General features: G+C 38.5%; 3 protein-coding genes across 3 annotated transcripts; all 3 read left to right on the top strand.

The window, feature by feature from the left end:
• Positions 1–15,423: 15,423 nt before the first annotated feature.
• LOC122651586 (homeobox protein HD1) lies at positions 15,424–29,889 on the top strand. The gene is made up of 5 exons (XM_043845069.1): positions 15,424–15,782; positions 15,873–15,993; positions 25,971–26,158; positions 26,294–26,425; positions 29,708–29,889. Exons 1-5 carry the CDS (start codon positions 15,456–15,458, stop codon positions 29,846–29,848), a joined length of 909 nt encoding a protein of 302 aa, XP_043701004.1. The 5' UTR covers positions 15,424–15,455; the 3' UTR covers positions 29,849–29,889.
• Positions 29,890–34,953: 5,064 nt separating this feature from the next.
• Positions 34,954–38,023, top strand: LOC122648691 (subtilisin-like protease SBT1.1). Its single transcript, XM_043841912.1, has 2 exons — positions 34,954–35,067; positions 35,705–38,023. Exon 2 carries the CDS (start codon positions 35,707–35,709, stop codon positions 38,011–38,013), a length of 2,307 nt encoding a protein of 768 aa, XP_043697847.1. The 5' UTR covers positions 34,954–35,067; positions 35,705–35,706; the 3' UTR covers positions 38,014–38,023.
• Positions 38,024–43,145: 5,122 nt separating this feature from the next.
• On the top strand, positions 43,146–63,741 carry LOC122672898 (phospholipase D gamma 1-like). Its single transcript, XM_043870408.1, has 10 exons — positions 43,146–44,930; positions 45,497–45,613; positions 52,237–52,431; positions 53,671–53,919; positions 54,072–54,140; positions 54,239–54,386; positions 57,688–57,836; positions 62,089–62,265; positions 62,704–62,901; positions 63,046–63,741. Exons 1-10 carry the CDS (start codon positions 43,242–43,244, stop codon positions 63,337–63,339), a joined length of 3,285 nt encoding a protein of 1,094 aa, XP_043726343.1. The 5' UTR covers positions 43,146–43,241; the 3' UTR covers positions 63,340–63,741.
• The last annotated feature ends 900 nt before the right edge of the window (positions 63,742–64,641 follow it).

Here is a 64,641-nt window from a genome sequence, read left to right as displayed (position 1 = left end):
TTAAGTCCTAAAAGTGTGCATTGCGGCACGTCTCCATTTAGCAGCTTGAACATCCAACTGCATGATACCTCTTCCCTTTCATTGTGGCTTAAGGAAAACTCGATCCTTTATGAAAACAAAACGACACATGTTATTGTGAAACTGTGTGGGGTGTGTGTTATCCCTCCCCTTAAAACATGTGAAGTTAGGTGAGTTGTGCATTGTAAGGTGTTTCTAATGGATTTTAATCTTCTCGAATTCCTAAATTGTGTAGTGTGACAGTCTAGGGTGGAGATGTCGATATGTGGTAATTCGGACATCTAATGATCCGAGTTCATTGATTTCTGTTCTTTTTTTATTCTTAAGCTCGACACCGTTGAATATCCAAACTGCCTAGTGTTGACACCTCCACCCTGAACTGCCGCCCTACATAATTTTAGAGAATTAGAGAAGATTGGTATTAGAATCTTGGGACACGCTTTCTAACAAAGTCCTCCTACACGTGTGCACTTTCCTAAAATTTATGTTCACAGTGGGTAAAAGATAGTTATTGACTTATTGGTGTCTAAAGTGGCTGTGACGTTTCTAAAAATCACAAGATAGACCAGGGTTGCCCATTTTCATGCGTTTTCTCACTTAAATCATTTTTTACGAGTTCAGAAAGTGCATGGTAATGGATAGAGTATTGGTATGCATGCATGGACTTTTGTTTTTATATAAGTATACATGCATGGACATACACATGATACATGCCAATACATGGGATATTTGATTAAACTAGACTCTTGAATTTGACACATAGCATATATAGAGTTTAGACAAGAATCTGGCTCCTCTCTTACGAGCCCAATGCCCAAGGAGTGCCCGGTGAGCATCCAATGGTTGGGTTGCTGGGTGTGCATAGGGATGCGTGTTAACACACATTCTGACGCATGCCCAATAGTCTAGGCACTCACTGGGTGGGGGTGCTTGCTAGAGAGGAACCCAATCCATCTAGACAATGCCCTCTCTTTCCTACGGTTGGAATGTAGATTTAATCTGTCTACATGGTAGAATAAGTGTCTTGTAATCGTCAAAAAAGTAATAAACACTATGAAATAATATTTCACCAATTAATAAACAAAAATATAAAAGAAAATTTCACCAATTGATCTCTCTGCAATGAAGGAAACATACATTTCATGCACACACAAACATACATGATACATGCCATCAAATGCTGTGGTAGAGGTTTGGTTTTCAAAACTAGCCACCAATTTATTTTTTTGGGAAAATCTGTTGTAATCAAAGTCTGTGAAAAAGAAAATGGAACTTTGCTTGCTTGACATTTTAATATAGCATATTTCTTCTTTCAATGAAAGTAAAATCATGTCATTTCCTGTGAATTTGAAAAATTGGTAAGACAATCACAACTTTTGAGAATGATATAATAATAAGTCACTTTCAAATTAGTTTTAAAATCATTTTTTACCACTGACTTTAAAAACTTTTAATAATAATGCAAAGGGCAATCAAAAGAAGTTACAACTTCTCACTTCACTAGTTAGATTACAACAAGATATACCCTTGATTTTCAATATAATCCCACTTCACGAGTGTTGAGAAAAAAGTTTTAAAATTTACATATGAAATATCAGTTTCATTTAAAGATCATCAGTTTCATTTAAAGATCATCATGAACTATTGAAAAACAAAAAGGGTAAAAGTTTGTCCCACAATAAATCATATGGTTGTGATAAGCGATCTAATTTGACATATGACATTTCCAGGTGCTTTCCTATTTATCCAATGAATAAGATGACCAAAGATCATAACAACACAATAGAATTGGCCTAGCCCATTTCTCACAATTTTAAAGGGGAGAATGTTCTCTGTGCCGGGGGCGCAGGCGGCACCCAGACACATGGGGGTGGGCGCAATGACCACCCTACCCCCTGAGTGACAGGCCCATGTGTCTGGGCGCAGCCTGCGCTACGGGACAGGGAACATGAGCTCATTTTAAAGTTTCAATCATGTAGAATTAACAATATCTTATGTGGTGAGTGAAGTCTAGGGTTTGAATTGAACCTTAGACGCACACACACACCCCCCCAAGTTTTTCTCCCTTGCAAAATATAGTTTACTCATACCATATGGAATATATGTATAACCAAAAGCCGGTATGCAAGGGTCAGTAGCATGGCCCTGGTAGTTATTATCTTGGATGGAAGAAGAGATTAATGAACTCCTCAAATCTTTTGATTTTGGAGCATTACACATTTGTAGAGAAAAGCCAACAGAAGGGACCTTCTGTCCAGGCTTAATTTGCGTTAATGTTTGACAAGAGAACATTCTCCATCCTTACGATTTCTTGGCTACTCTCTCTCTCTCTCTCTCTCATGATGGTAGAGGATGCAAATGTGATAGGCTTGTAACTCTCCATTTCTTATGTTTTTTGTCCAATGAAATCTTGGAAAAAGGTTCTCTGAGCTGACCGCGGAGAGCACACTAGCACCCTCTCCCTCTATATCTCTCTCTTTTCACATGAAGTAATCTCTCTACCCAATATGTATGAAACAGTTTTGTCACTTTTCATTGGTGTGTTCTGTATGCCGCTTGAGCAAAGACTCCCTAAAATCTTTGTGCTTGCCCAACCCCTAAGGGTGTCAATCGGGCGGTTTGCTTTTGTTTGGTTCAATTTTTTTGGTTTCAGTGTGAGTTTCAAGGAAACCAAAACGAACCAATAAGGACATCGGTTTTCGCTCAGTTTGGTTTGATAATCAGGTACAATCTGGTTTTGGGTAAGGATTAGGTAGGGTATTTAGGGTTCAGGGGGTCGATTTCAGTGTTCAGTTCGGGTTTGGTCCTATCGGTTGGGCTAATCAGTGGTTCGTCGGTTTAACCTGAACCGAGCCAAAACCCAATGGTGATCTAACTCGTAAACCGAAGATGAACCAATAAGGACTCGGTTCGATTTGGATCGCACCAGGCCGGTTTGACCGATTCGGTTTAGGTTTTGACACCCTTACACACCCCTACTGCCCCTCCCCCCCCCCCCCCCCCCAAAAAAAAAAAGAAGAAAAAATCTGATTGTACAATTCAGGCTTCATACGTGAAGCCCAGGCCCAGCTCTAAGTCTATTAGGCCTACGCCAGATTTGGATGGGCGTTATTCACTAGACATATCCCAGCTTATAAAAACTTGGGGAGGCTATGAACATGCATCTCATTGGTAATTGAATTAGATTATATTCTATTACAGTTCTGAGTAGGAAAAAGAATTGAGAGAATTGAAAAGCAATGCATAGTGCATACTGCATTCGTTCCCACTGGGTCTGACTTCTGAGTCTCCCTGAGGATTAAAATTCAAATGAGAAGGAAAGAGAAGCAATAAGGCATGGAGGAAGTTGAAAGTGACCACAGTAGTACACACACACCCATAGCAGTCTCTGATCTATCATAATTCCTAGCTAGCTCTTACCCATCCTTTGATTTGCTTATATAGGATGGGGGACCACTCCACCCCTGTCACAATCTTCATCCCTAAACGACGAAATACAACCCTCGTTGCGGTCCCTATTATTCCATTCTCATTAGTAGTCCTCCACCACCACCACCACGGCACCACTACTACTCCAAGCTGTTTGAAAGTCGTTCGTCGCTACGTCGCTCTTACGGGTGTGGAGTGTGTCGACCAGGGTTTCAAAACCAGGAATCGGGATTCAGATTGGTTCAACAAGAATTAATGGAAATTGGAAGCAAAAACAAAAACCTCCTAAACTCTTGTTTTTCTACAGGATCGGTACAAATCGGATCGACGGGAATTAGGATGGGCTGATCCGATCCAATTTTTCTGTTCACGTTTAACCCATACACACATGAAGAGAATAGACACTCGAGATTTAATGTGATTCGGTCTTCCAGAGCTTGGAAGCCTACATCCACGATGGAAATCCCTCTCACTCATGAATATGAGGAGGGTGTTCTTCTTCCTTAAATAATGGTTGATACAAGTGGGAAGATAAGAACAAACAGCCTGTAGGATCACAATTACATCTTTTAGGATCATGACTATCCTTATCAACAACATTCACCAGATTTCCTACTATATTTGGAACTCTAATTTCGCTAACATTTTCAAACCCTAGTGTCGACTCATTTTGTTTTATAGAATTTTTTTTTGGTGAAAAATTTTGTTTTATAGTTAAGTCAAATTTGAAATACCGTTTGAGTGGCGACTCATTGTGACTATTAAGGGAAGGGGTTTTTTTCCGAGCAAGTGGCATAGTTGAGTGCACAAATGAGATGTGGCAAATCAGTATGGTACATAAGAGGGGAACAAGGTCATTGCATGTGTGAAGGAGAGAGATAGACATAAAGGTGCTAGCATATACCCTATCCTGGCCTAGCAACTTAGAGAACATTCCAGGGATGAGTTTCATGTGGGGGAGCATGGCCCTTGTGCGCGCACGGGCCAATGAGAGCATGCATGGAAGCTTCAATAGTGGCAGCATTTCCCATTTCATGGGGGAGAGGCAGTCATTTCCCCATGTGTGAGCACGTGTGGAAGCTTTACAAAAAAAAAACGCGTGTGTGGAAGCTTCAACAATTGTGTCATTTCCCATTTCATAGGGGCGAGGGGGTCATTACCCCATGTGTTTACGCACATGCGCCACGCTCCCCCACAAAAAAATTTCTTATTATTATTGGGGTTGATGTTCTTTGTGGGGGAGCGTGGCCCTGTGCGTGTGGGAGTGTTGGACCAATGAGATGGTGTGTGTTGGCAACATAGGGGATAGGATTTCCACTTTTCATGAGGGACAGGACGGTCAGTTTCTTCCCCTCTGCGTTTGAGTGTGGGTGGTACACTCCCCCCATAGGGAAAAAGAACGTTGCTTGGTCACATGGTCCCTGTGCCCATATACAATCCCTTGAAATGACCACCCCACCACCTACATAATGTAAAATTCTCCTTAGATCAATGCCCCTACATGTCCCCTCATCGCCCTTGTGCTCGTGTAGGGCCATGTGACAGGAAAACATTCTTCTTCCCTTATTATTATTAGGGAAAAGGCTAGCTAGGCACACCACCCACGTACTATAAGCTAATGTACATTCTCTCTCTCTCTCTCTCTCTCTCTCTCTCTTTCCCCTTTGAAATGATCCCTTACTTCTCCTGTATGATGCATCGTTCCACGCCCCATTGGTGTCGCCTGCTAGCTTACCATACATACGGGGTATGCCTATCCCCTCCCCCCTATTTGCCGTTTGCTCAAAGAACCTTTTCCTTAATTCTGGAGCAAGTGGTGTAGGATTACACCAATATTCTTTATCTCTAATTCTCTCATCTTGATACTCGATCTCTCTTCCCCGTCTCTTGTATTCAAAGTTTCATTGGCACTAGTCATGAGGTCTTCTACTCTTTTTTTAAGGGTAAATATCATCCCCTCCCCTCTAAGTATCCATAATATTAAACCTCTCCCCAAGTTTTGAATAATGATAATGTCCTTCCCTACTTTTGAAAGATTCTATCAACCATTGTTATATTAGAAAACAGAGAAAATGGAGTTTGGAGGTTTGAGTTTGGTTTTTTACATTAGAAAATGGAGAGGATGAGAGATGAAGGAGAAGGAGATGATTTGCTGGGCTCGGCCATGGTGAAGGAGGAGAACAAGAAGTTGGGTACGCTTGATAGAATCTTTCAAAAGTAGAGGAGGGCATTATCATTATTCAAAACTTAGGGGAGGGGTTTGCTATTATGGATACTTAGAGGGGAGGGGATGATATTTATCCTTTTTTTATTTATTTATTATTTTTCTAACTATTTTTTTAGGAAAATGCTCTTTTGATCTCTCAGGGGGAGGATGCATTTGCACCCTCTTTCTATCTGTCTCCTCTTTACGAGAAATGACTTTGTTGTGAAATCATTCAGTTTCACTTCATTAGTCATTCCTCTATGCCGCTTGCTCAGAGAACCCTTTTCTTATTTTTTAATGAGTATGAGATCGGTGGTTGGTCTCACGATCTCTACACCAGCGTTTAGACCAATGGGAGAGGGTGCCTAGGTATCCACTTAGGGGGCAAAGATGTCATTTCATAATACCCTGTGAGAGGGTGTAGGGAGCTCCACCAAACATGGATCTTTTTCTCTTTTTTTTTTAATAATAAAAGATCAAATTTATAGACAAAAGCATGATGATCATAAGCAAACATTAGAATATAGTAATATTTAATTTGAAATGACCATGTTGCCCTCCTTGTATGCTACCATTTTGTCATATCTCATTGGCGCACTCCTCTATGCCACTTGTTTAGAAAACCATTCTTCCTATTTTATTAAATGTGAGAGGTGTTTAATATAATTAACCAATATATGGAGTACCTTGGTGTAATTTAGCCCCTATAAGTATCAAATGGCTTGCCTAGTTTTATCTTTTTAATTTCGAGCAAACCATTATGATAGAAGAAAGCCTCCCTAGGAGAGATTGATTATGTCAAAGGGTGGGGGTGATAGTAATGTTCTTTATACCCCATTTTCTAGTTTGAGAATTAATTACCATTTCATTCTTTCTTTCCTTGAGGGGGAAAAAGGTGAAATATTATTTGGGGAAAATTACATGATTAGCTACTTTTGGGTTTTCATTTACAAAATTGTCCACCCTATGTTTGAGTTAACAAACATAGACAGAAACAAGTTAAGGTTTACAAAACTGGACAAAATAGTGTCTCTCCCTCCCACACCTACTTTTTTAGACATTTTTACTCCTGTCATTGCCTTCTCGCCCAGGCATCCTTCGTTCCTTGCAACCCTACCCTTGTCCTAGCCATTGCCATTCTCTGCTACCCCAAGTAACAAAGGAAAAAAAAAAGAGATTTTTTCAGAGGGGAACTGCCGAGGAAGGAAGGAGAGTCACTGTTTTGTCTAGTTTTGTAAAATTAAACTTGTTTTTGTCTATTTTTATTAACTCAAACATAGGGTGGACAGTTTTGTAAATGAAAGCCCAAAAGGAGAGTCACTGTTTTGTCTAGTTTTGTAAAACTAAACTTGTTTTTGTTTATTTTTGTTAACTCAAACATAGGGTGGATTGTTTTGTAAATGAAAACCCAAAAGTAGCTAATCATGTAATTTTCCCCATTATTTGTCACAAAGTATATATAAGACAACTATTTTGGTACGTGGATAGATGAACTCTTTAATTCTACCATTAAATATAGAGGACGCCTAGGTTAGTCTTGTGTTAAATTTTAGGAGAAAAGAACTCTGTCGAACCGGAATGATTTCTACATCTAGACACATGATGGGGCAAAATGGCAGCCCACCCCTGTGAAAGATGGAAATCACACTCTTGTAGATGCTTCTCTACAAGTTTCCATTAGCCCCCACACTGACGTAGAGGTTATGCTCTCAAAGAGAGAACATGTTCCTTAAATTTTAACATCTAATTCAGTCCAATACTCCCTTCATGCATGTTTATCATTACTTAAGCCATTGCTATGCATATTTACTAACTCTTAAGTATGAACAAAAAATTTAGATAAGAAAAATAATGAAAATGAACAACAATAACTACTAGAAAAAAAACTATGAAAAAATTAGAGGTGTCTTGGCATGCACAGAGAATTTCATTTTATTTGACCTATACGTAACAAGGTTTATATGCAGGATCAGGTATGAGATCAATCTCCATCAATTTCGACTTGACTCATCCCACAATCAATTGAACTTGGCCTAACGCGATCGTGGTCAATACACATGGAATTGTGGTTAATCGAAATCAGCCTAATCTATGTTGAGTCGATTAGACTGGTTCAACCAGTTCTGATCCAATTTTAAAACAATGTTATATAATATGCATCACATGACAGCATGTTAGGTTCGATTATACCAAAATTTGAAGGACAGATAAAACCAATCAAGATCCCTTGCATGCTCAGATGTCAAGTTTCAATGCTGACAAAATTTGTCAAAGTGTCAAAAGAGAATATATATATATATATATATATAAAAATCTAAAACTACATAAACAAAAAAGGACCGAGTTTCCTTCCACCCATGGTGAATGGGATCACATTCACCAAGAGGTGGGAGAGGGCGGGAATGGGTAACGGGAGGGTCTTTTGGAACATACTAAAACCCTAGGAGGGGTTTGTGAACTCTAGGATGGTGAGTGAACCGTCCACTATGGGTGGAGGAAAACTTTGTCCAACAAAAAAAGAGGGTACGTAGAACCTTAATAGGTTATTAAAGTGAGTGCTCAGTTGTATTGTCTATGGTAAAAAAATTTCCTTCAACATGAACATGCTCCCATATATGTTGGTCCAAAATACCTTCATTGTTCTCAGACACTCATCAAAGCGCAGCAATAGCCATTGGCATGGTGATTCCTTCATCCGTGAGTGAGGGAAAACCCGATCCTACTTCTAATACTCTAATTTTGTTTTCTAACAAAAGTTCTCCTTCACGAGTAAAGAAGTCTCCATGGGTAAGTGGACACTTAGGTCATCATTACACACCCACCCCTATTGATTGTTAGGAATACGTTTGAATTTGAATCTCTAGCAGATTTTTAAAATTTTTAAATAGTTTGAACTATTCAAACTATCTATAACTTCTTATCCCTATCTTCTAGCTTGTTCAATACTATCCCAACTCTACAACGGATAGCATCCTCTTGTAACTCCATTTGTATCAAAATTCAAATATAAATACACCTCTCAACTCATCGTTTGAGATGAGGAGAAATACCAAAAATATTCTATTTTCACATGGTATCATCTGCCACACGATCTTCTTCGTGGCCAACAATGTCTTCCGCTCCTTTGTCCTCTTCTTTTCCCACTGCTAATTTCCAACATCATATTACTTTGAAGCTCTCTGTTGATAATTTCCTGCTATGGAAAACTCAACTCTTCCCACTCCTACGTTCCCATGATCTTGTGGGCTTCATCGATGGCTCTACCGTCTGCCCACCGATTCAAGCAACGTCCCCGGATTCTTCCAGCCCCTCATCTTCACCTATCAATCCAGACTATACTGAATGGATTCGAAAGGACCAGATGGTCATGAGCTGACTTCTTGCATCTCTTACACCTGAAGTACTGCCATATGTCGTTGGCCTCAAAACTGCAGCTGAAGTTTGGCATGCCCTTGAAACGGCATTTGGCACCCTATCAACAATTAGCATTCTTCAACTACATATACAGCTGCACAACACAATGAAGGGTGACAAATCAGTAAGCACCTATCTCCGAGAAGTGAAGTACATCATTGGTCAGTTGGCTGCAGCCAACAAACCTCTCTCTATAGAGGAACTCAATGCCATTGTGTTTAAGAACTTAGGAGAAGAGTTCAGCGATATTGTGTCTGCCCTTGCCATCAAGGCTGAACCAGTATCTTTTCATGATCTTCATTGCCTTCTTATCAGTCATGAGATGCGGATGAAGACTGCTCAAACTGTTGTTGAAGCCCATCTATCTCATGTTAAGATCGACTCTTCCAAGAGCACTACCAACTCTGTTCCTTTGCAACAAGGTATTCGTCCCACTCCTGTAAGTCATGCCAACTAGACCTATCGCAGCCAAGGGTAGCGTCCAAGGAGAAAGGACCGCAGTCAAATTTGTAACAAATTTAATACTCTAATTTTGTTTTCTAACAAAAGTTCTCCTTCACGAGTAAAGAAGTCTCCATGGGTAAGTGGACACTTAGGTCATCATTACACACCCACCCCTATTGACGAAGTCGAAACTATCTTCCCCTTGACAATTTGATGGTACCAACTACCAATGCATGGATTTAGTGCACGGTACTAGATATGGTATCGATCATCCTGAAAATCAATACGATACCCATATAGATCCGCACAGATCGGCCTGTATCAAATAGTTTTGCCCCTACTTTTCCTTAAAAAAATTGGGTTTTTAATAGTTTTACCCCTGGTCCGTACCGTTCCATTGATATGGGATCGATTAGGTATCAATATTGGCCCTATTCCGATATGGATACATATCACCCAATAAGACCAATCCGATACTGATACCTCAAATGATGTACCAATGCCCATGGTGAAAAGGTTTTCTACACAGTTGGTTTGGTAGTCCCCTCTCTTTCTCAGTTCCTACAAATGAGAATCTAAATATTCAAGATTGGCTACAAAGTTGGAACTCGATCCCATTTCAAAGTAAGAAGGTTGCTGAAGAAACACTTAGGCACCGTTTGATAACCTTTCTGCTATTTCTATGCTGAAAAATCAGCAGGAACAGTATTTTTCGTCTTTGTGCTGAGAAACAATCTTTGTAGCGTTTGGTAAACCTGTTCTAAAAACGTTTCTAGAACACAATTGGAATACCAATGGTGTTTGATAAAATATGTTTCCAGAAACAAGTGACTATACTGTACGTTACCAATAATTATAGAATTGCCCTACTACTACCATGAGAGTTTGCTGAGTTTCGCCTAATAATCCCCAGACATGAGCTATCGAAATTATAGAATTGTCGTACTACTATGTAGAATCTATATAAAACCAAGATGCTGGCAATAAAATGTTGAGATTAAGAATAAATAAATTGAATAAAAAAAAATGTCATGAGAGTTCTTTGAGTTTCACCTAATAACCCCCAAGCATGAGCTACCGAAAACCATTACAAGGATCGTGTATAATCCCCAACATAAAATCCAACATTAACTATCGAAAAACATTACAATCAGCAAAATAAAAAAATACTCAACATAAAATTCAAAAAATCATAAAGAATAGATGAAATTTGTGAGATTTATGAAATCTAAGGTTCAACGATGAAAGAAGAACGAAGGGGAAAATGGGTTTTTTATACACTTCGAGCCAATAATGGCAACAAACTCGCAATCTTCTGCTCATCTTTGAACCCTAAAAATTTCGACCAAATTAGTCGCACCTTCTATGGTCTTCCGTTGAAGAAGATCAGACCAGATCAGAGAGAGGGTACTTGGATGAGAGATCGTTGGCCTCAGATCAGAGAGGGTTCCATTGAAGAAGATCTCCCAAGATTAGAGCTTGCTGGTTTTTCACACTTGAGAGCTCGTGAGGACGAGAGAGTGTAGTGGGTTAGGTCAAATATTGGGCACACTTTTGTCCAACTTGTTCTGAGAAATGTTATACTTGTTCTGTCAAATGTGTCCTAGGACACATTAATTTCTACTTATGTTGCAAAAAATACTAAAAACGAAACAGATTTATCAAACGGTTTTTAGGGTGTTTTTTCGTTTTTCAGAACAGAAAAATAGAGAAACATGTTTCTGTGAAAGTTATCAAACGGGCCATTAGTTTTTGTTTCTTTATTTTCTGGTTACTATGGTATGCATGGAATGACTTCATATTTAAGAAGGAATGGACCTCCTATTGAAGATTTTTCAGGCTGCTCACCATGCTTACGTGGAATTTAAGAAGCTGTCCCTGTGTAACGAGAAGGAAATCCCAACTTCCCCTCCCAACAAGTACCTCCTCAGTTCTGGACTTCTGGGTGCTTCCACTAGGAGATATTTGCAAAATTAATTGTGACACTACCTTTGATCAAGACTCAGCTAAAGGGGGCATTGGGACTATAGGGAGAATATCATTAGGTGCTCAAGTCTTTGCTCTTTCTTCTCTAGCCTCATTCGGGGAAGTTTATATTGGTGAACCTCTTGTCATTCGGCTGGGAATGACTCACGCTCTCAATCAAAGATCATTATTGAATCTGATAGTTTGGGGGTCATTGGTTTCATCAAGAAGCATTAATTGTCATCCATCCTTACTTAGTGGCAGATATCAGTTGTGACATTGTGTATCTATGTTCCAAGTTCTCTACATGTGATATCAATTATGTTCCTATGGTAGCTAATTATGTAGCCCATACCTTGGCCTGGGAGTGGGAGATCTTGTCTTTTAATGATATGATAGAGTGGCCAAACTCCACTCGGACCACTTGTTGGCTTCACAATCTTTGTGTGAGTGATGCCATATCTCTCACTCCTCAATAAATTGACGTTCACCAAAAAAAAAAAAAAAAAAAAAAGTTTTCTACACCGGCGTATACACCAGCACCCAACTCCAAGTGTCACAGCATTGTGACTTCCCTAAATGAAACTGATCTACGGAGGAATGGAAGGGTAGAGCATACGCGCTTAGTGTATATATAGAAAGAAACGATTTGTTTGCAATTAGAGAATGAGGTGGAGGCGTGTTTCTTACTTCAATCCATTGGGTTCAAATCATCAAATAATAGAAGAAAGCTGGTACTTGGTGGCTTTCCGTTTTTATTATTTAGTTGCAACCGCTAATGAGCAGAAGATTAGGAAGGACAACAAAATAATGGTTTTATCGAGCAGAAGAGAGGATTCAGTTGGAGCGAACCAAAGTAATGGCTTTGTCGCTACGAAAGTTGAAAGCTACGAAGGGACTGCCAGCCACACGCTTTAGTATAGCCTCCTCGGCTCTTCCATTGTTAAAAACTTCTACCATGGATTTATCTTCAGCTGCACCAATTAAATGGAAGATTATTGGTACCCAATTTTTGATTTGATCTAATAATTTAAAATTCACTATCACCGACAGCGAATACATTTTTGTTTATCTTTTTGGGTGGTGGGGTGAGGGGAGAGGTGTTCTGTTCGATGAATGTCCTGACTGAGTTAGTGAGGTTGTGTTTTTTCACCATAACTTTTTTTACTTTGGGATTTCGGAGAGAAGTGGTATTTTTGAAACTTACATGGAACTGTCTTTCTGCATGGACAGGGCAGTGGCAGTAATTCAGTAATCTGACCTTCATTTCAAGTATCAGAGCAACCCTGGCCTGGAAAGAAGATACCCTGCACAACAAATTGTGATGCTAGCTTGCAGTGAATAGCTTTGCAGCTCTGAGCCTCTGGGATCATCAGCAAAGGGGAAAAGCATCTTTGTGCTCTCTCCTCTCTTGTGTGGTCCCCTTCTCTCTCTCTCTTCATCAAATTGTCGTTTTGTCATTGGTTATTGGTTTGCTGTGTAATATGACAGTATAAGTGGGTAGTATAGATTTTCTTTTAATGGAAAGTATTGATCCCTTCCACAATTATTAATCACTTAACAAATTTTGTTGGTTCATGAATTGTTCATCAAATTATTCATCTAATCTTTTGTTTAATCAAATTATTCAAAATAGAGATGAAGGAATTATGAAAGAATTGTTAATCATGTGCGCTTTGTAGTGGATCCTCTACAGAAATTTATATAGAAATTGTTAATCATGTGCGAGAGACTTGTGTTAAGGATCTCCTTTCTTTCCTACGATTTGGTACAGATGTTTGACCATGGTTTCCAAAATTGAGAATCAGATTGGTGAATTTGCTATGACTGATCTCAATTCTGAGCGATTCGAAACAATTGTGACTGATCTCGATTTCGTCTGATTCATTCCAAGAAATCCTAGAATCATTGAGTTTTTAGATCTAAGGGTTCATTCTAAGGTTCTTCAGACCTGATCATTGATTCCTTGTTTTGAGATGTTGTAATCTAACACCTCTATTCACATGATATGGAGGGTTGTGATAGAGCAAATCAATAAATATGTTTAAAAATGACAACTATCAGTGCAGTTTGCTTGAGGTTAGTGTAGTTGAGCCTAGCCCCTTGGAGGTTTCAAGTTTGAGACTTTATATTCCTCATCTAATTTAGGAATCCACCCCCCGAGAGGGCATCAAAAGGGTATTTTAGGAACAAATCAAAATCCTATAAAACCATCCTTTTTTTCTTTAATAATAGATATCTTTATTTCAATAATTTGATTAAACAAAAAATAAAATGAATAATATGATAAATCGAGGCCCATTTTTGGATAATCTGATAATTTTTAAAATTTTTGTAAATTCATTTAGTAAGATTGTGATAAGAAAGGAAAGTTAAAAAAGTGGGTCATGCTTATACATCGTTTTCCACTTTTCCTGTTAGAACTTACTAATCAAACAAACACGAAAATATGAAAGAAAAAAAATGGTTTCTTGGATCTAACGCAAGTACGCAACAAGTTCTTGTAAAACAAAACAAAAAAAAACTTTCTCCAAACTTATTTATTTTTTGTTTTTTTTTCATTTACTTCTTCCTTTTTGTGAGTTTGCTTTAAGATTTAACCATTAATTAAATGTAGAACAACTCGGGCAAACTAATCCAATCCCCAAAAGTCTTTGTTGTGTGAAAAAACAGTAAATGGAGGTTCTAGATTATGAAAACCATATTCTAGTTAGTGGGACCCATTGGTAGACCCAAGTATGGTACACCAAACGCATACCAGAGCACATGGGACTGCTTATCCCTTCTATTAGTCCAATGGATGGTATACCAAACGCATACCATAACACATTTCAAACGTGCTGGCGATGTGCCGGGCCCATGAGTTGATCAAACCATGAGGTCCCATAACATGATAACCATCTGATTTGCTCTTTACTTTAGTGGGCCCCATCTCTCTCCTCCTCTGTTTGTGGGCCCCACAGATGTATTAGTATAATTTTGCTAAGCAGTCATTAAATTAAATAAGCTCTAACGAACGGAGGTTAAGGGTTAACCTTTACTTAAGTTGTCCTCTCTTTTCTAAAATGGAGAAACGTAAAAGGTAGACTAATAAAAGCAGAACGCCAACCACAACCAGCGACAGCTCAACTCAACCTTCCCTCCGGCCAGCCAGCCAGCCAGCCAGCCAGCCAGCGAGGCTTCCTTTAGGCTTTAGCATATCATCAATTATTAAATAAATAAACAAAGTTAATCAAGAGGAAAGGAAGATAATCAAACTAAGAAAGCAGCCACACAGAGAGAAGCAAGTACTGAGAACCTGATCATTAATGGAACCCCACATAGTTTAGGTTAGGTTTTAAAGAGACACACGTAAGAGAGAGAGAGAGAGAGAGAGAAGAGAGAGAATATGAAAGGGAAAAAAGAAGAAAAGCAATCAAAGAGGTGAAGAGGGGCAAGGCAGAGGCAGAGCTCACAGACAGCTTTGTCTGCGATTTCCTCGCTTTAATATCTGAATCTTTTTACTGTTTCTCTAAGCCTTCCTGTGTTTTTTTCCTTTCTCTGTGAAATCTGAATCCAGTTTGAGTAAGCTATTAAAGCTATATATCTCTCTCAGTGGTCCATAGTCCATACTTGTTGAATTCTGAAGGTGAGCAGAGCAGAGAGCTGGTAGCGCAGAAAGTTGTATCTCGGATCCCTATATACGGTCTTTCTCGTGATCGCCAATAACGAGAAAACTGTTTGGTTTTTTTTTTTTTTCTTCTCTCTACTCATAAACACTACACCACCAGGCTTCAAGTATAAAGGGCTTTGTGGTCCTCCACTGTCCTTTTTGTATTCCGTAATAATTCTCTCGATCCATACTCCATTTCCCTTCCTCTTTTCTGTTCTATTTGTTCTCCTCTGTTGCATTGGTTCCAAGTGCTAAGCCTTTCATAATCTCTCTAGCTACTTCTATACAGAGAATTAGAGGAAGATTAGTTTTGAGTGTCTATAAGCAATGCAAGAAGCAGGTGGGTTGGGAATGTTGGGCGGTGGCGGTGGTACAGGCAGTTTTGCAGGACTAAATGAAGATGTACCCATGTCACTGGCGGTTTCAGCCGAGCAACAGCGGCAGCTCAAGGGGGAGATCGCAACCCATCCTCTCTATGAGCAGCTTCTAGCAGCCCATGTTGGGTGTCTCCGTGTAGCTACTCCAATCGACCACTTACCACTCATTGATGCTCAGCTCGAACAGTCTCACCATATCCTTCGTTCTTACGTTTCTCAGCATCATCACCAACAACATGTCTCTCCCCATGGAAGACAGGAACTCGACAACTTCTTGGTATACCAGTTGTTCCTCTTCTACAACCCCATGTTTTCTCTTTCATTCCTTCTTCGTATATTAGTTTCTAATCGTTCGAGTTCTATACAGGCACAGTATTTGTTACTGTTGTGTTCATTCAAAGAACAACTTCAACAACATGTCAGAGTCCATGCCGTGGAGGCTGTCATGGCTTGCCGTGAAATCGAGCAATCCTTCCAAGCTCTCACAGGTACTCTCTCTCTCTCTCTCTCTCTCTCTCTCTCTCATAAAATTTCATTTCTTCATTAACATAGTATATTTGGATTTAGAGATAGTTGAAGAAGATGATGATGATGATAAGGACACATATGTTGTGGGTTTTTGTTTCAGATACTCCTTTCTAATCTGCAATCTGTACTCTTTAATTAATAAACTTTTAATGTGTGATGCTTTTGACGGGTGGAAAACTATATTTTATTTGCTTGTGAGAATTGAGAAGAGAGGTGGGTGGAGTGGGACCACCGGCCACCAGCATGTAGTTTATACTTCATAGTTAAGAGATGAGGTTAGAACTTTAAAGTTTGTTGGGTGATAGAAAGGGAAGAAAGAGTGCCAACAACCGTATTGTTTAATTCGAATATTAATATTATTATTATTGGGTTGGTATAAATAACCAGGAAATTTCTTCCCTTCATGTGTTGGTGTCTTAGGCTCTTAGCATGAGTGGTTATATAGTTATATATCAGAGTTCTTTTAGAAGGCTGTATCAGAGTTTGAGAAACTAGTGATGCTGCTTATAACAAGTCATCCGGTATCAAAAGAAAACTAATAATCTCTCTCTCTCTCTCTCATGATTAGGTGATTATGCAATAGGAAAATACTAGAAAATTGCAGGTGAAATCATTGTAGGAAAAACTGGTTTTTTTTTACTCGATTTGTCCTTTTCAAGTCCTGGTGATTAGGGTCAAGTCCAACCTGGTTAAGATGAGTCATTTCTTTTTAAATATTTTCCTCCTCCTCTGAGTGAGAAGGGACTTAGGTTATGGTTGCTTCACAAGTTAGAAGAAAAAAAAGGACTAGTATTGAAGATAACGAACAAAAAGTCTGGTGTTTGTTTAGTTGTAGATCAAATTTATGTTCTATGAATGGTATAAGGTCCTACAAAAAAAATCAACCGGGCAAAAACACCGAGACAATGAAAACTCGAATTGGCATGGACATAGTCCAGTCATTCCTTAAACTTGGGCAAGTCTTCATGATTCATGTTTCTTTTACTCTACTTTGGTAACTCGCTCGAGTCAAAACCTGGTTTATTAACTATCAATGAAATACATCTAATTTTAAAATGCAAATGTTTGCATTAGCCATTTGGTCCTTCAGTTTTCACGAGCCCAGATCACCTATTTGTATGTGTACACTAATGATTAACTTATGACATTTATCCCACCTGTTATCATTAAGAGTGCATGGAGAAGCATTTATGAAAACAAATAAGACACATGTCATCACCTAACTGTACAAGAAGCATTCATGTATGGGTACGTAGGTGTTCCAAAATCTCTCCCCCTTCCCCTTCAGCCAGGCTGATATCAAAATGTGTATCTGTGTTTTCTAGTTTGAGAGGAATTTTCTCTTCTTCTTGGAAGCTCTGATAAAGCCCTTCCAGGTGGCTCCCATACAGGTCAAATTTTAGCACTTGAACATGCCTAAAGGGCAAGAAAAAGTATTTTATAAATAGATCAAAGGATTGAGTTAGATAGAACCTCTTCAGCCACAGATTTGACCCTTCAATTATAGATGTAAACGGATAGTCAAAAATCCATATTGGATTTGAATTTGTATCAATTTAATCAGATATTTTTTTGAATAATTGAATATCGAATACAAATTTAGATAACTTTTGATATCCGTATGATAATCGAATATGGATTCAAATATTGATGTATCCACTTCGGTAATATCCATCTAGATTATAACTTACTACTATCTATAATTGAAAAAATTAAACTTCATATGTATTGTATGTTATTTATATCCTCATCAGATTTTTAGGATCTACTACTGAAGCGTAACAAAAGTAATGTGAGTGGAACTTATTAATTTGAGACGATTACTAGGATCTGATCATGGAATTATTGAAGAAAAATTTATATAGTATTGATTTCTTCGTTGATTTACAATCCTTATGAAACACAATTGGATATATTGGGATTCCACGCGAAAGGTGGGAAAAAATAGTCCCGCATTGGATATGAATGAGGAATGTGTGTGTGTGTGGGGGGGGGTTATAAGTACTTGGGCACCCTTTTCTTAACGGTTAGCTTTTGAGGATGATTTTTACCCTACCAAGGGGTATCAGAACCAAGGTTGTTGTAGGGCAGGTGTGGAAGGGCCAAACTTGAGGCAAAGCCAAGGCATGAAAACTTGGTGTGATTTTGGATGCTCTCATATGGAGGGGGAAATGGGGAAGATCTCGGTAACTCCCGTGTGAAAAGGTGGAAAAAAATAGTCCCACACTAACTTTTGAAGATGAGTTATACCCAAGTTCTTAATAGGATAAACATAGAAAGAAATCACACTAGAATCATATCTTATAAGATTTTCATAATTGACAACCTCTCAGTTCTTCCCAATTATAAGTAGTTTTACCTGTTGGTGGATCTTGATCGTAGATCTTCATTATTGCACCTGTTCTACCTTCTATCTTTTGTATTCAATTGTCAGGCCACTCCTGTTTGATTGTTTGAAAATTTTAATATATGTTTTCCACGTGCTTACAGAACATGAGGATGAAACTATATATAACTCATCCAAGAGGGTCATCAATTTGGACTTACTAGTTACTACCTTACCTCGTCTATATCCACTGGACCATCCACCAAGCCATCCAAGGAGCTAGTCATAACCTTGCTTTCCGCATTCTTTGTCATTTTGACAGTATGATTATCACATGCATGATATGGACCAAATTGATCTCTGACTAAACACACATGAAAATGAACAATCAGAATCTAAATCCTATCTGAAGTGTCCATACCTGGTGAAGTATTGAGAAGTATATTTCCATCATCAATCCAGGACCCTTCCATGATACCACCAGTGGATGTTTGGTATTCCTTTTCCTCTTTTCTATCCTTCCTATGCCTTGAGCAATTCTTTTTTATATGACCTTACTCCTCGCAATAATAACATGTTATTTTGCAACCTCTAGACTTTGAGCGACCTTTGAACTTTCCAAACTCATCTAATCTTCCACTTGATCTGCCTCTACCCTGACTGCTACCTACAACCAATGCGACATTAGCTGTCAAGGCACCTGGATGCCAAGACAGTCACCTATGCGATGCCTTGACAACTATGACCATCAGTTCAACTGGGACTGACTTAAAACAACTTTCAACAGAAACAAATAGACTAAACTTATTAAAAAGTTGACCCAAGACTTAAAATAGGCTCGGACACTCTAAGTCTACCATTTTTGGGACTTCCAACTCTGGTAGGTCTTCTAATACAGGATTAGCGGGCCAATAGCCTAACTTACCCTCCTAACCTTGAACTCAACAATCCTAACAGATTCATTTCAATAGTCACCATCACAAATTTCATTTAAAAAAATAATAAATCCTATACTAAGCTTATTGTTCAACTTTTATTTGTCTTAAAAAATAATTTTGTAAAAAAAATTACAAATTCATTAAGATCAGAAACAATAAATGTACCAGTCCGACTTAATCTTATATGAAATTGCATATCTATTTTAGGGGCCTTCCCATATGGCATTTTATCTCGACTTTCATCATTAGTGACCTGACGAAATAAAAAAAATAAAGATTTTCAAAACATGTTGGACAAAATCTATTGAAACTTCAAGCACAATCAAAAAAGTGATAAACTCATTGCGGGAAGGTCAAAAATAGCATCCCCTAGATGTAGTGCATTTTCCAATTTTCTTGGGTTTTGCTCATCATATGTCACAGTATTTTGTTGTATTGAGGAGAATACTTCAGTAGCATATCCAAAACACATTTGGATCATGCTAATTGCTAAATCTCTCAACTCTTGCCATTCATCCTCCTTCATTTTCTCTGGCTTTTCCGATTACTTCCTGAGAACCTTGACTACTCCATACCTTGTAAATATATTCTTCACCTCTTGTTATCATAAGGAGAAGTCATTATGGCTATTTAAGTGTTCAATGGAGAAACTTTAACCCTTCACTGCCATCTAATAAACTTGATTTGTGCCCTTTGTGCCTGCTGTCAACCTGAACAAGCCGTATTACTTGTTGATCTTCCACGAACCCACACGATTTATAACAACAGAGCGGAATCTACTCGAGTTATCCCTTCCATTGAGTCTGGAACACCGAAAAACCTTAGGAATACCTAACACCCGTCCCATATCCTTTATACAAAATCAAAATTTAAGTACAAAGCCAAAGTCGTACAATATCGACTTTGGAAACTCTTTTTTTCTTGAATACTTATTTCCTCCAATTTTCAACGATTCTACTTTCTCATTACTTTATTCTTTTAATTTTTTTCCTTGTGTTCGTGGTTATACAAACCCACTGCCTTCTTGTTTACCAAAAAAAAAAAAAAAAAAAAAAAAAAAAAAAAAAAAGCCAAAAAATTAAACAAAACAAATCCTACCTTTTCTTCTTTGTACGAACAACTTTCTCATATTTTTTTGACCAAAGGTTCTGAGGACGGTCACGCACTAAACATAGGATGAGAATAATATGGGATTTGAAATGACCAACCCCTTCCCCTATTTGATGAATGGTTTCAATGGTCATGCGTGACTGTGCATAAACCCCTTCCCCTATTTTTTTTTCACTTCTCCCTTGACAATATACAAAATCACTTCTTCCCTTTTCAATCCTACCATATGGATCAAACCCTAGCCTTTTCAAATTTTTTCTTCTTCTCCATCACATATCAGGATCAAAATCGTTTGAATCATATAGTGTTCTCCTAGCGTAGTATAGTGAAAAAAAACTTCTTCGCTTTCCTTGCATATCGTCTTTTTCTTAAATCTCCGTGCACATCTTATGACGATCTGCGAACGTCGCTCTGATATCACTTGTTGGGGACGGTGTTTAACCATGAGAAAGAACCCAAGAAAATAATCACACACAATGCAAGGAATTTACCGTGGTTCAGCAAGATTGCCTACATCCACCCGAAAGAACCATAAAATTTCCACTATTTCCTGAAAATCTCTCTACACCACTCTCCACCTCACAAACTACGCCCCTTTGTTTATGAGTAGGGTTTTCCACACTGAGACAATATATGGGGAACCCCAAAACCCTAACAACAACAACAACAAACTTAGCCTTATCCCAACTTAATGGGGTCGGCTACATGGATCATATCCAACCAAAACAAGGTAGGGAAAACTAATTTCTAACAAAAAAAGGGAGAATGAAGAGATGAGGAAAGAGGGATGGCAAATGAGATGAAAAATGAAAAATGGAAAATAAAAGAAAAATCAAATATGAAAGATGATAGTGAGAGGAAAGAGGCACAACCCAGCAAGTCAGGAGAATCTCAGCTAAAATGAGATCTGCTACATGGATCCTTGCCCTCCAATAGGCTCTATCCGAGGTCATACTGGGAACAAGACCTAGACTGTGCATGTCCTTCCTTACAACTTCTCTTATGGTCATTTTAAGCCTACCCCTCGCTCTTTTAGCTCCTTTAATCTGGATCATATCACTCCTTACTGGGGCGTCCCTAGGCATCCGTTGAACATGATCATACCGTCTTAAATGACTCTCTCGGAGCTTGTCACTAATCAGGGTAACTCCCAAGTTAGCTCTAATACGTTCATTCCTTACTTTATCCTTCCTAGTTTTTCCACACATCCATCTTAACATCCTCATCTCTACTACACATAGCTTCTCAATATGACACTTCCTAACTACCCAATATTCTGCCCCATACATCATAGCTGGTTGTATAATAGTCATAGAACTTTCCTTTTAGCATTAAAGGAATACGTCGGTCACACAGAATACAAAACACACCCAAAACCAATCCAATTACAAATACAAACATAAGATAATTATGTGGATCCATAGAATACAAGACACACCCAACCCCAACAATTTGCATTTCCAAATTTTCTAATATTTACTCAAATTTAATTTTTATGGTAGATTCGATCTAGCTTTTAAAAAAATGTTACATCTGAGTGTTGAAGTTCAGTTTAACATTATTTTGGAACATGTTTTCAAATTGTAAAATCAATTAATTTTTTTTTAAAATGTTTTAATTATGTTTTATCATATACATCATTTATGATTTGTATATATTTTATTTTTATATGTTTAGTAGTTCAAGATTTGTTTTAAATTTTAAATAACACAAGTACATTTTCCATTGAAAAGTTTTATTCTCTTTTTTTCTTGGTCTTCTTTATAAATTAAGGGATTTGTGTTGGGAAAAATAAATCATTGTTTACCAATGTGCAAAACAATCAAGTATATATAAAGCAAATAATATAGATAAATCAAACCCAACCAATCATAAAAAAAACCCCCAATTTTTAACGTGAAAAACTTTTTAAAAGTGAAAAAGAAAAACCCTGGAACTCAGTCGAGGTAAATATTCCACTATGAAAAATAATGGAGTTACAATCTTCTATAATCATTGCTTGAAGTTATCAAATATCAAGAGAAAAAACTATTTTGGATAATAAAATGAGTCACTATAAATTGGTAAATCTACAAGAATAGTGTTTTTTCACCTCAATTTCAACCGTACAAATACCAGAAAAAACCATATTACCTTCCCTTGATACATAGAATGATGTCATGTTGCAATCCAAATCTGAGTAACACGAGAAAGAGCACTTTAAGATCACATGCGATTTTTTACCAAAAAAAAAAAAGATCACATGCGGCTACAAATCATAGTTGGAAAACTAGGTTTTTTTACTCAATTCGTCTTTCAGAAAAACTTGGTGACTCGGCCATGTCAAACCTGATCAAGACGAGTCACATTTTTTTTTTAAATGCAATAAATATTTACAAATATTAGTAATAAAAAAAAAGGGAAAACCAGGGAAAAAATCAAGGAATCACAGATCATTGCATTTTGAGTTCAGACCATTGAACAAGAGAAGGGAGTCGAGGAGTGAGGGTTTCTTATTGTTTTAGAATATGTATTTACTATTTTACGCAACTCAGTTCCTAAAAGTGAATCGGCTTTATGGTTTTTTTAAAAATGACTAAACTCATCGAGTTTGTCATGACTCGAGTAAAAATACTGAGCCTTATTTGATTCGGACAATTTATGACTCAGTCTCGCCATTTTTTACCTTGAACCTAATCTACACGACTCTTAACTAGGTTTTCCAAAATTTTGACTCAATTTGAATGACTCGCCTTAGTCTAAACCCAGTTTTTCCAACTATGCTACAGATAGGGTAGAAAAAGATGTCTCACTAATGTCCCACAACCTCTCTCTTTTATATAGAAAAATGAGAAGGAGAGACGTAAGGGAGTGAGGTGAATTACTTCTCAGTTCTCACCGTCTAATTAAAACGTGTGGGTCCCTTCCTTAACGTGAGGAGAAAGTGAGAAACCAATAGTTTGGACCAAACAAGGGAGTAGAGGTTTCTTTTCATATGATGAAGAGAGAGATAGAATCATGAGAGTGTAGGTGTAGGCCACACTCCCGGACGGAGGACTTTCTCCCTAAATAATGATATTAAGTTTAGCAAATTTGTCAAGAGTTATCTTGGGTATGGTAGTGTAGGTGAGAGTTTGACACAAGGGGTTGTGATTCTAAACACATGCCATCTAATATTTAGGCTGCCATGAATTAGATATCCATCCACAATCAGGCAGAATATAATGCTGGATAAAAAAATTTAGGGTAAAATTCTTCTAAGTTACTGGGCAGCTTACACTAGTATTTCTGTGTCTATTACTCTTATTTTTACATGAAATGATGTTGTTGCCCTCCTATGTATGATATTGTTTTAGAGCATACGTTCTTGTTCGGGAGTGCAGCCTGCACCCAAACACATGAAGTAGGATAGGTATGTGATTTGGGGCATTCAATGGGGTGGGCCGGTCATTTTTCCCATCCCCATGTGTTTGGGGCCACCCTGCACCCCTAGTGTAGTGAACTTTATCCCACTGTTTTATCACACCTCATTTGTGCACTCTCTTATGCTGCTTGCTTAGAGAACTTGCTCCCAAAAATTTTACACAAAGCTTGTAAATAGGTTTTATTTTGTTCACATGTTATTTATTTATTTATTTTGATGAAATTGTTCACATGTTATTGAAAGAAGGTTTGATAGCCCGTTAATAATTTAAGCCATGGGCTTCTTGAGCACTCGTGTGAAGGCCCAACTTTGTAACTAAATAGGTTTAATTATTTATGGGGCTGTTCTCTGTGCCGCAGGGCAGCCTGCACCCAGGCACATGGGGGTGGCATAATGACCACCCTACCCCCCTGCACATGCTGCCCATGTGCCTGGGCGTAGACTGCGTTGCGGCACAGAGAACATTCTCCCTTTATTTATTTACTTATTTTAAATGTCATACAGGTTTTTCACTTGTTTCATGAATTGAGTATTAGAATGAAGGGAAAAACTTCCCATGATTCTAGAGTGTAATTTCTTTTCACATGGATTTTTTTATTATTTTATTTCTCTAATTTTGAATATGTAAGTCCCATATAGATGACAAATTTTTTAAAATATCCAATGGTGTGACGTGTAGATTCTTCCCACTCTGGTGTTGTGGGGACCGTCTCCCTAAAATGAATTCTTGATGTTATTAGTTTGTAGCATAATAACTTAAAGGGAGAATGTTCTTTGTGCCGGGGGTGCAGGCTATGCCCAGACACATGGGGGTGGGTGCAATGACCACCCTGCCTCCTGAGTGGCAGGCTCATGTGTCTGGGCGCAGCCTACGCTGCGGCACAGAGAACATGAGCCCTAACTTAAATTCATCATAATAGGATGACAGTTGTCATTGTTGTAGGCCATACGTCTGTTCTTTTCTCTTTTGTTTATGCATATTCATTAATGTCCATTTGGCCATTTTGTCTATTGGATATCTTGGAGAACCTCTAGATAAACCCTATGCCAAAATTTAAGGATTTAATGGTTTCCTATCCAGCCCATATTAGGCTAGAAACCAACATAGTAAAACTGACATTAGCCTATTCTGTTAGGTCTCAAACTCAGTGGACATGTTTTCATCAGATTTTATTGAGCCACATTTGGCAAAAGAGTTCTTTTTTTGGTAAACATATTTGGCAAAAGAGTTAGTAGTTACTACAATGTGGAGGAGATCCTCTTGGAAAGAGGTCTTCCAAACACCCTAGTGAGGGTAGCTCAAAACCCACTTTGATATCCCTGCTTGCATGTGTGTTTTTTCCTGGACCACAACAGTTAGATTAAGGTTTCAAGAATCGGGATTGGATCAGCCGAATCAATCAATTAGAACCGGAATTGAGCAAGGCCAAGTCTAATTCCAGCCAATCCACAAGTCTTTTCAAGGATGAAGGTATAATCTGGTCGATTCCCAACTGATTCCAGTCAATCTGGATTGAAATCGGCTGAACTGATCCAAATCCCGATTCTAAGTTTTGCATACTTGAGTTGGATGGTGGCCTCAATGTGGTAAATTGGTCATGGGTGGAGTCAGGTTGAGTCAAGTCCATTCAAAGTCGTTTTTTATCCAGATAGGCCGATTCACTGATCCGATTCCTGATTTTTTAAATAATGGGTGTCACTTCCCTGCACCAGTTGTGCCTTGGAGCTACTTTTAGCAGTAACATCATGCCTAAGCTCAAATTGTAAAACAAATTTTTTGTTGTAGTTCCTGCTGCATAAGCTATTGTAGTCAAACATTCAGTATAAACACAACATGAGGCATGGTGTACTGCACCCAGAGCAATTAAAGACAGGGTTGATAAGTTGGGGGAGGTAGGGTGGATAAATTGATCATCCACATGACCTCTTGATTGCAACATATAGATCAATTGAGGTATAAACTCATGAAAACTAATAAGAACAGGGGATTCTTCTTCGAATATTATCTTTTTTTATTTGCTTTTCCATTGCTGGGGAAACAATTTATTAGTATCTAATTAAATCTGCCTTGTACTTATATAATGATGTCTTTGGTATATTATCCAACTAGAAGCAAGTTTGCCACCCTTACCTCACAGACACATATGCTTGCCTTTTCAGGAGCAACTCTTGGTGAAGGAACTGGAGCAACGATGTCAGATGATGAAGATGAACTGCACATGGATGGTTTAGATCAAACTGGTTCTGATGAGATTGACATGACAGGATTTGGTCCATTGCTTCCAACAGAATCTGAACGATCTCTAATGGAGAGGGTTAGGCAGGAGTTAAAGATTGAACTCAAACAGGTAATGATCTGCATTTTCTACTGGATAATTTTTGACTCTTTTGTTCTGTCTGAAGCTTCTGTAGGTTCAGTTAACAGTTCTCATGGTCAATTGATCAGCAGTCTGAACCATAAAATATTTTTTCCTCGGTTGCAGGGATTTAGGTCAAGAATTGAAGATGTAAGAGAGGAGATATTAAGAAAAAGAAGGGCAGGAAAATTACCTGGTGATACAACTTCAGTACTGAAAAATTGGTGGCAAGAACACTCAAAGTGGCCCTACCCTACGGTAAGGATGCATATATGGTTTTTTATATTCTTATGATTGTACAATAGTGGCTGAGTTCTAACAAAACATCCTCACTTGAACATATAGAAAACCAGGAATGATAAAAGCTTCAAATATTTTAGCTTTCTATTAGTCAAAATATTGATGGTACAAACAGATAAAGCTGCTAACTCCAAGCCTTGTTTTCATCTCTTAGAGGATTTTTTTTCCTCAAATGAAAAATTGGAAGTTATTCAGATGCGTTGCGGGGGGGGGACCAAGTATTAGGTGGGGAGTTTCCTGTTTATTGTGTATAGCTATAAAAATAGTGTTATCTTCAGAGACCTCTATGCCCATTTTTCTTGAAACCCTTCAATTGAATCTTTATTCAAGAATTAGGTCTTCTAATCAGAGCCCTAGAATCTCTTTCAGAATTTCAATAAATGCTTTATAAGATAATCCTAGGGTCATCTATATCAGCTGATGTCAAAGCAATAAACAAAAACAAAGCCATAACGATGGATTGCGAAGAAGTAAAGACATTAATAGTATCAAACCAAAAAACTTTCGGGAAGTTCGAAATCAACAAGGGATTCTATTGAATACCTAGTTCTCATGCTTGATATGGTATTAACCTTGTGAGAATGCAGGATCGTAACTTGATGAAATTTAAGCTAAGGATTCATAGTGCAGTTCCTAACTCAAGAGTTGTCTTTGTTTGAGGGGGGGTATATTGGAGTAAAATGTTCAACATGCATTAAGAGTCTGCCATAACTGAATACAGAAATGTGTTTGACAAGCAGCATGAAAATATGCAAACGTGAAGTAAGCTAATATGTTGCACCATACATTCCAACCAGTGAATCCACAAACTAAACATTATGCGACACTTTGTTATTGTAGTATTACTCATAGGAGTCTGCTTCAGGGCAAAGCAAATGACATGATATAGCATCAATAAAATCAAAGTGTTATGTGCATGCTGTTGGGCTTAAGCCTTTGGGAGACAGAGGGATTTATATTTCCTTGAAATAAGGAATCAAGTCTATGGAAAGTGGTTATATTACTAAAGAATACAGATCATGGAGGTTTTCCTGTTTAAAAGAATTTAGAAAGAGGAGGGGAGAGAGAGAGAGAGACTTCTTAACCGTAATTGAAAGGGAGGAAGGGGTAGAGAGAGATTGAGTTTGATATGGAAACCTCCATAAAACATAGAGAGATGTCAAGTCCTTGTGGGAAATTTGTTTTATTAGAATTTAAAGAATATTTGTTTACACGTATAACTAAACTACTAAAAGTAGTTTACTTTTTTATATACTCATCAAATATGTATGCAAAACTTGAAGGTACAAAATTAGGAGGAACCAGAAACTCTCTGTAGTTAAGTTCAGTTTAACATCTAAACACTTAAATGTTTAATGAGAAGTTAAATCCTACTGCAATCTCTAAAAAATTAATTCAAATTAATACAACAGACCTCTGATACTCAGTATAAGACCAACAACAACATAGCCTTATCCCAACTAAATGGGGTTGGCTGCAAGGATCCTTGCTCTCCAATCAGCTCTATTCGAAGTCATATATGATACAAGTCCTAAGCTATGCATGTCTTTCCTCACCACTTCTCTTATGGTTAATTTAGGCCTACCCCCGGCTTTTTTAGTTCCTTCATTATGAATCAAATAGCTCCTCTATACTGGCGCATCCTAAGGCCTCTGTTGCACATGGCCATGCCACCACAAACAACTTTCTCGTAGCTTATCCTGTATCGGAGCTACTCCCAAATCAGCTCTAATATGGTCATTCCTTACCTTATCCTTCCTAGTTTTGCCACTTACATTGAAGAAGATGGAGTTAACCCACCCGGTTGTCGCTCACTCAAGCCAAACTCGGGAGTTAACTCGGCTGGAGTGAACCAGTTTGCTAGCAAAAATCTTGAGAGGAGAGACGTTGGGGTTGGGGAGCCTAGTTTGGAAAGGAATCCCGTTGAAGGGGATTTAGTTAATCAAATCCAATTGGATAGCGGTTTTTTGGAAGGTGATAACGTGAATGTTGGTTTGGGCGCTGATTTTGTGGAGGAAGGTGTGGTGGTTACTACTTCTATTAACCCTCACACAAATGCTCCTTTGTTTTCAAATTTAAACGCTAGAGAGGAATCCTTTGGTTTAAATATGCCTACTGAGGTGGAAGTAGCTCAAAGATCGGATTCTCGTGGGTTGGGTTATGATCAATCTGACCAAGAGGATGTGCAAGGCGGGTGGACTCAAGTATTGGGTCGGAAAAATTGTGTTGGACGTAGAAAGGCTCTTCGAGGTGGTTGTGTGGGTTTTCATATGGCAACTCCAGTTATTAGTAGAACTCGGGGTCATAGGAAGGCAAATCTTGGTGTTATGGCGGTGGACGCGGCGTTAGAAAATCATCAGATTGAAAAAGAGTTAGAAGTGAGGTTGCAAAAACTTCCATCTCGCTTTTCACCAGAGGAGGAGGCTCTTTTGGCCCGTGTGGCACTTGATCGGCCTGGTTTATATGCTGAGATCCCCCGACGATCAAATAGGATAAGGACCCCCTCAGTGCGCCTCACAGTCCCCTGTAATCTTTTTTATTATTTCTCTTGGGTGAGCAAGTGGCTTGTTACCCTCGCCAATATGTTTTAGGACTAAGTCCCCCTTTTTTCATAAATAAATAAAAAGAACCCTCCATGAGGTTTTATTCTAAAAAAATAAAAAAAAATTTCTCAACATCCTCATTTCCGCAACACTTAGTTTATCTATTTGACGCTTCTAAAGTGCCCAACATTCCACGCCACACATCATAGCCGGTTTTATGACAGTCCTATAACATTTTCCTTTTAAGCCTTAAAGTAATATGCCAATCAAACACAGTCCGGACGCACTTCTCCATTTTGTCCAGCCTACTATGACCAACATCATCCTCTTTATCGCCTTTATTTATGATACACTTAGTGTAAGACCAATTAAGTAAAATGAAACACTAGATTCATCTGTCGATTACCATTTTCTTTCACTGGGTATATATATAGGATTACACACCAACAGGAGTGGCTACTTTTCACTTCCAAAAAATCTGTTTTCAGTTTCTTTAAAACCACAACAATAATCTGTCATTGATATGATAATCACCCTCTTCCATAGATGGAATGTTTTACTACCTATTGTCTCTCTATGGTTGCTTTTCATTGATGCCTCTGATATATTACACTTAGCACCATCCTCTTTCTTTATAATCAAATTTCTGGGTTCACTGTCTGTACTGAATAGGTATGTGGATGTATGAAATTTACAGGAGGATGACAAGGCAAAACTTGTGGAGGAGACGGGTCTGCAACTAAAACAAATTAACAATTGGTTCATCAACCAAAGAAAGCGCAACTGGCACACTAACTCTCAATCAATTACCTCTTTAAAGTCCAAGCGCAAAAGGTAGACTCCGATTATTCCGGTTGATGGAGAAACATGAAACATACTGAAAAATAGATGTTATGTAAATTTGTGGGCAGCTAATTCTAGCCAAACACATCCATGAGTTGGGGAAGAAGGTTGGCATTAAGCAATGCAGTATAAGCAGCTAATGGTGTTAAATGTATGTAGTAGCACTTGTCTGTTTACTGTTACATGGTTCAACAAAGATTCAAATCACTGTGCATCAAATACTTCTAACCATTGCATGAACTTTGTTTCCTTGAATACAAAAGAACTGTGTATGTGTGTTTCAGCTGTGCCTGTTGCATCATCAATTCACATGATCCAACAGCTTTTACCTAGATCACTCTTACGTAATTGCTATAACAGAAACATTGGACTTTAATCTGGCTCTGATTGCTTCAGAGGTTATGAATTCCATCTAGTCCCATTCATGAATCAAAATCATTGTCACTGACTCTTATAAATTTCTGATGACTCCTAGATGAATACATATCAAAGCTTAACAATGAGATTGGTGCAGGTCCTGCATGGTTGCACCAAATTCTGCTATGTGGTAGCTCAGATAGGGTTGAAACTTTGTAGATAGCGGCTCCCAAGAGGGTTCATACTTCATAGTGAGTGCTGTGGGATGCATTGAATGATTGAATTTAAAGCTTAACATGTGGCTAAGGTAGACCATTTACCATACCAATTTGGATCCTCTACTGCCGCCTGCCCATGCTGCGGGCGTGCTTCCTTACACAGGCAGGGACGCAATGACCACCTTATCCACTGCCTGAGTGCCCTACCCGGGTGGGGTAGGGCGATCATTGTGCCCCTGCCTGTGTGAGGAAGCACGTCCAAGGCAGCAGACGATCCGGACCACATACACAACTATCAGATTTACCAAATCACTCTCTCATTAATTTCATAAAATTGTAAAATTAGCATTAGAGGGAAATGACTAAAAAACCATAAAATGACATTAGGCAGAAAATCACCACATTGTCTAGAAGGAATGGAATCTACCTTGCCATGCAAATGAGAGCACAGGAGAGAGACATATACTGGCCGATATGCCAATGAGATAGAAAGTGTGCAAGAGGGCATGAGTGCATGACACCGGCATCATGGTTATGATTTTTCCATAACATATGTAATTATGAGTCTAAACTTCTTCTGAGGGTTAAAAACCCGTAATTAGGATCCAAATTGGCCGGAATTGGCTAGTACATCTTTAACCCTTTCAATTCAATCGGCCGATTCGATTCGATCCATTTTTTTAAACCCTGCTTCCTCTTCTCACTTTGGGCTGATGGTTGACCGGGAGAGGAACCTGATTCATCTTCTGCAGACTGCTTTTTACTCTTTTATGGGAGAAAGAACGTTTTTCAAGGGGTGCGCTGTTCATTTTGTGCACGGCTGTGTATAGGCATAGGTACACGCTGCACTGCAACACTGGTTAGCCTTTTTTTCCCCTTATTTTTATATAGGTGTTAGTGTGTTACTTTATCCTTATTATATAGGGAAGAGATTTTTTATTTTTTTTTGGAAAAAGAACCCTCTGTGGGCACGTGCGGTGTGCTATCCCTGTGTCAGACATAGGGCAATTTTTATCCACTCCTATTACAGCATGGTGCTGTAACGCATCATGTGACGGTTGCAGAGGCCATGTGCACCATGTGGTGCCTGTTGTGTCACATGGCCTTTGCAGTGCCACACGATGTGTTACAACACCGTGCTGTAACAGGAGAGGATAACGATTTGACATAGGTGCATGCAAAATGATCACTGTGCACAGGAATAATGTAGTGCACATGTACATGTAGTTTTCTCTTTCTCTTTCATAGGACCTATTTTATCGAAGAGAAGAAGTGTCAATCAAGAGGCTTAAACCTAAGACCTTTGATGGCAATGGGATTTCGCACACCACATACTACCAAGTGCGCATGCATTTTTCCATTTTGTCTACTGTGGTCCGTACATGTGAGGCCATTGACATGGTGGTTAAAGGCGCCAGTGGATTGACACCATCGTTGAAAGCAACAATAGCACTGACACTGCTCAATTTTTTATAGCACTAGGAACCATGGTGACTCGGCCACCGCCCGAGCAATTAGCGATTACATACACGCAGCAGGGTAACGCTGAAGCTCCTTTGTGTCACTAAATAAATACAAGCAACCTATGTTAAAAATAGGAAGAACGTCTCATACAAATGATGTTTGAACAGTAATTCTCATGGAATTCTAGAAAAAAAAAGAGTGGCGAGAAAATGTTCAATTGGATACTGGAATCTTCTTTTTTTTTTTTTTTGGGAGAAAGTTTTCTCTATCCGTAGAAGACCACCTATCCTACAACTGCAGCAAATGGTATCCATTCACTGTGAATGGAGGGAAACTCGATTTTTATTTTTTTATTTTTATGAAAATAAGTGTGTCAATGAAAAAAGGATTGAGTTTCCCTCCTCACCGCGGAGCGGGAGAGGGCGGGAAAGAATATCTGGAAGGTATTTTGGCACATGCTAAAATCCCCTCTGTAAAACAATGATTTGAGGAATTGGAATCAGCTGAACCGGACCCAATTCGAATTGAAACCGAGCCTAATCCCTCCTCTTAATTACAACCCTCTTTTGGATCTCCCATTATTCATGAATTTAACTTTCGTTTTTTGCTATTATTTTCTTCTTTTAGTAGTAAATTAACAGAAAATCAATGAAACTTGGTTCTTGTAGCATAATTGCTAAAGTTTATGTTTTTAGTCAAAATTCCCAAGTTTATTGAATAAAAATTGTCACATATTTTAGGAAATCTTTGCATCTTCTTTCTGATTTTAAATTTTAGGGTTTGGATCGATTTCGGTCAATCGTGGGCCGGTTCCAATCCAGTCTGATTTTGGGTTCTTAAATCTTTACCAAAGTATGTCTTCTCTCCCTTCTCCATCACATAAGTAGGGATTAATTAATAATTATGATAAGAGATACAACCCAACGATCTAATTGGGGATTTCTTGTTAATCCTGTGAGATTAAGCGTTGTTACTTTATGAACAACCTTATCTAGATGGAATCCTGAGCTGATAAGACAATATAGTTATACTACTCTACAATGAATCTCTGTATTTACAAGCCTACCTTTCAAGGATCATTTGTAACTGCTAACACTATTTCTTAGTTCTTATAGATAATCCACTCCAACCACTTCCCACTTCACAGAGGATATCTAAACATTGGACCAGTTGGATATTTTGAGTGCGGTATTGCCCATCAGGCTTAAGATACTCATCAAATGAGTACCAATCTGATGGTCTAGGGCACAGAGACCTCACAAAATGTGGACAAGCAACAAGAAAGAAGAGAAGTTAGACTCTACTACCATCTCAAGATGGAAACTATTTGTTTTCTTCTTCACTTCACTTTCTTTCACTCTCTTAAATTCTCTTGGTAACAGACCTTGCAATGGATTATTTAATGATGGGACGTTGGTCACTGCAGGGAAGTCCACCATTTGGGTCTAAACAGGTGATGCTTCTTTACTTCCTATCTACTGGAAGAATAGCACTAGTCTTTCTTCTATGGTCTCATAAGAGTTAAGAAGAGAGATGAAAAGAATGTGACAAAAGAGAAGAAACACATGTGTCTTTTAAAAAGTGGGGGAGAGGGGGGGGATCAAAAGTCCCTTTATTCAACCTTGGCTGCCAAACCCACTAGCTACCCAACTCACACTTTTTGGGGCCAACAATTTCACACCCTTCTCTGTCAAAGGATTCTCATGAATCTCTCTTTTAGTTTTCCATATTCATCTTATCCATTTTAATCTTTTTTTTTTTTTTTTTTCCCTCTTAATTCCATGGTTTTAGGATTTGAAATCTTAATCTCAGATGTTTGGAGTTAAAGAACAAGTCAAAGAACAAGAACTATTTATGCCACCACAAAGATATTACCAACTCATTCTTGAAGTCAAACATTTGAGGCTTGAGAATCTTCCTCCATTAAGTGAAGTAATCACTCAAGATGCATGATTAGACCAAGTATGAACTCAATATTATCATTTAGATCCTGAGAACCAGTGAGATGGTAATGATCAGCCGACAGACTGAACATATTTGGTTTAGTAGGACATATTAAAATGGATTGAACAAAGAAAGTAGGAGTTTTAACTAACAAATGGAACTAATAGTTTTAAACTCTCACACCTGTTTGTATCTAGACCTGAGAAGTTAAATCATAGAGCATTTGAAGTCAAATTCTCACTTTTCACCCACTTCCTAACCCTACATCTGTTTCTACCTTCCCAATCTAACCTATATAGATAGAAAAATTTAAGGTAGGTGTGGTGATATAAGGACAGTCTACTACCTGAGGTTTTACATCTTCCAAAGCTTTTATTTCAACTGTTACTCTCATTAGATGTTTAGAACTTCTTCTCTTGGATGCTTAGAGTATGTTCAACAGTAAGTCCAAATGGTATACATTTAACACTAAGATCCACACATGAGATTTCTGATGAAAATCTCTGTTACAAACAGGTAGGAATATGAACAAATGGGTTGGGTTTGGGTCGAATCCTTCGGGGCTACTCTATTTGGTAAACTTGATCCTACCCATTGCCATCCATAATCAAAATCAAGATCATAATGAATCAAATGAAGACAAGAAACAAGCGCTGTTGATAAACAGTTACAAGTTCTAACACAGTAAAAGATATATGCTTGGTGTTAACATGTTGCCATCTAAGGCAAATTAGGACTTTACCTTACCAACAAATTAAGACTGCCACTTTAAAAACTCTACCCCTTTATCATCATTACCATCTCCATGACAACACCATGTTAACATTCACCATTCACTACTAGAACCGACTCTCCCCTGACCGTTGAAAGTTGAAACTCTGGGTTTTATTTGAACCATCTTACCGTCAATTAATATTAGATTATTTTTAAAAAAGAAAGCTAGCAGTAGAATAATCATTCACCCCCATTCCAGCCCCACATTCCATCTTACTCTATTCTCTGTACAGAGCTTTCTTCCTTTTATGACTGTAGTTTAAAATGTGCACTTTATTGTAGGAAAAGAAAAGAAGGGAGAGACCATCCTCCCCTTCCCCTATTTTTCTCTCTTTTAAGGGGAGAAAAAGTGCTCTGGGTATCATCTCTTCATCGTCTATATAAGCTCCTCTTCAATTATTCGTTTCTCACACTTGAGTCACTTAGGTTTTACACGAAGAGAACCATAGAGAAATTGGTAATCTCTACTCCCTACAGTTACTCTTGTTATGCTCTGGTAATCATCTCTGTTTTTCTTTTGGTGTTTAGGTTGCAACTTTTCACTGATCATTTATGTTTGGCTCATTGCCTCCCAGTTCCTATGAATAATTGAATACCCACCTCAATTAGGTCTGTTTAATCTTGAATCATCACCAACTTTCTTCTATGCTCATAAATGTACTATCATGGCTGCTCAGAATGATCAGTAAAACTTACTGATAGAGTATTCATTGACCATACATTTTGGATAATCCACCATGTAATGTTATTCTTCTGTCACTGAAAGAGTAATAGTAGTTGTAGATGTTCTGAATCCTTTGTGTCTGCTTGGATCAAGGGTAGTTGGAGTTTTAACTCCCATGGATTTTAGGTGTATATATATCCATAGTAGATTAGCATCTAGTTTTCATTGAACAGTTTATATTCCATCCATTGTAGGCAAGTCTCATGTTTGATGGGAATCATAGACCTCCATTATAGGAATTGATATTAAACATGACATGAGAGCAATTCCTAATGGTGTGGACACTCAAATGGAGCCTTCCTCTGTCTCTTCTTTGTGTGTGTTTGTGACTTTGTACTCTGACATGCTAATACCACTTTTTCTTTGGCAGCCATGATGATTTTCCGGGTGTCCTTCATTTTCATGGCCGTTGTGATTGCAGCTACCTATGCAACAGTGGAGAGACAAACCTATGTGGTTCATATGGACAGAAACAAGATTTCAGCATTGGATCATTCTCTTGGAGACACCATGAGATGGTATGAATCAGTGATCAACTCGATCAATGAGCTCTCAGCTCAAGAAGATGAGGATAAAGACACAGCGAGACTTGAGCTCCTCTACGTCTACGAAACTGCCATCTCTGGTTTCGCGGCAAAGCTCTCCATCAAACAACTCCAATCGCTAGAGAATGTTGATGGCTTTCTCTATGCAACTCCCGATGACATGTTAAGTCTCCACACCACACATTCACCTCAGTTTCTTGGCCTAAAAAATGGGGAAGGACTTTGGAACGCTCCCAATTTGGCCTCAGACGTGATAATAGGAATTATTGATACCGGAATCTGGCCTGAACACATCAGCTTTAATGCTGGCATGTCTCTGGTGCCTTCTCGTTGGAAAGGCATTTGTGAGAACGGCACAAAATTCTCAGCAGCAAACTGCAATAATAAGCTAATAGGCGCAAGGGCCTTCTTCAAAGGATACGAGGCTAGCACCGGCAAAATCAACGAGACACAGGAATATCGATCCGCTCGGGATTCAGAAGGGCACGGGACACATACTGCATCAACCGCAGGTGGTAATGTGGTTGCAGGGGCAAGCATGTTGGGCATGGCCAAAGGCAAAGCAGGTGGTATGAGATACACTGCAAGAATTGCTGCTTACAAGGTGTGTTGGACTAAAGGTTGTGCAAGCTCTGATATATTAGCGGCCATAGACACTGCTGTTGCTGATGGTGTGGACGTGATCTCTCTCTCCTTGGGTGCTGGCTCTCGTCCTTACCACAGTGACAACATGGCTATTGCAGCATTCGGGGCTGTCCAGAAAGGTACCTTCGTCTCATGCTCGGCTGGTAATTCAGGCCCCTCCAAATCAACAGTTTCTAACACTGCACCATGGATCATGACGGTTGCTGCGAGTTACCTTGACAGAAGCTTTCCCACCATTGTAAAGCTTGGAGATGGACAAGTTTTCAAAGGCGCATCGCTCTATTCAGGCAAACCAACCAAACAATTGCCGCTTGTTTATGGGGACACTGCGGGAGGCCAAGGGGCTGACTACTGTAGTGATGGCTCCCTCTCGCCTAAGTTGGTCAAAGGCAAAATCGTCATTTGCGAACGAGGGATGAATACCCGAGCAGAAAAAGGAGAGCAAGTGAAGATGGCTGGAGGGGCTGGAATGCTTCTGGTCAATAATGAAGAAGATGGCGAAGAGCTATTTGCGGATCCACACATCTTGCCAGCCACTTCTTTGGGAGCTACAGCAGCAAAAGCTATCAAGAACTATATCACCTTGGCAAAGAATCCCATAGCTTCGATCGTCTTCCAAGGGACTGTTTATGGCTCCCCTGCACCGGTCATGGCTGGGTTCTCCTCAAGAGGGCCAAGCTTGATTGGGCCAGATGTGATCAAACCAGACGTCACTGCTCCAGGTGTGAATATATTGGCTGCATGGCCTCCTATTGTGAGCCCCACCCGACTCAAGAGTGATAAGAGAAGTGTCAACTTTAACATAATCTCTGGCACATCCATGTCTTGTCCTCACGTCAGTGGCCTTGCCGCACTCCTCAAGTCCGTCCACAAAGACTGGTCGCCAGCAGCAATCAAGTCGGCCTTGATGACAACTGCTCATACTCTCAACAATAAAGGGGCTCCGATTGCCGATGTTGGGTCCAACACCTTTGAATCGGCAAATCCATTTTCATATGGGTCCGGACATGTAGACCCGGAAAGAGCATCCGATCCAGAGCTAATTTATGATATTTCCACTGAGGACTACCTCAACTACCTTTGTAGCCTCAACTATACATCTTTTCAGATGGCTCTGTTGTCTAAGGGAAATTATACGTGTCTTGACAATGGAGCCACTCAGCCAGGTGACTTGAATTACCCTTCTTTTGCTCTGCACTTTGATGGAGGTGGTGCCCAGAACAGCTCAGTTACGTATACACGAACAGTGACCAATGTTGGGTTCTCAAGGTCTAGATTTGTAGTGCAAGTGAGTGAACCAGATGGAATCTCAATGATGGTGCAGCCCAAGGTCTTAAGCTTCAAAAATTCTGGGGAGAGGCTAAGTTATATGGTAACTTTCTTTCTTGTGGGACGAAATACCACTTCCACCACCCCTTCCTTTGGATCACTAATTTGGGTTTCTGGGAAATATGCAGTTAGAAGTCCTATTGCAGTAACCTGGGAGTAGTAGAATATTAAATATGTGAAATAGATACAGTAACTTGGCAGTAGTATAATAGTAAATTTGTGAAACACATAATGCAAAACTACCAAGAAGTAAGGTCTTCTTTGTTTCCATGTAAAATATCGTGAAAATAAAAAATAAAATTTTAATTTTAGTAAAAAAAAACCCATTAATTGTTTCTCAAACAGGTTAAAAAAACCTTACAACCACATATGTTATTTTTTTGTTTGATAAAATTTTTATTGGAATTAGGCATACAATTTTTCAAATGAGAATTCTCCTCATAAGCTCTATTGGAAAAATGTCTTTACATGGTTAAATGAACATTGTGAAATTCTATTGCTCAAAATTCACTTGGCCAAACATTAGCAACCTAAGATCAAGGGTTTTGACAGGTTTGACAATCAACATCAATGGGATGGGTTGATGGACCAATGCTAACATCCCCATGCGATGGCCCCACACAAAAGTATATATCAAAAGAAAAAATTTTAAATTTGAAATTCAGTCCCTTGGGAGACATCCGATAAAAAAGTGAAACTCAAGCAAGCCATTGGTCCATCAATCCAATCTACCAACAAATTGATGAATCAATTATAAGCCAACGAGGCATTAGGTTTGTAAAAAAGGGGGAAAAGATGATAATGTTCAAATTCTTTGGATTGCAAAATGTCTTAGTACACCATTGGCCATGGAGCCTAAGATGAAGAGCAGTATATAGAAAATTAAGACAAAAAATATTTGGAATCTACTCTCATTGGCCATGGATCAAACATTATAAGATTTACAATATATTTTATAGCATATTCTGCACTTTATGAACAAACATTGAAAACCTTTCCAATAAGTAGAATTTTTTGTATTATATTTTTACCTATAAAACATGTTTTACTTGGATTTAAGCAAAGCCTACAAAGATTTAAAGCTCAAAATTTAGTGACATTAAAGTTCGGCCCTCTTTATTTATATGCCAATTTTGAATCCAAACTAACTTAAACAAAATATCAAGATAAAACAAAGAAAAATGACAAAAAAAGTTAGAGCAAATTACATGCACCCCCTATAGGTGAAACAATATCAAAACACCCCCTTAGTTTCATTATTTTAAAAAATCCCCCTAATGATTCACGATGTTAATAAACTATTAGTTTTATAAATAAATTACCCTTTTAATTCAATGACCTATTTTAAATCTCCCTTCATTAATGTACTTTTATTGTTTTACCCTAATGTCACAAAACCCAAATCTTAATGTACTTTTACCCTTTTACCCTTAAATTACAAAACCCTCTTTCTTCTCTGGAAACTGCACTGTCCTCTCCGGCGATCTGCGAGGGAGGAGCTCTCTGAAGGTAAAGGGCACGAAGACAAGAGTAGATTTCTGCTTGCACTGCCGCTCCAACCTCTGGATTTCTGCCTGTTCTCGTCTCCGTGCTCTGGGATTTTACCCATCAAGCTGGAAAGCTCTAAAGGTAACTCGCCTGAGAGGTTCCGCCTGCTGAAATCCAGAATCCTGAGCTGCAAAAGTGAATGAGTGATCCTATACTCTTAGGGATCCTCCCTGAGAAGCCATTATCACTTATATTAAGAACCAACAGACCCTTCACGTCTCCAATGTCGGAAGGAATTTCACCAGATAATCTATTGTTACTCAAGTCCAAATTAGTTAGATTTCTCAACCACGTCAGCTCTTTTGGCACATTCCCTGTGAAGTTATTACGCTGGAATAAGACCTGAGAAGGAGTTTCTCCCAAGAGATTGACCTATTTCACCCTTTTCGTTTAGTGATCGTTTTACCCTTTCTGAGCCATATACAAAACCAGAAAGCGGAGAATGGAATTAGGGTGTTTATCAGATTCGGCTTTGTGAAATCAAGCGTCAGGGTTTGGGTGTGAGACTGATGCAGAGCAGAGGAAGAAGAATAAGAAAAGGAAGGAGAAGGTCCTCGACGAAATCGAGCATGGCCGGTTCGATTCAAAAGCATGGCCATCCCTTCAAAATACAAATTTTTTTAAAAATGAAAGAAATTTTCCTTAAAAAGAGCGAAGAGAGATAGGTGGAGAGAAGAGAGAGTACCAGTGTCTGCAACACTAGCAATCTTAGAAGGTGGGCTATGGCTGTCCATTCTTACAGTTGCAGAGGCGTTGTTCAAGTTTAAAATCGGAAGCATCTTCAACTTTCTCTCTTGAAAATATGTGAGATCTAAAACAGTGCATCACTGTGGAGCAATGCACGGTTTGGGGATTTCTACCAGCAGCATCACCACCGGCGTTGATTCTCCTATGCGTAATTCGCCGGAGAAGAAAGGGATAGATTAAGAAGATGAAAATGAAACATTATTTGGGGAAGAAGTACATAAGGGTAAAATGATCCATGGGAAAAATTTAAGGATAAAATAGGATTTTGAAAAAGTTTAACTACAACTAATGGTTTACACTTTACGATAGGAACTTATTTGTAAGTTGTCCAAAAATCTAAGGGGTTATACAAAAATAATCATACTAGGGAGTGTTTTATTATTGTTTCAAATTATAGGAGGAGTGCATGTAATTTGCTCAAAAACTTAATCATTGAAAACTTTTTGAACTAGTGATAGTCCTATAGGTGGGAAAAGCCTAGTGCAGCGGAGGATTGGATTGTTCTGCCCTTGCATGTGAGATTTATAGTACATAAAGAATACGGAGAAAATGAGTTATCTTTGAATCGTAAGTGTAGCTCTTCCATGTGATCTTAGCCCTTCATTGCTCGAATAATCCAAGTAATTGTTGCAACTCTTTGCATTTGTTGGAAAAACACATTTTCTTTCATTTAGGGTTTTAAATACCCCAATTCACAACCAAATTGAGAGATTGAGAGAGAGAGAGAGAGAGAGAGAGAGAGAGAGTGGTCAAGTCATGGCCATCTCCATTCCCTCCTCCTCTTCGGATTAGGTTGCCTACTAATTGTGGGTTACCTTGTCTATTTGACTATGATAGAGATTCATAATCCTTGTGGGATTCTTAATCCCAACATTTTCTTAATTGGCTAATTCCTTTAATAATGACAAGTGTTTGTACCAATCCCTTTAAAAGTATTAATCAATGACAAGCATCCTTGTTTGCTAATAAAAAAGGACACATAAAATTCCATTTGTTTATCTTACCTAATCCAAATATCTGATAATATCCATTAATCTAATGTGATCATGTGCTATGTACACACTATATGTCCATCCAATCTCTAGTAAAGTATGATTTTCAATGGAAACTTAAGGACAACCATATTCCCTTTGAAAGAGAGTGTATTTAGAATATGACACCATTTTTAAATGGCCCATTGTCTTATTCTTAAAAATTGTTTAAGATAAGGGTATACAAGTATTTTCAAAAATAATTTGAAACTAATGTATCATTATGTCATTATCAAAAATGTCATTGTCATATACAATTGTGGAGTACGTGTGAAATAGTAAATAGTAAGATTACAAATTATTTGATTCCTTGGGGAGTGTAATAAAAAAATCTTATTTATTATTAAATAAGAAATTCAAGTTCGAACTTCGATGGACACATTTCCAACAACTACAAGGAAAAATATGTAATAAATGGAAAACCATGTAATTGAATTAAGTTCTAAAATATAACTAACCATTACATGATATCTTGTTTTTATTTAATGGTTGAGGTTAGTTGATTTGCTATAGTTACAAAATTCAAAGGATGGATATATATTATAAAGGGCTAAAAAGGGAAAATAAAAAAAAAAGAGTAGAAGATTGTTTTCAGATCTTTGAATCATTCAAAAAGCACAATTGAATAATAGACAAACAATTTAGGGGAAAGTTTTCCTCCATCGTACCTACCATGAAGGAAATCAATGGTAAAATACATCGGTCCTTCTTGTTCAAAGTCGGTCATGACCTTAGGAGTCCAATCCGATGACAAAAAAGGTAAGGGATCCCTTCACTATGGGTAGAAATTCGGTCCAACAACTTATATAGTCTTCAACAATATTTAAATTATGAGAAAGAGTTTGACCATGTGAATCCTATATGGATGATTTTATTATTTTTCACCACCATTGGTACAACATAAGAGATTCCCTCAATCCCTCAAACCTAGGGTTTAAAAAACCAAAGATCAGGATCAATTTGGAATCAGCCAAAATAAGTGGAAATGGGCAAAACAAATCCCAAGCCCTAGTTTCTAACTTTCTATATAATATCTATCTGAATTGGATTGTCCCAAATCAATTGAGCTGTTCCGATTCTTCAAACCTTGCTCACACCGGGTCTGTATTGATATCCGTAGTGGAGCGATCCCGTAGCGTTGATAGAGCAATTTCTATCCAACACCGATTCTTAAAACTATAACTAGAGTCGTGGTCCCAACTCCCAACACTACACTTGAACATGGATCCTTTACACATAGGCAGATGAACGTATATCTCAGAACCAATCATTTGTTTATTTTGTTTTTATAAATACCCCTCCTCCCTTTGTAAGCACTTTGCTTAAATTTGTTGCCCTGTCCTAAATTATTTAAGCAAAGGAAAAAAAGAAGAAGATTAAAAGGTCGAAAAAGAGCCAGTTCACCAATTAGATCAGATCAGGTTAAATTTAGCAAAAATGGACAAATAACGAAGGGATGGATTTGACATAACCAAACCAACCAAGTTCCCACCCTCCCTTATTGGTTCCCAGTTCCCCACCGTTGAAATTTAACAGAAGATCAAAGAAGGGGTTAATCCGAAATTGAACATTGATGCTTAAAATGCGGAGCTCAACATGCCGCAAAGCTTACGCAACCCAAAATTCCTTCTTCTTTCTTCTTTGTTTGTTACGTAAGACACCACTCGTTTTCGTCGGTTTCCAGGTTTCTTCGACGACGAAAGCAAAGTGGAGGCCAAGCGGAACCTTCCCAAGCTCCAAACTCCTCCTCTGCTTCCCCCTCTCGTCTTTTCTTCAAATGTTATAGCTTTGAAGAGTTGAACCACGCCAGTAGCCCATTTCTCTTTCTCTTCTCTTAACGGACAACGGTAATTCCATCTCTCTCTCTCTTATTTTGCCCAGAAACATATAATTTAATTCGAGTTTCAACTTCGAATAATCCGTCAAACGAGAAAGAGTGCAAACCAAACCAAACCATACCATACCATCTCTTGTTTCCTCTTTTCTGCTATTATTAAGAGCTTGTTGGCGTTTGAAATTCATCAATTCTTAAGAAACATAGAGCAGATTGTAGGTTTTAATAATGGCGAATTATGGTCCATATTCGTACCACGATCCCTATCGATACCCTCAACCTCCACCTCCCCATTCAGATTCATACCCACCTTCTGCATCGTCTTCTCCTCCTCATCCTTATCCGTATCCCTATCCCTATCCTCCATCTCATTCCTTCCCATACCCACAACCTCCACAGCAGCCACCCCCAGTGTACCACAGCCACTCTGGATCCTTAGACTACCATTACCCTCCTCCGTCTCACTCTGCACCGGGTCCCTATCCTTACCCATATCCCAATCCTCATTACCCTTCCCCTGTTACCCATAGTTCTCCTCCGCGGCTTCAATACAATGCTAGTTTCACTGAAGGCTCCTCGCATCACCCAACCCAGCAATCTAATCCCTACCCACCACCTGAAAGTCATCACACGGGCCATTCTCGTGTTAATAGCTTACCCAGTTTCCACCTACAAGAAAGTTCAGCATCGGCTGGTGTTGGGTCCTCCCTCCATCATGAAGATGTTGGCAGCTCGTCCCAGTCCCACTCCTCTGTTTATCCCCCAATTGATGATCTTTTAGCTAGAGTCCAGTTGTCAGATCACAATTCTTCTGCCCCTCCGACAGTTTCAAATTCGTCCCCCAAGTTGCAGAGCCTGAGTGCAAGAAGGTACGGTAACCGGGTGGACATGTATGGTTATCCTAATGATTCGTTCCCAAACATACGACATTCGCATTCAGGGCCATTGCCTCTTCCTCAATCCCCTTATGCCGCTTTGCCATCATTTGAGGGATCACTTCACGGTCAGAGTCTACAGATGGTTCCATTTCAAGCATCTAAAGTGTCTTTGAAGGTGTTGCTGTTGCATGGGAATTTAGATATCTGGATCCGTGATGCAAGAAACCTTCCCAACATGGACATGTTCCATAAGACCTTAGGAGACATCTTTGGGAGCCTGCCGGTAAATGTCACCAACAAAATCGAGGGGCGCATGAATCATAAGATAACCAGTGATCCGTATGTCACAGTGTCAGTGTCCAGCGCTGTAGTTGCACGTACTTTTGTGATCAGCAATACTGAGAACCCTGTTTGGATGCAGCATTTTAATGTTCCTGTGGCACATTATGCTGCAGAAGTTCACTTTATTGTCAAAGACAGTGATGTTGTTGGCTCCCAGGTAATGGGGGTTGTAGGCATCCCAGTGGAGCAGATATACTCAGGAGCAAAAGTTGAGGGATCCTTCCCAATCCTCAATGCTAATGGGAAGCCCTGTAAACCGGGAGCCCAATTGAGTCTTTCAATTCAATATACTCCAATAGACAAACTGACCATTTACGATAATGGAGTTGGATCAGGCCCTGATTATCCTGGTGTTCTGGGTACATATTTTCCTCTTAGGAAAGGTGGAAAAGTTACACTTTATCAAGATGCCCATGTTCCTGATGGTTGTCTGCCAAACCTGAAGCTAGATCATGGGATGCTGTTCGAACATGGCAAGTGTTGGAGTGACATGTTTGCTGCAATAAGTCAGGCTCGTCGTTTAATTTACATCACAGGGTGGTCTGTGTTCCACAAAGTCAGACTCGTCCGGGATGCTGGTTATGCATCAGACTGTACCCTGGGGGATCTTCTCACAACCAAGTCGCAGGAAGGTTTGAGAGTTCTTCTTCTTGTATGGGATGATCCTACTTCAAGGAGCATCTTGGGCTATAAAACGGTAAATTCACCTACTTTTCTCATGATTCCTCCTTCATAGCTTGAATCCATGGTAGTTGTTGTCTGGCTTCCAAATAGACATTTAATATGTTGAGGCTCAAAATCTTCGTTTATACCTTAATTTTGGTTTTGAAAGTATTGTTAATTAACAAAAGTTGGTCATTACAATATCAACAATGTTATTAACTGGGTCCACCTGAGCCAACTGTCTAAATTCCTGTTGTTAGTTTGAGAGTGGCTTAAAACTCATGGTCTAATGGTATCACAACAAGATGAGATATAGAGGGCATGCCTGTATAATGTGCTTAGGCTGATCCGTGCACTTTCTCCTTTTATGTTTCATTGTTTTTGTACGATATGGGCAATTACTGATATTTAAGTAACTTTGTATTCTTAACCATGTAAATGGATACTCATTTTGGTTGCTTTCAGAATATCATTTCTTAGTCAGGTTATCTTCATGTCACTTCTCCAATTTTCTTCTAGGAGCTTCTTTCTAAGGCTTTTGCATTTTTTTGTGTAAACCAAGTCTTTTGTGAGTTTGCTAATCATTTTTTTAACGTGTAGGATGGAGTCATGCAGACCCATGATGAAGAGATTAGACGCTTCTTCAAGCACTCTTCAGTGCAGGTTCTACTTTGCCCCCGATCTGCTGGAAAACGACATAGCTGGGCCAAACAGCAGGTTAGACGTAAATGATTATCTCATCTGACTCTTTACTTCTTCAGAGTTTGCTAGTTTTAAATTATTCAATGCCTATTCTCCAAAAATTCGATCCTTAGAATCTGATGTTCCTTATTAGTTCAAATGGAGAAAACTGAGAGGTGAGTACTGATTCCACCCCCCCTCCCCATTTTTCTGTAGTTAGTGCTTCTTGAGGAATTTTTTTCCTCCCCTGTTGATATAAATGTTTCCCAAGTTTACAATTACCATATGGGAAATTTTCATCGACAACCCCTCCGTTGGACCGTGGAATTAATGCCACCCCATTAAGGGCCAAAATATCAATTTGGGCCCAAAAACTAACGGGGTTAACTGTATGAAATACAATTGACTAAAATATCCTTCACACTAAAACATAAAAAACTCAGCCCTCACTCTCCCTCCCCTGGCGACCATGGCATCCCTCTCCCCTTTCTTCTTCTTATCTCAGGGAAGCTCGAACGGTGATTTTTTAAGTAAAGATAAGCTGTTGCTTTGCTGGTCTGTGGATTTCAGGCTTAGACATCTGTGGATTCAGGGATGGTGCTCACTGGATTATGAGTGGGGTAGCTATGGATTCAGCATTGGTGGATACCAGGACCGGTTCTGGAGGATTCCAAACCTTCAGTTTGGGTGGATTTCCTGAACTTGATCTTCTATTCTTTCATCTATCTATTAATTATGTTCTTCTTTCCAATTTAGGGGCAGGTTTTTTGAACTTCTCATACCTTGCAGCTTCTAGTTTTCTCATTTCCTTTGATTCCGTATTGCTTGCTGATATAATATCCGGCTAGATATTTTTCTGCTTTTCTCAACTTCAGTTCACTATTATGACCCTAAACTTAATCATTTCAGAACTCCTACTTCAAATCTGCTTTTTCAAATTCTGGTTTCCCTAAATCTAATTTTCTGTTTCTGATTTCTGGTTCAGTTTATTGTTTAATCCTTGATATCTGTCAACCATTGATTTCTGATCTAGAACCTTAAATCCCTGCCATCGATTCTGCTGTTTTGGGTTTAGGGTTTCTACTCAAGAATCCTAGTTCCAGTAAGATTCCTCAATAACTTGGAATCTGATCGTCAGAATGCCTTAGAACCGTCGAGGCTTCCATGGCTGTGGGAGCTTAGGGCACGAAAACTAGGGTTTGGAATTTTGGTGGAGTTGTAAATCTACAGGCTCTAGGGTTTCACCGAAGGAGGGAAGAACTGGAGAAAGGAACGGAGAAGAGACATGGATGTAAGCTGGCTTCCATGTTGATGGGGTTGCTTGGGAGGGAGAGTACGAGCGAGAGAAGGAGGGCTGGAGGGGCTGGTGATGGTGGCTGCGACGGCTATCGGAAAAAACAGCAGAAGGAGAAGAAGGAAAGAAAAAGGAATAAAAAATGTATTGAACAAAAACAAGGGTAAAATAGTCTTTACAAAAATATTAACATGCTGACATCACTAATTAACAGTTAAAATGCTTTTTCCATTAGTTTTTGGGCCCAAATTGATAATTTGGCCCTTACTGGGGTGGTATTAATTCCACGGTCCAATGGAGAGGATGTCAATGAAAATGTCCCTTACTATATTGGTGAGCTTCTTATTACTTCCATTGCATGTATGTGCCATTTGATTTGGTCTCAGATCAGTTTATGTAGTAAGAACCTTAGTTAGTAAGTTCGGGAACGGCAATTGAACGGGAACGGATACGTACGGCAATTAAACGGACTAGACGGTAATAATACTTTTTAAAAATTCGGCTTCATAAAACGCATACGGTAATAATACGATACGCGCTTAATACGTGTATAATACGGCATAGACGGCAATAATACTTTTAAAAAAACGGGCATATATTCATTATATAACATGCATTCACCACCTAATAAACAAAATAATATCATGATTTTATAAACTAAAATAAACACAATAATATAATATCTTATATTACATCTCTAAGATTAGCACTTAAAATATCAAAATATCAATAAAGTAGTCTCTAAACGAGAGAGACCCACACCCCATAGTGGAGAAGGTTTTTTTTTTTTTTTGGTTGAACCATAGTGGAAAATGTGAGAATTTTCAACCAAAAGTGAAGTTGAGGTTAGATTTCCACAAAATTCCAATTTCGACAATGAGAATAAGAATAAAACAGAAATAAGGAGACTCGCAAGGCATCTTAAAACGAGAACACAACAACGAAGCTAAAAAAAAAAAGGAAAAATTATGTGATTAACTACAAATGAGAATAGGGAAAAAATAGGGAAACTTGCTTTTACCAAATTAATTAATCCTTGTAGATAAGAGTGAAACAGAGGATAGGTGAACGTGGATTGTGGTGAGAAACTGAAAATAAAAAAGGTTTCCCGCTTCTATTTTCCATGGAGATGCAATTGAACTTGTGATTTTTCGTTTGATTAGCAAACAATACGAAATAGAGAAAGGGATACTAACCACGTGGAAGAAGTTCTTCAAGAACAACAAGGAAGAAGAAATAAACAAGGAGAACGCGCGCCGCCGCGGCGCGCGCGCCCGGCTGCGCGCCTGCCGCGCGCGCTGCGCCGATGTTGTTGCCGGCTTTGAGAAGCGTGTTGAACGGAGATGGAGGGCTGCCGCTGCTGTGCCTTCTAGGGTTGGACTTTGGAGGAAAACGCAATCACAAAAGAAGAGAAAGTGAAATCGTGAAAAATTCTAATCTTTGGGGGTTTTTTTTTTTTAAAACATTAGAGTAAAATTTAAAAGTATAAACGTATAATACCCGAATTATACGAGTATAATACGCGATCGATTAAAAACGCGTTTTTATAAAAATACGGAAAGTGCGGGCGGAGTATTATGCGTCAAAATTCGATCGCATAATCGCGAATGCGATTACTAACTAAGGTAAGAACCAAGAGTTAACACTGTTTTTATCAAGAACACTGTAGGCAGGGGCGGCACCATGGGGACAATGCCCCTCAAGTTTTCACTGAATCCTTATGGGGTATATGTGACTGGGTGGGTCCATGGCATGTGGGTATTCCATGAAAAGTAATAACTTTTCTAGATTCCACATTCATTATGGAATCTATGGATTGCACATGTATTTGTGCCTTGTGGAAGTGTGATGTAACAATACTAACCTTTGGATGTCTGTGGAATGGTCTAGATTGGCCATGTGTCAAGTTTCGCACTCAAATGTAATTGTGTACCCTACAATGTATTGGTTTTTTCTTCTTGTAGCTATCCATTTCTTTTCAATGATTTTTTCTTATTTTCACTAGATTTTCAACCTTTATTTTACCACTTGGTCAGTGCTGTTTGGACTAAACTTGACATGTGAAGAAAAGACCTTGGGATTCACCTATCAACAAATTTTCAGCCACATATGACCTGTTACGTAGCAAGTATTTTTGCTGTCGAGGAAAACCACTACCATTTATTAGCCATTATGAGCATAAGATGTAATAAAATATGATATATTGTATTTGGCATCTTGTCCAGTTTACTATTTGTTGAATTATTTATCCACCCGTGTCCCTCTTTGGATAGTCCGCCGTGTTAGAGTTCCTGTATGATATACATATTATTTCCTCCCTTTCCTACAAGGTCAGCCTTTTAGAGGAAGCGGTTCCATCATGGTATCGGAGCAGGCAGGGGTCATGGTATCGAGTTCCCCTGGGAGCAGGCAGGTGTTGAATTATTTATCCACCTGTGTCCCCCTTTGGATAGTCTGCCGTGCTAGAGCTCTTATATGATATACATATTGTTTCCTCCCTTTCTTGCAAGGTCAGCCTTTTAGAGGAAGCGGTTCCATCACTATTGAATCTGGCTCCCTAGATCAGACCTAAACCAGACCCAACAAAGTTACAATTGACTATTACACGAAAAATGTTCTACATCTAGTCTCTTGGATCGGTAGATCTTATGAAGTTTTTTGGAGATTACCCAATATGTTAGTTGGTGCTTTATATTTCTCCAAGAGTTTGGATATATGAATATAAGCACAATGGTGAAGCTTATCATATCTGATCATGTGTAGATGTTCCTTTCTCATAGAGCAAAATTTTTCCTCTCTCTCTTTTCATATAAACATTTCTCTTACTAATGCAACAATCAACACTTCAAGTTAAAACTCATACAAATCCTTCATATAAGTTAGGTACTTCTCCAACAATGAAGTATGACTCCAAATGATTCTTTTGCTGCTCTAGGATGGAGAAATTTTGAGGTTTTTTTTTGGGGAAAATTACACTGCCACCCCCTGAGGTTTATATTAAATACAGAGCGACCCCCTGTGTTTCTAAATTATACAACCACACCCCCTAAGGTTTGGTTAGTTGTTACAGTCAGCCCCACTCCGTTATATCATTCCCGTTAAGTTGTACGGTGTTGGTAATTCATGACTTAAAATGACTAAAATACCCCAATTATATACCCCTAGTATTGTAGTTGACGGTGTAAATCCAAAATTGTGACAGCTCATAATAGAGACGATATCATCAGAATATACCCCTAGTATTGTAGTTGGCGGTGTAAATCCAAAATTGTGACAGCTCATAACAGAGATGATATCGTCGGAAAATGGTGCTTTTTTGCCGGATTCTGCCGCTGCATTGATCTCCTTCACTGTCTCTTGCATCTAGAAATCAACCAAGTAGGAGGGTTCTCTTCCCTTCATTATCTTCGCTTTGCTCTGACCTGCACAAATAGCTAGGGTTTCACAAAGCCTCTTGACGGTGAATCTCGCCTTGTAGAACTGAAATCCAGGGAGATCCATCGGTAGTTTCATCAACCCCGCATTGAATAGATTGTAATCCCTGTTGAAACCCACCCGAACTTTGGCACTGAAGTAAAGACCCACGAAGACATTCTGAGAAGTCTCAAGATTCATCTCATGATAGAGGAGACGAAGAGCTATGGGTTTAGACGGATTACTGAAAGAGAGACTGCAAGCGTTTTAGGTGTTCAAAAATGATCTTCTGCTGCAAGTAGATGTAGGCTGAGAGGGCTTTGGGGGTGAAAGTTGGGGCAATCCGACGGCAATCCTGAAGCAGAGGAGGAAGTCTCCATTTCTGCCATGCTCTGCAACTCCGGCGTCTACCGTTCTCCTCGTTTCTTTTTCATTTTCTCATCTTCTTCTTCTAGAATTAGCACAAGCTTTTCTCTCTATTGTCATACTATGCAACTCCGGCATCTACCGTTCTCCACCCCTTCAAGTCTTGAATCCTGATGAAGTTCTTCATTTTCCCCTTTTTTTCTGGGTTAACTTTTCTTTCTCCACTTCTTTTTTATTTGATTCCATCTCTTAACTTTCTCTCTTTTGTTCTTTCTTTTCTTTCCATCACATAAATGGATGGCTTTTGCAGATTTTATTTCCAGGTTATGAGGCTGTTAAATAAACCCTGCCCCTGTAGCCTTAGTTGAAGAAAGTCTGCAACTTAATCTTCTTCTTGTTCTCCTCTCCTTCTGTCCTTCCCCTTCAAGACCCATTTTTCCATTATTTCAGCAACCGATAAAGCTCTCGTTTGTCCAGATCAAGCAAATTTCACAAGACCTGAATATCGCTGCAACTAATCAATGGCAAAACAGTTTAGCAAATCGAAATCAAAATCAAAATCTAATTTTGAGAGAAAAACAGAGAGGGGGTAGTTACCAGGACGGAGGTGTTCAGGTCCGGCATTAATGAGATTCATGAGCCCAGCACGGCCATAAAACTTGGTGAGGAAGACAGTGGCATGTGCTTGGGATTCTGGGTTTTTGATCCATTGCAAGCAAGGTCTGATGCTGCAATTCTTGCTGCAACCTTTGCGGAGAACTCGACGAAGACCATGTTAGGTCGAGATTCAAAGTTTGGGTTTGCAGATTTTGTAGGGTTAATAGCGAATGAATGAGAGCAGGGAAAAAAAATCCGAGAGAGAATAGAGGGAGAAGAGATGAGGGAGAGAAGACATAGATGTATAAATGAATACCTGTGCGGTGGAGTTTCAGGTCAGCGATGGAGGCAACTTCAGATTTGGGGAAGAAGACAACGGTAAAAAGGGTTTGTCGATTTTGGTTCATAATCTTAGAAGAGGGCAAAGTTGGAATTTCCCACTGAGTATTAACAGGATATTAGAAGAGGGCAAAGTTGGTATTTAAAATGTATTATTTAACACCGTCCACTCAGGGGGTGTGGCTGTATAATTTAGAAACATAGGGGGTCGCTCTGTATTTAATACAAACCTCAGGGGGTGGCAGTGTAATTTTCCCTTCTTTTTTTTTTTGGTTTTGTTGCCTCACTAATATCTGAAATCATTTTCATATTTGCAAGGGTGGAAAGGGTACCTCACTCTCAATGTTCTTAACTTTTCCATATTTCACCTACTTGCTATTTGTTGTTTAAGTGCCCCTAATTTTTCCACCTTAATCTGATTTAGTAAGCCATCTTTCTGTTTCGCGTGTTCTTATTTATCAGTGGTGAAAAAGACTCGCACTTCAATCAGGACTTTTGTTGTAATATTCTTGTGTGGATGAGCCTGTGCTAGTATGTTTAGTTTTTTGCCCCCATAATTTTTTTTTCCCTGTTTCTTAAGTCTATTTGATTTTTCCCATATCTCCAATATTGGGATTTGCATTATGTGTTTATCCATTTTTGTTCTCAGGAAGTTGGAACAATCTACACCCATCATCAGAAAACCGTGATTGTGGATGCTGACGCCGGTGATAATAAGAGAAAAATCATAGCTTTTGTTGGAGGACTTGATTTATGTGATGGGCGGTATGATACTCCAAGACATCACCTATTTCGGACACTAGAAACTGTTCATAAGGATGACTATCATAACCCCACTTTCACGGTAATCCTACACAGCTGTTCTTCTATGCTGTTGTATTTGAGTTTTGAGATTTTTTGATTACTCTTATTACTTGATCTTTGTTAGCAGTTTGCACATTCTAGATATGTTGATATTACCCAAATGAGAATAATAAGGGCCCCTTTCCAGTCATTGTACATGAAAAAAAATCCCACTATTCTTGGAAACTCAACCAAATTCATGAAATGAAGAGTTCAAAGAATCGAGGATAGAAATTTTGCCCTCAATGGATATTTTCCTTGGGCATTATTGAATTTTTTGTTTTAGCTTTGAGGAAATTTATTTTAACTGTTTGGAGAAATTTGTCGGATGCAATGCTTTGCATGAGCTGCGGATAATTTTAATGGAAAAAATTAGGGAAAATTAATTTGATCACCTTCTCTAAAAATTAATGAATATATTACATTACCACTTTAAAAATAATGAATTCTTGTTATTAAGACAAAAAATAATCATCTGCATCCCCTTCGCAGTGGATGCTGCAGGTGGTTGCAAATAGAGAAGAATTTTACTTTGTTCTTCTGCTTAGCATTCTGGCTAATCTAGCTTCCTTATCACTTCCTGACCCCAAGAGACAAAGACAGGAATTGTCACTGGATTAAATAAAGATAGAAAGAAAGAAAAAAAAAACAGAGGTGAAAACGTTATATAGTGCCATTAGACTTGTATGTCAGATTCATGGTGAAAACACTTCAACAGTAAATTTGAATAGAGTACTGCTGCAAGTAGAGGGAACTTTGTTATTGAAAAGAGAAGTCTTCTTTCTTTAAATTGCTATATACTCATTATATTACTCCTTAAACAAATTTCTTTGACCAGTTCTTAGTTAAAAAAAAAAAAAAGACCCCTGCAATATGATAAAAGAAACATGAACACTGTTACCAGTTAAACAATTAAAAGTCTTGGTAGAGATTATTAAAAAAAAGATTGTGGCCACCATGGATTAAGGTGGTTCATCATCAGTGCTGAATATGTTGTGAGGTTTTGAAGTCTAAGCTCTTGTTTCCTCTTCTTTTTTGGGGATAAAATTTCACTCCTAGGGGCCATTTCTTGAAACAATGGTAAAAGGTTCTGTCTGCTAGGGCAAGTGTCCGGGTTCAAGTTCTGAGAGCGGCCACTTTGTGCAAAAAAATGCCAAAGGTTAGGACCGTCTCCGAACTCACCCCTTTTATAAATTGTTCACTCTTTTTTGTTTACTTACATGTGATATTCCCTAAGCAGGGGCCAACTGTTGGTTGTCCAAGGGAACCATGGCATGACCTGCACAGTAAAATTGATGGACCAGCAGCATATGATGTTCTTACCAACTTTGAAGAGCGTTGGCTAAAAGCTTCAAAACCCCAAGGGATAAAAAAATTAAAAAAATCATATGATGATGCTTTGCTCAGGTTAGAAAGAATTCCTGACATCATTGGTGTGCTCGATGCTCCTTACCTAACTGAGAATGATCCAGAGTCTTGGCATGTCCAGGTAAATTGGACTTTTATCGCCATCCCTATATCTGGTTCACTTGTGACTGTTGTGAGTTTTACTGGGTTCATGTTTGGTGTTAGATTTTGTGATATATGCTTTGATTTTTGAAAATTCTGTGTCCGTTTTGATGGTTCCCTCAACAATCATAGGTATTCCGTTCAATTGATTCAAATTCTGTGAAAGGCTTTCCAAAGGATCCAAGATATGCTACAAGCAAGGTAGTGTTTCATCACTTATTCTTTCTCTTTTGTTGTTTTCTGCATTCTGAGTATCATTTCTTATGATGACTAATTAACTCCTATGTCATGTTCAACAGAACTTGGTATGCGGTAAAAATGTGCTGATTGACATGAGCATACATACAGCATATGTGAAGGCCATCCGATCTGCCCAACATTTCATTTATATTGAAAACCAATACTTCCTTGGGTCATCATACAATTGGTCTCAACACAAAGACTTAGGTGAGGAGCTATGAGTATGATCTATTTACATGAAGAGCATAATGTGTTCTGTTCGTTACGCAACACAGAAATTAGGACATGTTCTCACATTGGACCACTGGAACATGCATCTTTGAGACTATGTGTCCTTTTAATCATTCACTGGTGATTGATGTCTCTTGCAGTTGTTGAAAACATTGGCTTATTTTGATATTGACCTAGTCCAGGGATTGCCTCCATGGTAAGACTTTCAGATGGAGATTTTTCAATCAGCAATAACGGATTTCTTCATAACTGCCATGTCTTCAGTAAGTCAATCCAGTGCAAGACAACTTAGAGAGTCAGGGTAAGAACCAAAAAGAGGGGGGAGGGGGGAACCATTTGAAGTCTTTGACCAGCAACTTAAGGTAGTACAACCTCAAGTTTGGAGGGAAAGATGCCCTCAACATGTAAGGTGGTGAAGACCAAGAGCACAGGTGGGAATGAAATGTGTGTCAAAAGTGTGTCACTGATGGTACGAAATAACCACATGCCCCAGAAGGTGTACAAATCCAAGGTGGCTGCAATGACTAGTTTCTAGCGGGAGTATAATATGCCCCAGATGTAGTTGCTGTTGGTCTATGACAGATGCATTTCCAAGATGAGAGACCACAAACCCACTAAGTCACAAAGAGAGACCTTGAAGAATGTCACTTTTGGTCTATGACATTATGGAACAGTTGAGAAGATTGATGTGACATGGCCAAACTTTTAAATGATTGGCAGAGAGCTGTCCCATAGAGAGAAAATAGACGTGAAGTGTTGGATGCAAACAGGAAGATGTTGAGTGGGATGATCACTTAATGGGAGACTCCCCGCTTCGAGGCTGTAAGGTGTGAAGGTGCACTTGTGTCCTGGTGTGGCTTCCATGGTGAAGTCAAGAGTGTCTTCTAAGGAATGTGCGATTGTGGGCTAAATGGTCTACCTTGCCACCTTGCCGAGGGACATAACATTTCTACCTACTCAATGTCATATAAAGTAGTGGATGAGTGACAGGGAGATTTTGGCTCTAGAAAAGTTGCAATTGAATTTGTTTGGTCACTAGACAATCCGGTTACATTGGGTGTCCTAATTAACTAGGCTAACAATGACCCTACCCCCAACACCCCCAATTTTGGAAATTCAATTAGTCAAGACCAAGGATGCTCCGGACCTTGGAAATTAAAAAAGAACAGAAGTTAAGTTGTCTACCCCTTGTGAAAAATTTAGGGTGACATTCTTTCACCTTATGCTCAGAAAGTGAGACAACACGTACCTACCCCTTTGGATATTCTCTTTGAAGGTACATTCTTCCCAACACAATAGGAAACAGAACATCGGAATGGTGCTTTCCCTGTTCACTGGGGTCTCCTCATGCCAGCACTTTGAGCAACTCCCACTGTCACTCTACCCCTAATCTGGTGAGTACACTCAGCAACAGTGTAAAACTCAAAAGACTGGGTAGCCAATTCCTGCAATCTGGGCCAAATAAACTCTGGTTCCATGCTACTTGGACTAGAAGCCTGGTTAAATTATGGTGTTCTTGCTCTTCAAATCATGTGAGAAAAGTAATTTAGCTGAACAACTGATGTTAGCTGGGTTATATCATTTTACCTAGAATGTTGGATTAACCCCATATGACTACTTCATTCCTGTATAACCTGATGTGGTGTTTCATTAGGATATAATGCCTTAGAGAAATAATATGAGAATGTCCTTGTGGCCATTTTATGGGTGATGAAGTGTATGTTGCACTTAAAGGAGGACAGCCCAAAATGTCCAGTGTAAAACTTTGAGGGGACAGGACTTGGAAGGCAAAAAAGAAAATTTGGCAGTCTGGTATCTTTACACGCTGTAGCTGACGGGCGGCTTAAAATTGGTTCTGTGTTCATAACCTCTCGCTGTCTGACAAGTTACAGCCCAGTAGCCATGTGCCATGTTGAGAGAAAGGTTGACAGACATCGCAAAAGTAGTCTGTCAAACGATCGCTGATAGAGGGCATTGAAAAAGCTACCCCTCGTCTTGGCCTTTGTTCATATCATCTGCCACCATTTTCTTGTGTGGTGTGTTGCGGAGCCTAATTAGACCTGGTGGGATTTCGCTGGTCCAGTTCAGTATCGGTATCAGATCAATTACGTAGTTGAAGAGAACAATTAGGGAGAGATTGATGCTTACAGGAAAGTCCCAAATCATTTCTTTTATTTTGAAAGCACAAGTTTAAAGGGAGCTGTTTAGAGGGAAAAACTTCAAATTTGAGGGAGATACAAGGTGACATGGACAGCAACTCTACTATCAGTCATAGAGGAATTGAAGGGGGTCCAGTGGAGGGGAGAGTATGAATCTTAATTGAGGATAATTCTTTTTGAGGCATGTCTGTGCCTATGGATGGAAAGGGATGTTTGAATCTTCAAACCTGAAGAAAAGTACATGGTAGCAAGAAAAGCTAAGAAATTGTTTTATTTTTTTTTGGTTCTGTGGTCCTGGATTTTGGGGGGTTGATTATTTTTTTCTGTTTGTAAAATTGAGATGAATATGTAAATGGGCGAAGGGTTATGGGGCCTTGCAATTGTATGGAGTCGAAGGGTTGGGTTTTTATCGTATGCATGGTCCTGTTGAGGACTGCTTCTAGTGGTGGAAGAATGGGGCCTTCCTCATTTTGGATAAGCATTTTATAAAACTTTTTCCCAGAAAATTGACAAAAGTCTAATTTATACTGGTCAGACATGGTTGGTATTGGACCAGCTGGATATAGACTTGGGAATAACCCTGTGTTAAATAATGAGAAATATTTTCCAGTCGCAATTAGCTGATAGTCTTTTATTTTGCAGTTGCAAATAGCTGTTCATCTGTCAATATATTCTCTCTCCATATCTGGTAACGGAGTGTTAGTCTCTTTGGTTTCTTTATCCGGACCCTGAAGTCTTGATTATTACCCTTGTTCTCATAGTGTGGTTTTTTACAAAGTCTATGGAAATTTCTCAGTGCCATCTTTTTGACATGTAGCTTCACTGGAAGTGTAGTTGATTTGAAACAATGGTGAAGCTCAGTTTATGACAATTACACAAATTATGGTAGGAACAATGTATATTTGTTTGATTGCAATAGATTAATTATATCTGCTGGAATTTGTACCACGGTAAACAGATACTTGCTTTCTATTATGTGATCCTTTTTGGTATATGTAAGTCATATAATACATAACTAGGTTAGCACTGGTCTCTTTTGCTACTTACTCTCGATTATTAGGTATCGCATGACAGGATGAGAATTTTGTGGTTGTAGCTAATTATGGTTTCGCATGTAGGTGCAAACAATCTAATACCAATGGAAATTGCTCTAAAAATTGCCAACAAAATCAGAGCAAATGAGAGATTCTCTGCCTATATAGTTGTTCCAATGTGGCCAGAGGGTGTTCCAACAGGTACTGCTACACAAAGGATTCTCTTTTGGCAGGTAGGTTCCAACTATTATTTTAATGTCCATAACTGTCGGGTGTTTTATATTGTTTCAAATTCTTGGGCTTCAACATCATAGTTGTCAAAGGTGACTAGGCGACCCAAGGCGTTGGAGGGGTGCCTAGGCCGCTAGGCAACAATGCACTTGCCTAGGTGTGCATTATATGACTATATGTAATATAACAATGATAGTTTTATATAGTTATGTTTATATGTAACATAGAAGTCATATCAATGCAATATAATATAATTATGCTAGTAATGGCATAATATGAGAAAACCAACATATAATATATGAAGCATAAGATATAATATAAGCATTTTCATCAAAAAACAAAGCAATAAACATAATCCATGTAAACTCATGACGTGTCAACAAGGTGTGCTATCTCCTTGGACCCAAGAAAGAGCTTGGACGCCTAGGTGGCACCTTGACAAATATGTTCAACATGATTTAATTATTTTAAAGTGCGTGGAAATATAGGTTATGTGAGCAATGATACTGTTAACAACCCTGTTAGTTTTGTAGAGTTTCAGGGATATTAGCCATCTAGTAGTTGTAAGTTGTAACATGACATTCTGATGCTGATGGTGGTTAATTTTCCTGAAACTGACAGGGTTGTTAGCAGTATTGTTGCTTAAATATATGATAAATGTCAACGATACTGTTAACAACCCAGTCAGTTATTTAGTGTTTCAGGGAAATTAGCCATCCAACAGTAGTAACATGACATTCTGATGCTGATGGTGGCGAAGTTCAACATACCATATGCTAATGCTTTGTGTACCTATTCTGGGAATTTAGCTGTAAAAGTTTGTAGCATATATGAATCTTGATAGGAGACAAACTTTGCCAGTTGGAATCTCTTCAACTTTAACATTGATTTCGTGCTCCTTCTCTTTGATGGATGCTCTCTTCTCTTCCTTTGGAGGTGTAAAGTTGAGACCAGTTTGTAAAGTGGAAGGTCATTTTAATGTGTCATCCATTCGCTGAATTAGAGCATCACATCTATTATTCAGTTGTTTCACCATCTCAATTATTTGTTTGAGAATCTGTTTCAGAGGGACTTAATATACTGCTGGCCATAACTTTGATACCGATTGATGGGATTCTAGAAGCCTAAAGATTTATGATCAGAAACATGATATAAGCCAGAATCGCAGTGAATAAATAATGACCAGAATTAAATAATATTTAATAGCAATAGATCAGCAACTCAGGTGATTGTGAAATTCTTATATGAAGTTAGTAAAACAACCAGAAACAACTCTTTAAAAGATGGACCTAATCCAATGGTTGGATCTAAAAAACTAGTACTGTTACAGAATTAGTAACTTCAGATTTAAAAAACTAGTAACTCAGATGTCTCAAAAAATAATGAACCGATAGGGGTAAGATTCTGGTTAACAACACTTCTTAGGTTATCAAACAAGTTATCAAAATATCAAGTATCATCCAATGGTTAGATTAGGAGTTGTGAATTTGTCTTACTTGAGTATTGATGGAGAAGGAAGAATGAAGAAGAAGAAGATATGACTAAACATCCCACCTAGCCTCAACTAGAATCCCACCAACGACCATTGACTTCCCACATATTTAACACTAAATCTCATAGTATCACACGTGATTCTCAATAGATTTCCCTTTACACCCCCCCCCAAAAAAAAAGAAAAGAAAAGAATCTCACAGTATAAATAGAAGACTCAAAAACAAACTCAAACCCTAAAAAGGGAAGGACTAAATCAATCCTTAACTAATAAGGTAACTTAAACTGACTATGAAACTAAATTAATTAAGGAAATTGACTCAAAATCGAACTAGAGTTATAGAATCCTAATCCAGCCTAACTAAAACACTTAATAATAATTAAAATTAGGAAATGAAGGTACTTAATTAATTTCGTAGGCCTAGCTTCTACCCATTTTATAGGCCCATTAAAGTAGCCCATTACAATGAAAGCACATTGGATCAAAGGCTCAACACATACATAATCCAACCCAAATCTTATTTCCATTAAAATAAGCCCAATTTTGTTTTATCTGATCAATAGTATGATCATAAAGCGGGTCTCTTAACTTATTTAGAATACTTATCATTGATTTCCATAGGAGTATGAGTATCCACCTTCTTATCATCAGTCAAGTTAGCCAATTTTATAAGGTCATGAGTATATTGTGTTGGTTAATAAGATAATGACGATTGGAGTAGTGAACATCTACCAAGCCAAGAAAATATGTGAGAGGATCCAAATCCTTCATTTTGAAAGAGGTACGAAGAATATCCTTCAATGTAGAATTGACTTGAGTATCATCTCCACTCTAGTGATAAGAACATCATCCACATATAATAATAGAAACACCATACCCTTGGGAGGAGTGAATAAATAATGAATGATCATGATAACTTTGAGCAAAGCCAGCTTGAAGAATCACCTCACGAAAATTTTCAAATCAAGCTCTATGAGCCTGTTTCAAGCCGTACAGAGATTTCTTCAATTTACACACCATGGAGCGATCATGTGAAAAACCAAGAGGATGCCGCATGTAAACCGCTTCTTTCAATGACCATGAAGAAAGGCATTTTTGACATCCATCTGAAAAATAGGCCACTGACGTATAGCAAAAGAGCTATGACTACACGAACAGTTGTCATCTTAGTAACAGGAGTAAATGTCTCAGAATGATCAATACCATATTCCTTTTTATCTCTCTGAGCGATGAGGCAAGCTTTATAGCATTCAATAGAACCAACGGATTTGAGTTTCACAGAATACACCCAATGACAACTGATGATAGAAGTGTTTAGAGGAGTAAGCACTAGGTCCCAAGTATTATTATCCATAAGGCCTGAATTCAGAATCTATAGCCTCTTGCCAACAAGAAGGAATACAACAGGCCTACTGGTAAGAGTAAAAAAACAGAAGTAACAATATCTAATGGACCAAACAAAGCAAATGATGTAAAATGATCAAGAGATGCAAGCAAAGCGGTAAAAGCGGTAGTAAAAAATCCATATCAGTGAAGAGGTTTAGAAATCCTTGTGGAATGGTATAATATCGGAGTAGAATTAGAAACGAGAGGATCAATGGTTAAATCAACAGAAGTAGCAACGGTAAGTAAAGAGAGAGAAGCGGAGGAGGCAGGAGAAGGGTTGATGATAATGTAGAAGCTCACCCAGGCAAAGGAGGCAAGAGTTGGGACATTTCAGTTGGAGTCGTTGTCTTTCGCTGACCTTAATAAGGAAGAAATGAGACGGAGGAAATAGGAGATTTCATAATATGAGTATAATATAAAATATGCTCCAGGAAAACAACATGACGAGAAATGCGTATGCGACAAAGATGGATCATAACAAAGAAAATCTGTGTACAGAATTATATCTCACAAAAACATACAGCAGCTTGATGGAAAGTTTGGTGCATTCATGAGGAGGCAATTGAATAGAACACAAACAACCAAATACCCAAAGCAAAGAGGAGAAGAACCAAACAGACTGATAAAAAAGAAAGATAATTTAGCCCTTTCTGTTGTACATTTTGTATATATTTGCTGGTATTTTTTTTACTGGTATATAGGGCAACTTGCATATAAATAAATGCTCAATTGGGTGAATCGATGAAGGATATCACCACCAAACATATCTCTTATTTTTGGTTTTGGCAACAAGGTTTTCAGTTCCAATCAATTGACATGGTATCAGAGCAGGTTTTGATCCTGCCGTAGGTTTTGATCCCTCTTCCGGGCATCCTTCCACGTATATACGTTGTTCCGATCGGCCTACATGTGAGGGGGAATGCTGATATCCCTCATCGGTTAGAAAGTGGGACTTTGGTGTCTTCATCTACCTATTGGTCTCTCCTCTCATAAACCTGTGGGTCTCTCCTCCAACCATTATAGACCATAGTTGTAAAGGCGCCTAGGCAAACCAAGGCGATCAAGGCGACACCAGAAAAAAGGGGAGAGAAAGGCGCCTGGAGCCTTGGCAACTATGTTATAGACTTTTAGGATTGAATCTAACAGTTATGTAACCCAATTTGGTGCCATGATTGAAGAGAATCTGATGTTCTCTCACTTTAATGCTATGTTATTCATATCACATCCTTAGTCATTTTAAAGATGCCTTACAAAATGCAGTTGTCATTATTTGCAAGAAAATTGCTGGAAAAAAGTCGTATGAACTTGCAAGGTGATGTGTGAGGTGTTATAGGCCAAAATACTATATGTTCATTTAACTGAAGTTATTGCTGCAGAATAAAACGATGCAAATGATGTATGAAACAATTTACAATGCTTTGGAAGAGGTTGGGCTCGAGAATACTTATACACCAGAAGACTATTTGAATTTCTTCTGCCTTGGCAATCGTGAGACTCTAGATGGGAATGACATCCCAACTGTACAAAATCCAACTCCAACAAACTCTCCTCAGGTATGTCTCTTTATCTCTTAAACTACATTCCACCTTTTTCCTTTTCTTGTTTACCTTTTTTTTTTTTTCATTTTTTTCTTTTTTGGTTTTGGTTTTGGTTTTGGTTGGGGCTGGGTTTAGGGGGGACTTGGAAACAATTTCATTACGAAAAGGGAAATCTGAAATTCTCAACATACAAAACCAGAATATTCTCACTTCCTTTATCCTTTTGAGAATTTTTATTTCTTAAGTTTCATTCATCTTCTCTCCTGCCCATCAACTTATCAGTACTTGAATTGTCTTAGTTTATTAATTCCTTTTTCACAATTGTAAATTCTGATCTTTTTGCTATACAATTTGCTGGTGTTTTTGCCTACTTATTGCTTATGCATCGTGGTGTATCAGTCATGCATTTTTTTTCATTACCTGACTCAAATGCTTGTAAATTTGGAAATATAGGCACTTTGCCGGAAAAGTCGACGCTTTATGATCTACGTTCATTCAAAAGGCATGATAGTAGATGATGAGTATATTATATTGGGGTCTGCGAACATCAACCAGCGATCCATGGAAGGCACAAGAGACACAGAGATTGCAATGGGTGCCTATCAGCCTTTGCATACATGGGCTAAAAATGGATATAATCCATGTGGACAGGTAAGCTTATTTAGATATGTTAGTCTTGCTCTGGTACCGACAGCACACTAGAATCTTGTAATATAAATAATCTTTTTCTAATGTTGATTCTCTTGCAGAGTGTATACCTGACTCAGTATTGGAATGTTTTGTGTATTTTTGTAGATTTATGGGTATAGAATGTCTCTGTGGGCAGAGCACATTGGAATTCTTGAGGAATGTTTTACACTACCAGAGAGCCTTGAATGTGTTAGACGGGTTAGGTCCTTGGGTGAGCAGAATTGGAGACAATTTGCTGCTGATGAAATAACAGAGATGAAGGGACACCTCCTGAAGTACCCAGTGGAAGTTGATCCAAAGGGCAAGGTGAAACCTCTTCGTGGATGCGAAAGTTTCCCAGATGTGGGAGGGACCATAGTAGGAACCTTTTTTGCCATTCAAGAAAATCTTACCATCTAATCCACTAATCAATCAATGATTGCGGCAGTCAACCTCCCACGGTTCACAGTTCTAGAATTTTTGGCTCTGCAACAAAGACCAATCAAGCCAAAGTTTAGCAAATGCCACATGTGGAAAGGATCTCACTTTTTTGGAAACTATAGTTAGTAAGATTAGTGGAATTTATGCAGGTGTTCTTCTGAACTGTAAATTATGTGTGAGTTTCCACTCCATTATTTGTTGTCACAAGTTTTTTCAATAATACAAAACTTGCACTGTAGATGTATTGATTAATAACGAGTTAGAGGGATTTGTTTGTATAATTACGTTGGATGAAATTTTGGAGATAAATATTGTATATTTATGCCCATAGAGTAATAAAAGGATTAATTATGTGCAATAATACAGAATTAATTTGCCAAAGTTCAATTCTATCTTTTATTTTTTCTTCTTCTTGGTATTCTTTATCTCTTCCCTTCGCCTCATGGTGTGAGATAGAAAAACTTTTCATTATGTTATATCATTAGGGTAAAGATACACCAGCCTGGTAGTTCTTTTTTATGAGGTACAAATAGGAGAATTTGTCCTGTAAGCATAAGAGCTATTTAAATTCCATGAAACTCTCACAAGGGTTTATGGACAAAGATCGGGAAAGCCCTTTTGGGTTGTATCTGAATACATGGAAAGTGATGGTTTTATGGCAGCAACAAAAGCCCAAGCTCATGGAATTATTGATCTTGTCATGGTCGAAAAGAGTGGTGATTTCATGTAAACCTGTGATTTCATTTTGAATCATAGCATAGTTTGAATGAAACGAACCTTGCTTTGATATTTAGTTTTTTTGTCGGGGTAAAATAAAAATATTATTTATAGGAAATGGATGTAATTTATAATCATTCGGTCAGGATCGATCTAAACCGACCATAGATTAATAAAAGTATTAAATCCTGTGCAATAATACAGAATTAAATTGCCAAAGAATTTTCATTTTCTTCACACATTTGTGACTTGCAACATAATTTCTACTAGACGGCCTTCAAGGAAGGAATTTTCTTCACGGTCCACCTAGTTGTGCTATATGGAAGGGAGATGTAGCAGTATATCTTTCTCTGTATTGGAGAATCTAATTGAACATGTGTTGAATTCTAGACAAAAATTCAATAACATAGGTAGGGCCTTCCATAATTGAAGCAGTTTTTAAGTCACTCTGTTTTGGTGGAAACGAATTTAATCAGAAGAACGTGAGTGACTTATGGATGAAGGATTACACTAATCCATAATCCATGGATTGAAAACAGGTTAAACTATCGTACATGTCACAAA

Source organism: Telopea speciosissima, chromosome 1, assembly GCF_018873765.1.
Source record: "Telopea speciosissima isolate NSW1024214 ecotype Mountain lineage chromosome 1, Tspe_v1, whole genome shotgun sequence".
NCBI classification, from domain to species: domain Eukaryota; kingdom Viridiplantae; phylum Streptophyta; class Magnoliopsida; order Proteales; family Proteaceae; genus Telopea; species Telopea speciosissima.
This window is presented reverse-complemented; position numbering and strand designations above follow the sequence as displayed.

What these genes read in the sequence shown, in the direction of transcription:
- LOC122651586 (XM_043845069.1), top strand. Translation starts at nt 15,456, where the DNA reads ATGCAAGAAGCAGGTGGGTTGGGAATGTTGGGCGGTGGCGGTGGTACA. An exon ending in TAAAGATTGAACTCAAACAG is followed by an intron (nt 26,159 to 26,293) that starts GTAATGATCTGC and finishes CCTCGGTTGCAG; the next exon opens with GGATTTAGGTCAAGAATTGA. An exon ending in CAAAGTGGCCCTACCCTACG is followed by an intron (nt 26,426 to 29,707) that starts GTAAGGATGCAT and finishes TGAAATTTACAG; the next exon opens with GAGGATGACAAGGCAAAACT.
- LOC122648691 (XM_043841912.1), top strand. Translation starts at nt 35,707, where the DNA reads ATGATGATTTTCCGGGTGTCCTTCATTTTCATGGCCGTTGTGATTGCA.
- LOC122672898 (XM_043870408.1), top strand. Translation starts at nt 43,242, where the DNA reads ATGGCGAATTATGGTCCATATTCGTACCACGATCCCTATCGATACCCT. An exon ending in ATCATAACCCCACTTTCACG is followed by an intron (nt 52,432 to 53,670) that starts GTAATCCTACAC and finishes TTCCCTAAGCAG; the next exon opens with GGGCCAACTGTTGGTTGTCC. An exon ending in GTCTCAACACAAAGACTTAG is followed by an intron (nt 54,387 to 57,687) that starts GTGAGGAGCTAT and finishes TTTCGCATGTAG; the next exon opens with GTGCAAACAATCTAATACCA.